We start from the raw sequence: 72,089 nt of genomic DNA on the forward strand, positions 1-72,089 counted from the left end.
CGTGGCCAGAGCGGGGACATGGCGACCCCCTCTGCCGCTTCTTACAGCTGGGTGCGGAGGAGCAGTGCCTTAGGTGGTTCACCAGAGCCGGGCCACTCAGAGTCGCTGGGTTATGACGCTGCATGTGGAGGTGGGGTCAGAGCAAAGAAATGGCGGCGCCCTCCACTGCCGCTTGCCGTGGGGACCTGCCGGCCCGGTCCAACCGCCCACTCCCTGGCCTGTCCACCCTCGCACAAATGCTCGACCTCAGTCAACACGCAGCCCCGGGCCCGGCTGTCTCCCCCGAGGTCGCTCGCCTGGTTGCTCGCTGGGTCGCTCACTAGGTCTGACCCTGCGCCTGGATTCCGAGGGCCTGAGTGTGTCTGGCCGAGTCCTCCTGTGCAACCCTGCTCCGCCAGCCACTGGTTTCGCCCCTTACCGGTCAGGCTGAAGAATTTGTTGTTAACGGACTTCCGAAAAGTTCAATTTTCCGTGTTCTGGCTGTGTTTTCTGTTGCTAATATTTAGTTTTCTCTAATCTTGGTTGTGTGAGAAGGCACGGCACATCCACCTATGCCTCCATCTTGGCGGAAGATTCTCCTCTACTTCTTAGCTGGATGACCTGATCAGTGTTATTTAACTAGTGTCCATTTTTTCATTTCTATATTGGGTATAATAACAACACTTACATTGGGTTGTATGGAGCAAGTAAGATAATGAATATAAAGTACTCAGCTCAGTGCCAGGTACTCAGAAGATAACCCAGCAGGATGTGATAAAATGCTGAGCCCTACACCTTGGCTGCTGTCATGTGACCAGCCATGCCTCTCTCCACTCCCATTTTTTGAATTTTCCAGGCAGAATTCATGTTCATCACTCAGTTGCTATGCATGCAAAGGCATTTCTTTTATGGCAGGTTTATTAATTTGGACATTTTAAAGCCAGACACTCAACTGGACCAGGGAGAGACTGGGTTGCCCAGTTTATGGTTATCACTGATGGCTGTCTGCATTGGGGGAGCATGTCTCTCCCTAAGGGACCACTCACTGACAGGCTGGGGCCTGCTAGCCAGAGGAGGAATGATTCTGACCTCAGGAAATGCTCTGTGAAACTTTGTAGGCCAGGTTCATTTCAAGCATAGTAACACCCTGTGGAAAAATGTAAAGCCTGTCCTCACCTTGGAGGGTAACACTTGAAATGAACCAAACTTTTAGAACCATATTACATGCTCAAAATGAGCAGAAATGTTGTTAGTGGAAGGAGGTCACATACCGGGGCCAGCCAGGCTCAAGGCCAAGTCTTTGATCTGCCTCTAGCTCATTATGAGATTTTTATCAGCTTACATAAATTAATCTTCAGTTTCCTCATCTGTAAAGTGGGGACACTAATATACACCATGCATTTTTTAGTGGATCACAAGGAATAAATATACAGCATTCATCCAGAGCTTGGTGCATGGTATGTGGTTAATATGTAGTAAATATTATTATTACTGTTTTTATTTTAAACATGATTATTATTGATGTCGTATCCTTTAATGCTAAAACCACATTAAAGCACACAATTATCTTGCACAAAGTGGACTATAGTTTACATAATACTGTAATTAGTTATTGAGAACCATTCTAGGCTTTTTGATGACTAAAACATTGTTACTGACCTTAAGGAGTTTATACTTCAGTTGAAGTGATGGACACATAAACAATCTAAGACAAAAACTCCAAAATGATAGACTGAAGACACAAACATCAGCTCTAAGGGTAAGGAAGAATCAAAAATTAATTCTATGTTGGCAGAACCAAGTAAGTGTTTATGGAGGAATGTTTTTATAGTAGGCTTCTGGTGTGTGGCATTTTTTTAGAGGGGACAGTGAACAGGCCTATAGGTAGTGTGCAAGGGACATAGTGAATTGCTCAGTTTGGCCAAATGCTACACAGTGTAGAAGGATGTTGTGGAAGAGGTTGGGAAATCTGGTTGAGGTTTAGTCCTGGAAGGCCTTGAAAATGCAAATATATCTGTTAACAGAATGACTTCATTCACTTGTCCCCTCTTTCTTTATTCAATGACATTTCTTTAATAACTACTTTGTGTCAGATACTGTTATGGAGATAAACCAGTGAACTGGATAAAGCCAATGAGTTCCAGTTGAGAAAGAGAGAGAGAATGAACTCCATGTGGATATGCTGAGTGCTTCCCATAGCTGGGAAGGACAGGAGGCACCTTGCATGGTGCCCTAGCCCGCAACTAGGTGTTCAAAGAGGGTTTTTCAGGGGGAAATGGACTCTAAGCTAAGATTCAAGGCAGTGAATCAGAGTTAATCAGGTGAAGGAAGGTAGAGGAAGACTTGTCTGAGTGGAAGAAACAACATATTTTGTAGCATAGAGGTGGTACAGATTACAGGGGTCTCGAGGATCCCAAGTGAGTTGAAAGGAGGTAGGGCACTGAGTGCAAGATGATGGAGTTTGGAGGGATGAAGGCTCATGAAGAGCCTTGTACATCATGCTGAAGAGTCTGGGCTTTATCTAGAGGGCCCAGAGGAATTTTAAGCAGTATTTGTTTTATATGTGGGTGTGTGGAATGTGCCTCATTACATTTGTGTTTTAGAAAGATGATTCTCAGCAGATTGAAGAAAAGGGATTGGAGGAAGCAAGACTGGGAACAAGAAGACTGACTTTGAGGCCATTGCAGCCACCCAGACAACTGTGTCTGTGTTTCCCTTTCCTCAAACTTTCCCAGAAAGTAGGAGAAAAAGAAGGTAACCCATTTTCTTGGATCCTGTCCTCACTCGCTGATGTGCATGGTGTACTTGGTTGCATGGGCTTGGGTGGGGGCTCACATGGTGTATATGGTGTTAATGTTTCCTCTGGTTGCTGAGCGGATCCAGGGGCATTTGTGCTCACCCAGAGGTAAGAGGGGAGGAATCTGTCTCCTGCTATGGGGCTGCTAAAATGTGGCTTTTGTATCAAGTGGCACTATTTGCAGGTTATCAGGAAGCATCTCACACAGTTACTCTACAAGTAGTTGCATCACTTTCCAAGAGACTCTTATTTGCCTCTTGTAGTGACAAGCAGGGAAAACGGTGTCCGTTTACTCGAATGAGACCCAAAGGCAGCAAGCATCTGCTCCAGAGAGATGCTGATTTGACACTGACTGAGTGCCCTGGAGTTCCCTTTTCCCCTGGGAAGTCAGGATGGCAACAGCGTGGTATGGGAGAATGGGGGGCAAAGCTCCCAGCTCAGATTTGGGTCTCATCTGATGACCAGTGGAGCAGCCCTGTGGATTTATTAGAGACGGCTGGAGCTGCTTTTCTCGATCCTGCAGACATGTGCTTTACTTTCCCTGTTGCTGGCTCTTTGTTTCTGCTGTGGTTGAAGAGAGAGGGAGGGGAAAATGTGAATTAGTGTTCACTGTTCATGCTGAGACTGACTCAGATCCTAGACTTGGGACCTGAGGGAGGGCATGCAGCACATTGGCCCTGAAAATCTGTCACTAGCTGGTGAGTGATTTGATTTTAGAACCTGTTTCACTTCTGTATTAAGTTTGTTTTTATTGCTGTATAATATATTACCACACACTTAATGGCTTAAACCAACACCTGTTTATAATCTGAGTGTCTGTGGGTCAGAGGTTGGGCATGGGCTCATTGGTTCTCTGCTCAGGGCCTAATGGCTGAAATGAAGGTCTTGGTCAGCCACATCCTCATCACAGGGCTCCACTGGGGAAAACCTGCTTCCAAATCCTCTCAGGTTGTTGGCAGAATTCATTTTCTTGCAGCTAAAGGCCTGAGGTCCCCACTTTCTTTTGGCTGCCTGTTGGGGGCTGAGCTCGGCTCCCAGAGGCCACCATCACACCTGCCACATAGTCGTCCTCTCCACACTGTGGCAGTTTGCCCCTTCCTAGTCAGGAACAGAGTTTCTCTCTCATTTTGAATTTCTTAGACTGCTCTTAAGAGCTCACCTGGTTAGGTCTGGCCCTCTCAGGATAGCCTCCTTTTTGATGAACTCAAATTAACTCAAAGTAAACTGATGACAGATCTTAATTTCATATGAAAAATCCCTTCTCCCATATAATGGAACATAAGGTTGGTATGCCATCTGTCATATTCACAAGCCTCACTCACACTCAAGAAGAGAGCATTATGTAGGGTGTGTACACCAGGGAGTGGGGATCTTAGAATTTTGCCTGCCACAACTGTCTGCTAACTTTTTCCCAGAGGCAGGTCCTGAATTGTGTGGAGAATATTCTTTAATTTGCACAATGTGTATATCCCATATACCACTTGCAAAAAAGGGATATTCAATCTCATGTATCTCTGAGGAGGTAGAGTTTCATGTGACGTAAGTTATCAAGTACTGTGTATACTCAGGAGGTTGTGCCCATGAAGACCAGGTAGTTTTTTGGATGTTATTTCTGTCTTGATTTTTTAGTAGTCATTGTTTAAAAATAATTAGTTCTAAAATTAATCAATTTTTTATTGTTTTTATTATTTATTGACATGTAAATAATTTATAATTTCTTATTATTTAATTAATGAAGTCAAAGGGCATGAACAATTTCAGGCTATTTGTTTTTAGTAGTTACTACTAAAATGCGCTCTAAGAGGGTGTCAGTGGTGACCATTTCTAAGTGTTCACTGTTGACCATGTGTAAGAGACAGGTGCAGGTTCTGCGGCCTTGGCCTATCTACCCTGGGGTGGGAGAGCAGCTTCTCGGGATGAGGCAAGACAGCAGGTGGGATTTAGGTGCTTCCAGTGTCAGCACACACCAAAGACCCATCATCTCAGTTCCTGCTGAGGGCGGCCTCAGCAGCCCCTCACTTCCTGTACCACAGCATTCCCCTCGTTACTGTTCTGATGTTAGTTTTGAATAGTGCAACTAGTGAATTAGTTCTGGAAATGTCGAGAGCCAAATTTTCAAAGAGTGGTCACCCTGTTTGCAGGTGCCATGGTCACTTTAGAGCTTTGGGTGTGGTGTCCTATGTCCTATTTCTTTTGTGTATTTAAGAGAAGAAATTGCTTCTTAATGTGTACATTAAAGGGTTAAATTACACATAAGTTATTCTGTATACAAAAAGGTTAGTTTAGTTTTAGACCTTAATTTTTACATGAGCATTAGGAAGGGTATTGGTGATAATATAGAGTGCTTACATTTATTAATTATTCATTCACTGAAAAATATTTATTGATTTGTCAGGCACTATTCTAGAAAGATGCTGAAAATACAGCAGTGACTAAAACACCCCAACCCTACTGTCCTCACTAAGCCTACATTTTAATAGGATAAGACAGTATACGCTATGATAAGGACTTTAGATTTAGTGTTTTTTGAGATGCCTTGACATATTTATTGCATTACTGATTTACACTTTGCAAGCCTGTAGGATAAGGGAGATTACACTTATTATCTCAGCATTGCAAATGTGAAATTGAGGAGCAGATAGGTTATAGAACTTATCCAAGGCCACATGGCTCATGCAGGGGAGAGATGGCGGGACCATGTATACAGTACCCCTTCCTGGGAGCAAGGTGGGCACACAGCCACGTGGATTTTTGGGTCACTGACTAATACCTCAGTGATGTTCTGAGACAGTGAATTACTAACTGGTGTGCCTAAGATCTTTGAGGCATTTTAACTTCTTGGAAGAGGCTTTGTTGTGTGATAAGATTCCTTCAGGGGGTGGTGGGGAGAGTAGTGGACTAAGCATCTTCTGGAGAAGTTCTGTAGCAGGACCTGGGCAGAATGGGAAATGAGTAACTGTGCTCGATACACAGGGATGGAGCTACAGAGCACAGCTACAGCTACTCCTCTCAGTTTTCCCATGATCCCGTGAGATAAGCAGAACTGGTGAAGTATCCATTTCTCTCACCTGAGGAACAGTGAGTCATGGAGAAAGTAAATGATTTGGCCCAACCTGCATGGCTAATCAGCGGCAAAACATGTCATGGAGAAGATAGGTAAGCCTCGAGGGTCCTCATTCTCTGTGTGTGTTTTCCTTTTGAAAATTCCAGTAACCCTATGAATAATGTGATAATGCAGGAATATTGGTGTATATTCTATGTCTGCTGGCCTAAACAGTGGCAGTGGCCCTTTCTACAGTCTGAGGTGTGCTTTCTAACTCAGGCAGAGATGCACTACCCCCACACTCCCCAGGGACTCAGAGCAGCTCTTTGGGAAATAGAATCTCTTTCCATTCATCCACCCCTTTCCAAAGGCCCTGCATACTGAAATTCATCTTCTTGACACTTGTTCCAAGGGCCCCTGGGGCTCACCCCTCAGCTACATTCTCTCTGAGCTCCTGGACTAGGGAATGGGTGTTAGGAGCCATTCCTGGGCTCAGCTGTCTTCCTGAGAGGCCACATGTAGCAAAGGCCAGCTGACCTACAGATCTGGTAGATCAGGTCTGAGAGAACTAATTTTTACTCCTCGGAGACCAGGAATAAATTCCAGCCAGCATAGGCAGAGCAAATTTTCAAGCCTCCTTCCTTGTGCTCCACTCCCATACCTGCTTCTTTTCTGATTTTCTCTGGACTCTGGTTTGCTACAAGTTGTGTTGGGCTGAAGCACTCATTATTGTCCTTTCTGGGAGGGAATTCCAATCATTCCTCAACCTTGGTACATGTGGGCTGAGGCAGAGGACTATAGTGCTTTTTAATACCACTTTAATTGAGAGGCCAGATCATGACTTAAATTATGATTCCCTGTCTTCCATTTCCATTTTCTTCCCATAAAATGCTCAGTTAATAGCCAGAGATGATAATTCTTCTGAAAGAAGAGGAGGGGCTGGCTATGATAAAGGGGAAATTCCTCCAAGTTTAGGTGATCATTCAAAATCTCATTAGGAGCACGTTTCTTAGAGCCCTTCATATTTCCTGAGAAAGAGTATTTAATAAAGAGACCACATTTCTTCATGGGGGAGGAGAAAGTATGGGTAGGTTGACTGAGGCATGAGAGGGTGCTATATATGTATATGCGCTTAACAGAACCTCTGCAGAATGCTTGATTGCCTTATCAAGATAGTATATTTTGGGTTATTAGACAATTCTGTATAAAATACAATGTGTAGGTGGCTTTCAAGTCATGTATGTAAAATGTTCCCAAACATTCTTTAAAGGAAGACAACATATTCTCTACATCAGGCAAGTTACAGTGGTTTTATGTATCACAGGTGAATAGGATTGGTTACATACATCATAAATGTGAGCTCATGGCGTGTATCATTTGTTCACTGAGGACCCATTTCATTTGGTTAGATACTTAGTAGTAGATGCTAAGGATCTGAGTTGGGAGTCTGTTTTGCACATATCAGGGATTGCAGAAAGGCCAGTGTGGCTGGAGTAGTAAGTGTCAAGCCAGGGAATCAGCCCCAGGCCACAGTCATTGCAGGACTTGGTTTAGTGCTCTGGGAGGGGGAGAGCAGAGCCACTGTTGTGGAGACAGCAGACACTGATTGGAGGAGTGATGTGTATGGATTACATTTTCAGATGACCACTGTCATTGCTACTTTGAGAGGAACCTGACTGTGGGTGAGAGGCAGTCCAGGGTTCATGAGGGAGATGGGTTAATGGGCGTTCGCTGTGGTCACACTGGGAGATGGCAGTGGTTTGGACTAGGGCAGCTGTTTGGCAGTCAGGAGAGGTAGCTGGGGCTGGATGTATTTTGAAGGTAGAGCCAACAAGAATTATTGGGAAGATAGAGGGAGATTAAGAATGATAACTTTATAGCCCTTTTAACTTTGTAGGCCATCTATGATTTTCATGGTCACTGTTTAAATTATTCATGTTGAGTAACCAAAGGTTTCCGTTTCCTGACAATGCCAAAGATTTACAGTGTTATTTAGAAAGTTTTTCCTTCAGTGCACTAATTGGCTCCCTCTAAGATTTGCTTAACCAACCAAGAGAATTACAGTAAAGTGTAATAGGTTTTCTGCATAAAATCAATTCCAATAATTCTGAGTAGAGAAACAGAAGACGTTGGGTTTTTGTGAGAGATTTTTTTAAATGACTGTCTTTTCACCCTTGAAAAGAACTAAGAGTTTTGTAAAAATGGTATCACAGACTGTATGTGATCTGTGACTTGTTTTTTAATTCATTATTTTGTTTTTAAGGTTTATCTATAATGATGTGTAAAGCTGGTGTAATTTTCACTGCTGTATAATAATTCATTCTATAAATACAGGGTGGGACAAAGTAGGTTTACTGTTCTTCGTATGGAAAATAATGCACTAATTAATAATAATAGAGAATAACCTCGGTGTTTCATATATTCACAACTGTACACCTACTTCTGCCCCACTCTGTATATGGCAAATAATTTATTCATTTTTCTAGCAGTGGTCATTTGAGTCATTTGGAAGTTTTTGTGGTTAGCAACAGTGCTGCTGTTTGTGTGTGCCTTCTGATGCACGTGGGCCAGTTCCTGAAAATATGTGACTGGTGATGTAATTGCTGGATCATTGAATGTATTAAAAAGTTCATTTTTAAAAGGTAGTGCCAAATCATTTTCCAGTACCAAGTTGTACCAATTTATACTGTTGTCAACTGTGTTTAAGAGATATTTTAGCACTCTCTACCCTTGATACTGTCAATATTGCATTATCAACTTTTGCTTATTTAGTAGGTATAAAATGATATTTTTAATGCATTTCCTGATTATTGAAAATTGATCATCAGTTTAGGTTTCTGGAACATTGCATTTCTCTTCAATGAAATTCTTATTAATATGTTTTGCCAGTTTTTTCATTGTATTGTTATTTTTATCATTGGTTTGTAGGAGCTCTTTACATATAAGGGCTACTAATTTTTTGTTGGTAACACATGTTGCATATACCTTTTCCCACATTGTGGTTTAATTTTTCATTCTTTCTGGTGTCTTTTGATGAACAGAATCTGTAAATTTTAATGTAGCCACATTTATACATTTCTTTTACAATTAGTACTTTCGGTGTGTTGATTTTGAAATAATGTTTCACTTTGAGCTTATATATTTATTCTGTATTTTCTTCTAGAAGCCTTAAAATTTTGCCTTTGACTTCAAACCTTTGGAACATTTGGAATTTAGTTTTGTGTGTAAACTGGGAAAGGAATACAATTTTACCCTCCCCCAATGCGGAGGACCATTTATCCACAGTCTATTAACTGAATAGTCCTTTTCCACAGTGATTCATTCCATCTCTGTAATGTATTAGGTTGCTACTGATACATGGATTTGTGTTTTGGTTCTGAATACTGTTTCATGGTCAATTTGTTAATCTGTGCTCTAACAACATAGTAATGTTTTAATTACGGTGGCTTTATTGGAAAAGCCATCTTGAAATCTAGCAGCAGAAGCAATTCCTCTTCCCTTTTTCCTCCTGACCAACTTCAGGGAAGTCTTGCCTATTCTCAAGATCTTTATATTGCATAAAAATTATCCTGAATGTACAAATAAATCTGTGGAAAACTGACATTTTAATAATATTCAGTTTAAAAAAAACTGATTTATAATCTTTTATTGTTGATATATAAGAATATAACACATTTTATATAGCAATCTTGTACCTACTACTTTGTTAAATTGTCTTATTTTAAATAATTATTTAAAAATGTTTGCATTGTTTTTGGATTTTTTGAACAGATAATTATGTCATCTTTGAAAAAAATGATAGTTCCTTACTTTCCAGTAGTAATTTCTTTTTCTTGTTTTATCACCTCGCTAGGATCACTGGAATGATGTGAAACATAAGCAGTGACAGGGACTATCTTGATGTTAAAATGGAATATTTTGAACTTTTCATCATTAAAGGTGATTTTAATTTTAGGCTTTTAATATCTGTATTTAGGACAGTAGAATGTTTCTTTCTTTTCCTATTTTGCTAAGAGCTTTTCTTGTATCATTGTTTGTTAAATTTTATTAAGCAATTTTCTGCATTTATTGAAATTATCATATGACTTCCTTCCTCACTGTATAAATGAGGTAAATTATATTTACATATTTTCTTGTTGCAAATAATCCCTTTATTCTTGGGATAATCCCAACTGGTCATTATGTGTTTTTTCAAATATGCCTTATTGGATTTGATTTTACTATGTTTCTGAGCAAAACTGATCTGTGGACTGTGGTAGTTTGGGGCCATTACAAATAATCTATAAGAATAACATGAATGTCTTCTAGGAGAGAATAACTTCACCAAAAAGCATGTCTTCTTCAGTTTTATTGGAGAATGCCAAATTGTTTCTCCAAGGGGTTGAAATGATTTACAGTAGTTTATGATGCTTTCCATTGCTTTTCATAATGCCAATATTTAGTATTGTTAGACTATTTAATTTTAGCCAGTCTGTTATGTGTGTATTGTAACCTCATTTTGGTTTTAACCTGAAATTCTCTCTTCCTGATGTATTTTCATATATTTATTGATTTCCCTGATTAGAAATAAGTTTTCATATACTTAATGGCCATTTTCAATTTCTTGTTTTGCAAATTTTCCAGATATTTGACCCATCTGCAAAAAATTAAATAGCCTTTTTTAAATTTGCAGAATTTTTGTGCATTCTAAATATAATTCCTTTGCCTTATACATGTTGCAAATGTCTTCTCCTATACTATTGTTTCTGCCTTTTGTGTTTTTGGATAAAAATTTTAATTTTAATGTTTTCAAATTAGCCAATCTTTTCCTTTATTATTAAAGAACTCTTTTTCTAAAGTTAGTCATGAAGATATTTGCTGACATTATTATATTACATTTTCAAAAGATTGAATATTCTTTCTTTCATATTTGTCTATAATTCACTGGAATTGATTTTCGTACATAATGTGAACTAGGGATCAAGTTTAAACATTTTTTTCTATGCAGATACTCATTTGTCTTAGTTCGTTCACTAAAAGGCTTATTTGCCGGCTCTGCTCGACAGCCCTATCTGAGGGCACTGCAGCATTCACACACCGTCTGCGTCTGCTTCTTTTGCATCTGTTTCATGCTTGTAACAATATCACTTCCTTAATAATTGTAGCTTTCTAATAAATCTTGATGTCTCATATGGCAAGTGTTACCATATTTTATTTTCTTCAAGTAAGTTTTAAATACCTTTGGTACTTTGCAATTGCATATTAGTTTTAGGATCAGTATGTCAATTACTATACTAAACAATTAAATAAGCAAAAAACACCTGCTGGGATTGTTTTGAAATTAAAGATGAATTTGTGTGGAAAATTAATTTTAAAAAGTATTATTTTTCTATATCTAATAATCATTCCATTTAATAAAATCTTATTTAACTCAGTAATATTTACAGTGTTTTGTGGAGAGTTATTAATGTATTTTTTGCTAGATTTAGTGTAGGTATTGCTGTTTTTAAAACTATTATAAAGAATATCTTTAATTTTTTAAAATTTCCTATTTGTTGCTGGTTAAGGAATTGAAATTATTTTTAAATGTTAACCCTGTATCTAGAAATCTTGTGTAACTCATTTTTAATATTCTAAAATTATCTGTAAAGTCTTCAGATTTTTGCTGTACAAAAACACATTATCTGTAAATGATGGCTATTTTATTTCCTCATTTACAATCCTTATTGTCTTTCTTTTGCTCTACTACACAGTTTGGAGCGTCTCCTTTATTGTCAAATTAATTTTGTGAAAGGCTCCTTCTCTCTTCCTAATTTCAAACAGCAGAATTTTGACATATTCTCATGCACTTTGACATTTTCTGTACATTTTTATAGCTAGCCTCTATCACTGAAAAAGATCTTTATATTTCTTATTTGGCCACTTAGAAGAGAATGTGGAGGAAAATCCCCATGCTATGCCCATGCTGGAGGCTGAATAGTTTGTACAGATGTTTCTCTACTGGCCACACAATCCCAAAGCTAATACCATATACTTTAAGGTTTTATCATGGCAGCACTTCATGCCTAGGTGCCAATTTTAGTCTCAGCCAGATTTTGATGTGTAACAAGAAAGCATAAAATCCCAGTGGCATTCAAGAATTGGTTTGTATGTCTCACAAGCCTATGGATTTAAAAGGATGCCTCTGCTTTAGGTTGTGGTTCTGTGTTCCTACAATCTAGATAAACCTTTTGAATTATCATTTTCTCTGTTGCATTGAGACTGACAGTATTTTGTCTTAACTTGAGGATATTTAATTCATTTTAATTTAGTGCAATTGTTGATATTTGAAAATCTGCTTCTATTAGAGTTCTTTCTTCTTTCTTTCCCTTTCCTTTCTCTTCTTTTCTTTTCCTTTCTTTTCTCTTCTTTTTACCTATCCAGTCTGTTGCATATCACCTTTTCTCTTGTTTCTTTTTCTGGATTGAGTATTTTATTTTATTTTATTTTATTTTATTTATTTTTTTTTCTAGTGATTCTTTTAATTTAGATTTTTTCAATTACAATTTACATTCAATATTATTTCATATCAGTTTCTTTTTTTTCTATTTCTTTTTTTTTTTTAAATTTTATTTAGTTATTTTTCAAGTACAGTTTTTTGTCTATTTTTCCCATCCCAGCCTCCCCTGCCCCTTGCTCCCCACCTCCCTCCCATTTCCTCCCCCCCCTTAGTTCTCATCCCTGTGTCCTTCCTATTTGTTCCTCCAAATCCCTCCCCCTTTTTTCCCCTTAACTTCCCTTCCTTCTCCCCTCTGGTCACTATCCCCTTGTTCTCTATTTCAGTGTCTTTGTTTTTTGGGTTTTTTTTTTCTGCTTACTTGTTTGTTTTGTTGTTTAGCTTCCTGTTAAAGGTGAGATCATATGGTATTTGTCTTTCAGCACCTGGCCTATTTCACTCAGCATAATGCTTTCCAGTTCCATCCATGTTGTTGCAAAGGGTAGTAGCTCCTTCTTTCTCTCTGCAGCATAGAATTCCATTGTGTATATGTACCACAATTTTTGGATCCATTCATTTACTGATGGGCACCTAGGTTGCTTCCAACTCTTGGCTATTGTAAATTGTGCTGCTATGAACATTGTGGTGCATAGGTTCTTTGATATTGATGTTTTAGGATTCTTAGGATATAATCCTAGCAGTGGAATTGCTGGGTCAAAAGGCAGGTCGATTTTTATTTTTCTGAGAAAAATCCATACTGTTTTCCATAATGGTTGTACCAGTCTGCACTCCCACCAACAGTGAACTAAGGACCCCGTTTCCCCACAACCCCTCCAACATTTGTTGTTTGTTGCTTTGTTTATGATAGCCATCCTGACTGGTGTAAAGTGGTATCTCATTGTGGTTTTAATTTGCATCTCTCTGATAGCTAATGATATTGAGCATCTCTTCATGTGTCTCTGAATGTTCTGTATGTCCTCCTTGGAGAAGTGTTTGTTCAAGTCCTTTTCCCATTTTCTAATTGGGTTGGGTGTCTTCTTAGAGTGGAGTCGTGTAAGTTCTTTGTATATTTTAGAGATTAAACCTTTGTCTGAGGTATCATTGGCAAATATGTTTTCCCATACAGTTGGTTGTCTTGCTAATTTAATACTGTTTTCTTTAGCCATGCAGAAGCTTTTTATTTTGATGAGATCCCATTTGTTTATTCTTTCCTTTACATTCCTTGCTCTAGGGGACATATCAGTAAAGAAGTTGCTGCGTGAAATATCTGAGATTTTCTTGCCAATGTTCTCCTCTAGGACTTTAATGGTGTTATGACTTACATTTAAGTCTTTTATCCACCTTGAATTTATTTTGGTGTATGGTGTAAGTCTGTGCTCAAGTTTCATTTTTTTGCATGTAGTTGTCCAGTTCTCCCAACACCATTTGTTGAAGAGGCTATCTTTACTCCATTTTATGTTACTGCCCCCTTTGTCTAATATTAATTGACTGTAGAGAGTTGGGTTGATTTCTGGGCTCTCTGTTCTGTTCCATTGGTCTATGTGCCTGTTTTTATGCCAGTACCAGGCTGTTTTGATTACAGTGGCCTTGTAATACAGTTTGATATCAGGTATTGTGATCCCCCCTACTTTGTTCTTCTTTCTCAAAAGAGCAGCTGCTATTCGAGCTCGTTTATGGTTCCATATAAATTTTCGAAGTGTTTGTTCTATGTCTGTGAAATATGCCATTGGTACTTTAATAGGTATTGCATTGAATCTGTATATTGCTTTGGGTAGTATGGACATTTTGATAATGTTAATTCTTCCAATCCATGAACAAGGTATATGTTTCCATTTGTTTGTGTCTTCCTTGATTTCGTTCTTCAGGGCTGTGTAGTTTTCTGCATACAGGTTTTTTACCTCCTTGGTTAGGTTTATTCCCAGATATTTTATTTTTCTTTTTGCTATATCAAATGGGATTTTTCTCTTTATTTCTGCTTCTGCTGATTCACTGTTGGTATACAAAAATGCCTTTGATTTCTGGATATTGACTTTATAACCAGCTGTTTTGCCAAACTCATCAATTAGTTTGAGGAGTTTTTGGGTAGAGTCTATAGGATTTTCCATGTACACTATCATGTCATCTGCAAACAGTGACAGTTTTGTTTCCTCCTTTCCTATTTGGATGCCTTTTATTTCCTTTTCTTGCCTGATCGCTGTGGCTAAAACTTCCAATACTATATTAAATAGAAGTGGTGAAAGTGGACAACCTTGTCTTGTTCCTGATCTTAGTGGAAAAGCTTTTAGTTTTTTCCCGTTGAGTATGATATTGGCTGTAGGTCTCTCATATATGGCCTTTATTATTTTGAGAAATGCTCCTTGTATTCCCACTTTGCTGAGTGTTTTTATCATAAATGGGTGTTGTACCTTATCGAAAGCTTTTTCTGCATCTATTGATATGATCATGTGATTTTTGTCTTTGCTTTTGTTTATATGATGTATTACATTTACTGATTTGCGAATATTGAACCATCCTTGCATTCCTGGGATGAATCCTACTTGATCATGGTGTATGATCTTTTTGATATGTTGTTGGATGCGATTTGCCAATATTTTGTTGAGGATTTTAGCATCTATGTTCATCAGCGATATTGGCCTGAAGTTTTCTTTCTTTGTTGTGTCTCTATCTGATTTTGGAATTAAGATGATGCTGGCTTCATAAAAAGAATTTGGGAGTTTTCCATTCTTCTGAATTTTTTGAAATAGTCTGTGGAGAATAGGGGTTAGCTCTTCCTTAAATGCTTTGTAGAATTCTCCTGTGAAACCATCTGGTCCGGGGCTTTTGTGTGATGGGAGTTTTTTGATTACTGCTTCAATTTCTTTTGCTGTTATTGGTGAATTTAGATTTTCTGCTTCTTTTTCACTGAGTTTTGGAAGATTGTATTTTTCTAGAAATGTGTCCATTTCCCCTAGGTTTTCAAATTTCTTGGCATACAGTTCTTTATAGTAATTTCTTACAATCTCTTCTATTTCTGCGGTATCAGTTGTAATCTCTCCTTTTTCATTTCTGATTGTGTTTATTTGTGTCCTCTCTCTTCTTTTCTTGATGAGCCTACTTAAAGGCTTGTCTATTTTGTTTATCTTCTCAAAGAACCAACTCCTGGATTCATTGATCCTTAGAATTGTGCTTTTAGTTTCTATGTCATTTAATTCTGCTCTAATCTTGGTTATTTCCTTCCTTCTGCTTGCTCTAGGCTGTCTTTGTTGTTGTTCCTCAAGTTCTTGCAGGCGTATAGTTAGGTTGTTTGTTTGAAATGTTTCTATATTCTTTAGGTAGGCCTGTATTGCTATAAACTTTCCTCTCAGGACTGCCTTCGCTGTGTCCCATAAGTTTTGGGTTGTTGTGCGATCATTTTCATTTGTTTCCAGAAATGTTTTGATTTCTTCCCTAATTTCATTCTTGACCCATTCATTGTTTAATAGCATACCATTCAGTCTCCATGTTTTTGGGTGCTTTGGGTTTTTTTCTTTGGGGTTGGTTTCTAATTTCAGTGCCTTGTGGTCAGAGAAGATGCTTGGTATGATTTCAATTTTCTTGAATTTGTTGAGGCTCCTTTTGTGTCCTATCATGTGGTCTATCTTTGAGAATGTTCCATGTACATTTGAAAAGAATGTGTATTTAGCTTCTTTGGGATGAAGGGCTCTATATATATCAGTTAAGTCCATTTCATCTAGGGTGTTGTTTAATGCCACAATATCCTTTTTGATAATTTGTTTGGAAGATCTGTCCATTTTTGATAGTGGGGTGTTCAAATCCCCTACTATGATTGTGTTGCTGTCAATATCTTTCTTGAAGTCCTCTAAGATTTTCTTGATATATTTGGGTGCCCCTATGTTTGGTGCATATATGTTTACAATGTTAATGTCTTCTTGGTGGATTCTTCCCTTGAGTATAATGAAATGACCTTCTGGGTCTCTCTTTACAGCCTTTTTTTTGAAGTCTATTTTGTCTGATATGAGAATTGCTACCCCAGCTTTTTTTTCTTGTCCGTTTGCTTGGAAAACTTGTTTCCAGCCTTTCACTTTTAGTCTGTGATGGTCTTTTGTCCTGAGGTGAGTCTCTTGTAGGCAGCATATGTGTGGGTCATGCTTTCTTATCCATTGAGCTATTCTGTGTCTTTTGATTGGAGAATTTAATCCATTTACGTTTAAGGTTATTATTGATAGGTACTTATTCATTGCCATTTTTGTACCTGTGTTCCTCTCTGTCTCCCTCTTATCCTTCCTTCCCTTAAAGCAGTCCTTTTAGTATTTCTTGTAGAGCTGGTTTGGTGGAGGCATATTCTTTTAGACTTCTTTTGTCTTGGAAGCTCTTTATTTGGCCTTCTATCTTGATTGAGAGCCTTGCTGGGTAAAGTAGCCTTGGTTGTAGGCCTCTGGTTCTCATTACTTGAAATATTTCTTGCCATTCTCTTCTTGCTTGAAGTGTTTCCATTGAGAAGTCGGTAGCTAACCTTATTGGGGCTCCCTTGTATGTTATTTCTTTTTTCTCCCTTGCTGCCTTTAAGATTCTCTCTTTGTCTTGGAATTTTGCCATTTTGATGATGATGTGTCTTGAGGTGGGCCTCCTTGGGTTCCTCTTGATTGGGACTCTCTGTGATTCCTGGATTTGTGAGACTTTTTCTCTTATCAAATTAGGAAAATTTTCTCTCATTACTCGTTCAAATACGTTTTCTATCCCTTGTTCTTCTTCTTCTCCTTCTGGTATTCCTATTATTCGTATATTATTACGTTTCATATTGTCTTGCATTTCTCTTAATCCCTCTTCATTCTTTCTGAGCCTCTTTTCATTTTCTTGCTCTTTCTGTGAGATGCTTTCTACCCTGTCTTCCAACTCACTAATCCTATCCTCCGCTTCATCTATCCTACTTTGGAAACTTTCTACTGTATACTTCAATTCGGAAATTGTATTCTTCATTTCCTCTTGTCTCTTGCTGATGGTTTCCATTTCCTTTTTGATGTTGCTGTAGTTTGCAGAGAGATCATTATAATTTCCCTGTAGTTTCTGGTAGCTCACTGTGAGCTCTTTGAGCTCTTTGAACTTCGTAATAACCAGTGCTTTGAATTCACTGTCTGATAGTTGATCAGCGTCTATTTCATCTAACATTCTTTCTGAAGTTTCTGCTTTTTCTTTCATTTGGGGATTGTTTCTTTGTCTTCCCATTGTTTGAGACTCTTCTTGTTAGTCTCTGCTTCCAAAATTGATCTGTTCTGAAACACTGGTTTTATGGTGTAAACTTCTGTGGTATGTTCCTTGGGAAGTTCAGTGGTACAGACTCCTTGAAGTTTCTTGATGTTCTTCGTCTCCACCTACACTCACGCTGGTCCTCGCACTGGTCTCTGCGTTGGTCGCCTACCACTGCTGAATGTCCCAGCTCTAGTAGCCGCCTCCTCAAGCACCCAGGCCCGTTACTAGAGCAGTGGCACAGAGGCTGGGAATGTCCTGGCTCCCGTATCTGGCTCTCTCTGCCGCCCAGGGCCGTCACAGGGGCTTGGAGTGTCCCGGTTTCCGTACCTGACTCCCCGGCGTCTAGTCCTGTCTCTATGGCAGTGGCACAGAGGCTTAGAAAGTCCCAACTCCCGTACCTGATTCCCCAGTGTCCAATCCCCTTGCTATGGCAGCAGCACAGGGGTTGTGACCCTCCCAGTTCCCGTAGAGGGATCCTCTGCCACCCCGGGCTGTCTCAGGGGTTTGGAGTGTCCAGGCTTCCGTACCTGACTCCCCGAGGTCCAGTCCCGTCGCTATGGCAGCGGCACAGGATTTGAGAGCTTCCCGGCTCCCGTAGCTGGCTCCTCAGCTGCGTCACAGGGGTTTGGAGAGTCCCGGCTTCCGTACCTGACTCCCCGGCGTCCAGTCCCGTCGCTATGGCAGCGGCACAGGATTTGAGAGCTTCCCGGCTCCCGTAGCTGGCTCCTCAGCTGCGTCACAGGGGTTTGGAGAGTCCCGGCTTCCGTACCTGACTCCCCGGTGTCCAGTCCCTTCGCTATGGCAGCGGCACAGGATTTGAGAGCTTCCCGGCTCCCGTAGCTGGCTCCTCAGCTGCGTCACAGGGGTTTGGAGTGTCCAGGCTTCCGTACCTGGCTCCCCGGCGTCCAGTCTCGTCGCTATGGCAGCGGCACAGGATTTGAGAGCTTCCCGGCTCCCGTAGCTGGCTCCTCAGCTGCGTCACAGGGGTTTGGAGTGTCCAGGCTTCCGTACCTGGCTCCCCGACGTCCAGTCCCGTCGCTATGGCAGCGGCACAGGATTTGAGAGCTTCCCGGCTCCCGTAGCTGGCTCCTCAGCTGCGTCACAGGGGTTTGGAGTGTCCAGGCTTCCGTACCTGGCTCCCCTGCGTCCAGTCTCGTCGCTATGGCAGCGGCACAGGATTTGAGAGCTTCCCGGCTCCCGTAGCTGGCTCCTCAGCTGCGTCACAGGGGTTTGGAGTGTCCTGGCTTCCGTACCTGGCTCCCCGGCGTCCAGTCCCGTCGCTATGGCAGCGGCACAGGATTTGAGAGCTTCCCGGCTCCCGTAGCTGTCTCCTCAGCTGCGTCACAGGGGTTTGGAGAGTCCCGGCTTCCGTACCTGACTCCCCGGTGTCCAGTCCCGTCGCTATGGCAGCGGCACAGGATTTGAGAGCTTCCCGGCTCCCGTAGCTGGCTCCTCAGCTGCGTCACAGGGGTTTGGAGAGTCCCGGCTTCCGTACCTGACTCCCCGGCGTCCAGTCCCGTCGCTATGACAGCGGCCCAGGATTTGAGAGCTTCCCGGCTCCCGTAGCTGGTTCCTCAGCTGCGTCCGAGTATTTTATTTTTTTAATCATTCTTTTTTTCTTCCTTTAATAGACTGGAAGTTATTCACATTTTTTCTATTTTTTAGAGATTACCTTGGAAATTATAATTTGTATTTTTCACTTATGAAAATCTTATAATAATTAACACCTTTACCTCTCCTCTCAAAATTACTCCACCTTAGAACATAATTTTATTTAGCCCTTTCCAAATGAAATGCTGTATGTGCGTGTATAAAGCTTTAAGTTATTATTATTCCTTTATAAAGTCAATGCTCATTTAGGCATACTTGTATATCTTTTTTTTGCTTGTTTCTATATGTCTAATTCTTCAATTTGTAATAATCTTTCTTTTGTCTGAGATCAGCCTTGAGAATTTTCTTATCTTGTAGGTCTTCTGGTGGTGAACTGTCCATTTTTTTTTGTCTGAAAATATCTTTTGCTTCCAAGTTGAAGTATATATTCACATGGTAGAGCATTCTAGGTTGGCAGTCATTTTACCTCCCAAGACTGGAGAAGTTATTCAAGCACTATGTCTAATGAGAAGTTCACTCCCAGTTTACTCTTTCCTACTTTCAAAGTAATCATCATTTTTTGTTGTTTTGTTTTAAGATTTTTTCTTCTGTCTTTTTCTTTTTCAGTGTCACTCTGATGTAATTAAGTTCCTTTTCCATTCTGTTTAGCTTTATTGATTTTTTTTGACTACCTGGCTTCATGTATTTCATCAATTTTGAAAAATTCCAACAGGCATTATTTTTTGAATACTTTCTCTGTTCTCTCATTTTCTTTTGGTACTCCAGTTATGTATATGTTAAGTCTTCTCACTGTATTCTCTATGTCTCTTACCCTCTTTATATTTTGGCACTCTTTGTTTTATTCTGATTTTTTCTCTCTATCTTTCACTTCACTTACTGTTATCATCTTTGTCTAAACTGATCTTTAACCTGTCCATTAAGTTCTTAATTTCAGATTTATATTTTTCTATTACAAAATTTTTATTTATTTCTTTTTCAAGTTCCTATTATAGCAATTTAAAAAAATTCAAACAAGGAAAGTTTAACATAAACAACTGTTGCCTCCGAGGTGCAATTGGAGTGACAGAGTTGACCAGGAAGAAGTAAAGGGAACTCTAAAGACTGCAAGAGTGAGAGCATTCACTACCCTCAGGGGTTAGATAGTACAACCAAGGAAGAGTCTCCGCACTTCTGGGGGCTGAGGAGCAGATCTTGTTGGGAGGGCCCAGGCAAATTGCACTGCTGGACCTTGCTGAAAATATGCCCCCTAGGGTGTAGGGAAAGCTGTTCAGAAGTCTGGTGTCTCACCAGATGCACACTGCCACAACACAGCCACAGGGGAGGCTGGTGGGGAGTGGCTGGGTGATGCCAGTGGCTGCACACTGCAGGAGCCAGGCCTTGGTGAGGCCCCCATGCTCTTAGGCAGTGTTTATAGTTTCCAATTTCCTGTTGAAACAGTAGTGCTTGGGTTTTGTTTCCCTGACCATAATAAACACAGTTGGTCTGTGCCTGTAATTTCACCACCCAAGGTCCTGGGGGTCTGTTTCTGTTTGTTATTTTTTACAAGTTTTCCCTCCTGGTGTCTATCTCCTGTTTATATCTTCTTTTTCTTTTTTGTTTCCTAGAAATTTGAAAATTTATAGGGGGAAATAATTTAAATTCCAGGATGACATTACCTCTGTCCAATGCAGGTTTTCATCTTCACTAACCTCACAAAAGGATTCATTCCTTCCAGGCCCCATCACCCAGGAAAGGATGGTTTGCAAAGATCCCCACCTGTTGTGTGTGATTTTTGACTTTTCCTTTCCAGCTGTCTGAGAAACCCTGAAGCAGATGCTTGTGGCCTGTTACCCATCTCAGTGGAGCTCACCATTGTGTTTTGTGCACCAGCCTGACTTCCAGCTGCCAGCACCTGAGTCTCTTTGCCTTAAGGGCTTTCTCTAGTAGCCATATTCTTGGCTTGTCTTTAGTGCCAGAGAGCAAATGATTCCCTGGGACTCACACTCAACCAGTGGTATATAAATATTCCAACTTTCTTTTCCCTAGGGTGAAATAATTTTTAGTCACATAGTCTATACTAATTCTCCAGTAGGATTAAGCTTTAATTACCTAATGTGGAAACGTGCTTAAGAATGCCATTTTTTGTTGCCATTTCTTTCCTAATTTCCTCATGCTGCTACCTGTGTTTTCTAGGATCAGCTCTTAATAAGTTACTTGCACTCAGCTTTGTCTCAGGGACCCAAAGTCACTGAGCCAAGGTGCCTCTCAGTCTCTCAGCACCTGATGGCTGGACTCACTTGTCTGGATTCATGCTTCCCTTTGGGTTTAAGTTCAGTGATTTCTTATTTTCTTGTTAACTCTTTGATACTATGTAGAAGTTCTTCTTAAAAATATTTTACTATTTTTTAAAAATTATCTTCACTGGGAGGATTAGTTCAAATTACTTAGTCCACATTAACAGATACAGCTTCAACTGTTATGTCTTTGAAAAATTTTTTCTGTTCATTCTTTCATGTTTTCTGGGGGATTCTAATTAGACATACTTTAAACTTTCCCATTCTTCCTTGAATATCTTGTAATCTTTTTTTCTATAGTTTAAGTTTTTTCCTCTGTGTTAAAATCTGAGCAATTTATTTACATATTCTCTGTTTTAGTATTTCATTTTTCCATCAAATGATTTCAGCCTCTGAAGTCGTTGGTGTTTTTCTTACTTTTTTTTTGTTTCTTCTGGTGATTTATTCCCTTGTGTATTTATTGCTCCTTGATTGTGGACTAAAAGGTGCTCATAATTAATCTGTAGTAGACTCAGGAGTCTGAATTGAGTTTCTTCCTCTGAGGAGAAGTTATATTTGATTCCACTGGAAGCCCAGGCAGTGTGGTTGCACTGTGGTCACATGATTCCTAGTCCGGGATCCTTGTAATGCGTGAAGCTCAGATTCAGGTTTTCCACCTTTCTTCTGGGTCAGGTCTTGGTCTCCCTGTCGTGGTTGTCATATACATTCTTTCTCAGAGCAACCCATGCCTTTTGGGTGGACTTACTGCTCACCAATCTGGTGTCAGCACACTTTCCCCTTTCATTTGAGGATTCTCTTATGTTCTAGAACTCCAGCAGTGCAACAAAAAGAATGAGATTTTACCCAGGATCTAGTTACTTTGTCATGCAAAAGACCTTCAGAGTGTCTAGTGTGCCATGCTGAACAAGTGTAAACTCTACTGGAAAAATTTAATTCTACCACAGTGAGGGTCCCTAGTAAAAATAAGATTTATTGGATGACAATGTTGATTTATCTAACTATCTAGAAAGCTAAACTTCAGATCTGTTTCTTTTTCCTTGGTAATTTAGATCTGGTCTTTGTATGAATGTTAGAAATTTCATAGGCATCAATATGTAGAATATATTTCTTTATAAGCCCCTAAACTTGTTCACAATAAAGCTATCCTCTTGGTATTTCATTTAGTTTTCTTTATTGAGATTGCTGAATTAGTAGATTTCAAAACTTCTGCACATTAGAAACATCTGGGAGGACCTTTCAAAACACAATTTCTTAAGTCTAAACCAGATCTGCTCCATCAGATGTTTTGGGGTTTCAGAACTGGGAAAGCAGGACCCAGGGGATTGTGTTTTTGAGTAAGCTTCCAGGTGATTTTGATATACACACAGGCTTAGAAACCACTGATCTTGGGAATGTCCAATTTGATTTTGCCAGTGAGAGATATTTTAAAGGTTCTTCTCTGAAATTCATTTATCCATCCACTCATTTGCTCATTCATTTTCCCCATACATTTACTCAGCATGTATTAAGTGCTGTGGGGGACATATGATTAGTAAATCACATCTTCAAGCAGTGTATAGTCTATATGAATTGGGCATGCATTCAAATATCTTGCACATTTGCAGTATCATAAGCAGAAGACAGGAAGAGTCCAGTGCTGAGAAAGATGTGGGCATGGGAATTTCTTCAGTAGTCACCAGAGCTGTGGGACACAATATAGACAAACATCTGAGACATCATAGAAACTAAAAGGCTTAAGAGAGCAGAATCAGGATACATGTAGAACAGTCTCCTAAGCCACTGCGGTCACTGGAGTAGAGATTCAGTGAACACAGCAGAAGACTTTTCTTTCTGCTATTTTAACTGGGTATTTGAATTACCTGGACTTTTAAGAGTATAACAATATACCCAATCTTTCTAGACTAGCCTTTCCTAAATAGTTACTAAAATGGCTTTCAGCCTTTAATGGCTGTGTGGTAACAGGACCATCAGGGGCAGAAATATGACTTCCCACCAGTAAATATTTACTACTAAGGTTTGAATTTATTGCAGCAGGAACCATCTCTGTGTTGATTCTCTGCTAGTAAGTTAATGACCACCTCAGCGGCACTTTTTGTCCCTTAATGATTTCAGTTCATCATTAGTTGGAAAAGGCAACAAACTATAGGTTAAATCAAGCTTTGACATAGAGCTAGAAGAGGAAAAGGACAAGGAGGGGAAATTATGTTGGCTTTGCAATTTATGGTTGCAGTATATTTGCTGTTGTAGAGCCAGGACTCTAATAATTCCTTTAGGTTTTAGCTTAACAGTCATCTACAAACACTTGAAAAAGAGCGGTCTTGTTATTTTCTGTTACTGCACCCTGTTTGTTGCCTTTACAACACTTATCACACACAGGCTGCAGGAGGTACTTACTTATTTTTTCTGTTTACTGTTTACTTTTTTCCCTAGAATGTACCTATTTGAGGCAATAGATTATGTCTGTTTAGAATATCCTTGCATCCCGAGAGCCTAGAAATGTCTGGAACAAGTGCTTTTTAGGTATTTGTTGAATAAATGAAGTACTAAAGTGCCACAACACTGTGGAATGCTGAATTAGCATTCTGTTGGGTAAAATGGAAATGAATTTATACCAAAATTACTTATTCTTTTCACTTTGTAAATAATCATCTTTGACATTTTTTGATACAGTTTTGTGCACATATTTTAGTTTTCTCCATTCTTTGTCATGGTAGGGAAACCATCTCTTAGCTGGCTTCTGATTGTCTCTACTTGCAATCCATCCTAAACATAGGTGCCAGACCTATTTTTCTAGAACTTTCTATCCTGTCATGACTTGTGAAAGCATTCAAGACCATCAAATTATTTAGATGATGCTATAAAATATTAAAATTTCTTCACTGTCATTTCAACTTTATGCTCCAACCTTACCCCTCACCCCCCTGGGTGAAATTCCCACTGCACTCACACTCACAGACCTCTCTTTTCCCACCACCCCTTGCTTTCCTCAGGCACATCGTGCTCCCAGTTGATCTTACTGTTCTTTCCATCTGGTATGCGATCTGTTTTTCACTCTGTCTCTTGAAATCCTATCTGTATAAAGATTATGAAGCCTTTTAATAAAGCCTTTCAGATCAATTTTACCACAGAATTGTGCCTTCCTCCTTGTTGTCCCAAAGCCCAAATATCTTTGTATTTTCCCCAATAATATCATATGCTCCTCATCTGAGTTTGACACGTACATTTTTTGTGTATATAATCTGTACATAATAAAGGTAGCTTACGAATCCCAATGTGTAGACTCTTCTGTATTCCTCTTAACTCCTTACTCCTTACTCAGTGCTATTCATAAGGTAGACACTTAAATAGTAATTGCTAAGTGAACAAATTAATAAACCTTATATGAACAATATGTTAAAAAAGGGATCTCAAGCTGACATGTCAGATATGTTTCATCTCTTCTGAGGGTGATTGGTTGATATTGGATACTTTGATCACAGAGCTGAGAATTCTTGGCTCAGCAAGAAGATTACCATATCACTATGTTTGCCCCCCTGAAGCAGAGGAAGTGGCAGGTTGCATGTCATAAGTTCATTTGAAGTACACGAAATTGCCTTGTTTATAGATTAAAAATGGTCAAATATTTGTAGGTTCCTGTTATTCAGCCTAATATTTGCAGACTGAATTTTAGATTATTCCACACTTTCCTCTAATATGTGAAAATCTTTCTATTATGTGAAAAACCTCTTCTTTCATAATTCATGCTGATGAATTAGTTCAGTGTGCATCTGTCATTAAGCACAGTCATAGCTCGGTACTTGGCTTCAGAACTTGTCAAACCCTGTACTCATTGCATTTCGTTGAGAAAAAAATGTCTTAGCACTCAGCACTTGCTTGGGACTCATTGAACTTGCTAAAACTTGTATAAGTCACAATGCTGCTCTACAAGAAAAATACTTAATCTTTCGGTACTTGTCAGTTTTGGCACTTCTCACAAGTTCTGGCATGAATTAATGAGTACTGAGGTACCACTGTAGTTGGCAAATATCCAGATCAATTAGGTGGTGTAGCTAGAACTAGACTTAGCTTGAAACCTACAGATACGTTAGACTCACTCCTGACTTTTCTAAGGAGAATGAATGGAAATTATTATTCTGGTACTAAATTGTGGTACATTAAATTACATTCAATTGCTAATACTTAGGGCAGTTAGTCTATTTTAATGCCATTTATAGAGGCCTCATAAATTAAAAAGTTGTCATCATGAATTTCCTTATATCTAGGAATCTTTGACCAAAATTCAGCTATTTAATTTTCGTATCAATATTTGGGCTTGCAGTAACAGTTTCTAATTACTTATGTTCAGCAAGGTTAATTCTACTAATGTGCTTATGTTTTCTGCTATGTAGTATGCTTTGGCCATATGGAGCCTTAATTTGCACTTAGTGTTTGCCATCCATCTTCTCAATGGACTACAGAGCAGTAACAAATTACTAGTCACTGAGGGAAGATCTATGTTGGGGCTCAAACCAGGACAAGCAGCTCTTTGGCATGAAACATTTTAATTCTGCTTCTTCCACTCTACTTACAATATGTAAATTTTTAATTTTTTAAATGAAAGTTAACAAATTAGTCTTTATTTATGCCCCCTTATTAATGGACACTGAATGAAATGAACCAAATAAATCTGAGGAAAAGAAAAATGAAATGTTTGAAGAGGTCTTCTTTTAAGTATTTTAAAAATATATTTTATTGATTATGCTATTACAGTTGTCTCATTTCCCCCCTTTACTACTCTCTACCCTGCACACCCCCTCCCACCTGCATTCACCCCATTTAATTCGTGTTCATGGATCATTTGTATGTTCTTTGGCTTCTACATTTCCTATACTATTCTTACCCTCCCCCTGTCTATCTTCTATCTACCAGTTATGCTACTTATTCTCTGTACCTTTTCCCTCTCTCCCCACCCACTCCCCCATTGATAACCCTCCATGTGATCTCCATTTCTGTGTTTCTGTTTCCGTTCTAGTTGTTTGCTTAGTTTGTTTTTGTTTTTGTTTTAGGTATGGTTGTTAATGATTGTGAGTTGGCTGTCATTTTACTATACATGTTCTTAATCTTCTTTTTCTTAGACAAATCTCTTTAACATTTCATATAATAAGGGCTTGGTGATGATGAACTCCTTTAACTTGACCTTATCTTAGAAGCACTTTATTTGCTCTTCCATTCTAAATGAAAGCTTTGCCCAGTAGAGCAGTCTTGGATGTAGGTTCTTGCTTTTCATGACTTGAAATATGTCTTTCTAGCCCTTTCTTGACCATAAAGTCTCTTTTGAGAAATCAGCATGGGCACTCCTTTGTAGGTAACTCTCTTCCTTTCTCTGGCTGCTTCTAAGATTCTCTCCTTATCTTGAATCTTAGGTAATGTAATTATGATGTACCTTGGCATGTTCCTCCTTAGGCCCAACTTCTTTGGGACTCTCTGAGCTTCCTGGACTTCCTGGAAGTCTATTTCCTTTGCCAGATTGGGGAAGTTCTCCATCATTATTTGTTCAACTGAGCTTTTAATTTCTTGCTCTTCCTCTCCTCCTCTGGCACCCCTATGATTTGGATGTTGGGATGTTTGAAGATGTCCTGGAGGTTCCTACACCTCTCCTCATTTTTTGAATTCTTGTTCCTTCATTTTTTTTCTGATTGGATGTTTCTTTCTTTCTTCTAGTCCACACCATTGACTTGAATCCAAGTTTGTTTCCCATCACTGTTGGTTCCCTGTACATTTTCCTTTATTTCACTTAGCATGGCCTTCATTTTTTTCATCTAATTTGCAACCAGATTCAACCAATTCTGTGAGCATCTTGATTACCAGTGCTTTGAACAGTGCATCTGATAGGTTGGCTGTCTCTTTGTCACTTAGTTATATTTCCTCTGAAGCTTTGCTCTGTTCTTTCATTTGGACTTTTTTTTTTTTTTGTCTTGGTGCACTTGTTATGTAGTAAGGGGCAGAGCCTTAGGTTTTCACCAGGGCAGGACAGCCCATGTCACTGCATTGTGATGCTGTATGTGGGGAGGGGTCCAAGAGGAATCAGTAGTGCCTGCTCTGCTCTCTGCCGGTTTTCAGTCACTTCCCCCGATACCCACAATCAAATTGGGCCCCTTTGGTGCTGATTCCTGAGTAGGTGGGCTTGTGTACATTCCAGGATCCTGTGGGTCTCTCCAACGAACTCTCCTGTGAGGCTTGGAGTTTCTCCCACTGCCTCAACCCTCACAGGTGTTTTCAGTCAGAGGCTTTGAGGCTTTACTTCCCATTACTGGAACTCTGGGTTGTGTGGTCTGTCTCACCCCCCAGTTGTTTGTCCCAGTTTATCTGCAGGCAAGTGTGGGGCTGCTCAGTCCTCAATCTGCTGCCTTGCCAGGTCTGCCAGCCACAGCCTTGACATGAGTTCTCTCTGCCTGGCTGCCCATCTCCACCCCTCCTACCGGTCTGGATGAATGTTTCTTCTTTAACTGCTTAGTTGTTGGACTTCCATATGGTTCAATTTTCTGTCAGTTCTTGTTGGGAACCACTCTGCCTAGTTTCAGGAGTTGTAACTGCCTCCCATGGCTAAAGTTGAGTGAGTGACTTCCAGAATGTGAGCCACTGAGAAGACAAAGCTTATCTCTGGCAGCAAGCGCTGCTTCTGCTTCATCTCCTTCCCCCAACGCTTGGTTGGTAAGTCAAAGACAGGTAAGACCACTCAGAGTGGGGGGGGCAACCTAAGCCAGACATGATCACTTGGGAGGCCATCATGGAAGGACTCGGTGTCTGCAGCAAAGAGGGAGTGATGGATCCTCACCCCACTGCTATTCTGACATAGCCCGAGTCCCCATGTCCTCTGGGAGAAGCACTTCCTGGCTCTAATCCAACTTAAGCCTAAAAACCTATCATGGGGAAGGTGGTGCATCCCTTTGCTGGCTAGAGCAGGTTCTGGGGTGATAGAGCATAAGAAAGAGTTCCTAAAAGTCCTGTGAAACCTGCTTTGCTAAGAGTGCTTTCATTCATATGAGAAGGGTCTGAGCAGGAAATGAGTATGTCTCCCAAAGTTTTTGCAACCCCCTTGCCTGACAGACACTGACTCAGGTTAAGCCCTCAGATTTTTTTGAAATGTTATCTATTGCTTGATCCTTGCCGCCTGACGTTGATTGATATAGGCTTTACCTGTATTTCTGTGTATTACAACCCAATAAAAGCCATTGAGGAAGGGGTTCTTGGTCTTTCTCCTCTGAGAGATTGACCACCTCTCCTCCCCAAGCAGATCATGTTTTGGCAGTTTCACTTTCATCAGTGGCAGATGGGGGGACTTTGTGGGCAAAGTTGCCCCACAAATTCTGGTTGTTTTTTGTTTTTAAATTTGTTGTTGTCCTTCTTTTGGTTGTGTGAGGAGGTGCGATGTGTCTACCTATACCCCCATCTTGGCTGGAAGTCATATGTATTTTTTAATGACATTTTTTATTGTTGTTAAAGTACAATTATCTACATTCACCCTCACCCCTACTCTCTGCTCCAGACAAACAAATTTAAAAGTTGTTCAACATGTTGTACTCTGAGTTTTCTTTAAATCTCCATTTTGGAAACTCCTTTTAAAGTCAGAAGTTTATAACATGTATTGGTTCTGACGTGTAGGCCCTGGCTGTCCAGAGGCTCTCATTGAGAAGGCCCAGAATTTGTCTGGAGGAGGCGCTCTGCTGTGCTGATCCTCTGAAGTTAGCAACTTACTATAGGCAGAGAGGCTTAATTTTAGAGTTTGGGGAGGAAAAAAATAAGAATTTGGTTTTCAAATGAGAAAAATTAGGTTTCAGAGTTAGAAGAGCAGGAATTCCCCCAATATTTCAGCTGATGTATAGTCTGGTGGACAACCCTAAACTGGGGTTCTGAGGCCTCACTTCCAGCATAAATGCTTACTCTAATTTGTATATCCTTAACCTATAAAACAGATAAAACTGTGTTACCCTTTTCACTGTATATCAATAATTGTCCCTTGAGGTAACCCTAACCAAAAGGAGAGAACTTAAGTAACTCAGATGATGAGAAATATATTTGTAGTCTTTCTTTTATATTTTCATGTGTAAGTTTTCTCTCTCCCTCCCTTCTTCCATTTCTTCTTTCTTCTTTTCTCCTTCTCTTTTTTGTTTTGTTTTATTTTGTTTTGTTTTTCAGAGCCCAAATAGACTTTTGAGTAGATAATGAGAGAAAGACTATTGGGAAAGGGTAACTATTGACTTTATTTATCTGAAGTAATTCTTTAGGTGTACCAAACTGCCCTGGTCATATGATGGACATACATTGAGAAAGTAGATGTGCAAGCATCAGGAAATGGGGGAAAACTAAAAGATATGTATTTAAATATAAATTATTATTAGTTTGATTATCCTAGAGAGGAAGACAAATTTGACAAAACCATTTTTCTAGCGAGGGCAGAGACACTAAATGAATCTGATTTACAGTCAAGTCTAGAGAGGGTGGAACAGTAACATAAAACCCGAAGATCAGCAGGGTTCAACAATCTGAAGTCTTATTTTTCTGTTGAACTCTTAGCTCATTAAGGTCCAAAGTGTGTCATACATTATAATACTGCCTCTAGCCCATTGCCTGGTACTGTGAGGTTTTAAGTGACGGTTTGTTGAATTAAGGAATGGTTGGATGAATGTATGGATCTGGCCAATATGGAGCACTGCTAACTTCTGCAATTGAATTTCTATCATCTGTGATGACTTCCAGCTCTTTGATTTGCTTCTCCCAACCTACAACCCACATTTACCTCTTCCCTTTGAACACAAAGACTTAAAAGACTATGCTTTCTCTCTTGGTGTCACTATCAGTTAACCTGCCTTAGACAGGCTGTGCTCAAGGAATTAATGATGCAGGGTAAGTGACAGTGAGTACTGTGGCTGACACGTGATGTGCCATTTACTGACTCTGGTTTTGAAATTGTGTGTGTGTGCGTCTATTATGAGTTTTCTTAAACTTTACCACCTGTTAAACTAATGCATGTTCATTGTTTAAAAACTAGAAAATATAAGCAAAATCTTAAATTACTCACAAACCTGTTACCTAGGGACAATCACTATTAATATTTCAGTGCATATCCTTGAAGGCTTTGTTTCTGTTCATTCACGTGTAAAATGTGTAGATATATATACACTCATCAACAAACATGCTGTGACACATTTCCTTTTCATATATTTTTTGAAGTGCACACAATTTGTCAAAGCAAATTGGGATCAGAGAAACAATCAAATGTAAGTGTATGCATAATTAGTAAAAAAATGTTAATGTTACTTATGATTAATACTTCATGGATTAGATAAACAGTGATTGAAATATAATACTGCTTATCAGTTGGTATACATGGAATAAAAAATAAACTCATTGTTAGTATGGATGTAGGGAATAGGCATCCCCATGCTCATTTGTAGGACTGTACCCTAGTGCAGTTTTTCCAAAAATTATTATTAATTTATATGTTTAACTTTTATCATGGAAAATGTCAAATATATACAGAAACAGAGAGAATATCGTAATAAACTATGTATCTGCCACTCAGATTCAAAAATTAGAAACTCACAGCCAGTCTTGTTTCATCTATACTCGCTAACCAATACTACCAAATATTTTGAAGCAAATATCATACCTTTTCATTCATAAATATTAGTGTTATATCCAGAAGATACCAATTCCTTAAAAAAATGTGACTGTAACACCACTCTAAACATTTTAACAGTAATTTCTTGATATCATTAGTTTTCAGGTGTTCCAGATTATCTCATTCTGTTTCCTGGTTTGAGTCAGGACCTAAAATATATCATAGGTTGTAATTAGAAAATACATTTCATGTCTTTTTTAATCAATGAGTTCAGATGCCATATTCTGAATTTTGTCAATTCCACCTTAAGTTGTTTAATTATTATTAGTCTGAGGGACAGTTCAAATGGAAAAGGCAGGATACATACTTTCTTCCCACCTCTCCTCCTCCAATTTTTCTTCTTTATCTTTTTAATTAATTTTCAGTCTATGAGTTCACCTTTAGCATCGAAAATGATCTATGGTTTTCTTGGTTCATTATAAATTTAGAGGTTAAAATTGCTGCCTGTATTAATATATTGCAGTTATGATTCAAATTGACCAAACTTTGGCCAATATTGTTCTAATTGGCTCCTATGTCCTTTTGAAATGATCCTTAAAGTCTTTTAAAGATTCCTTTCTGACAACATGTACCAGCCACATCATAGAGATTTTTACCACAGACATGTATTTAGCCATTTTCCCAAGGTCTCTTGATTTCTTCAAATGGGAAACAGTATTTCAAGGTCATAATTTGGGTATTAGGGATGCTCTGCTACCAAGTCTGTCTTTGTTTTTGCCTCTTCAGTAGACAAAGCCAAGAATATGGCTTTTTTAAAGGTAAAATATATCATGTATTATATAGATACTTCTAATATATATTTGGGATTTATCCATCTTATACCCATTTCCTTTGTCCCATTCTAGATATCTCAGCTCTCAAGAACAGCAGCATAATTACTGTTTTCTTAGTCATGTGATACATTCACAATAGTCTCAGAAATAGAATACAATACCAACACTACTACCAACACATGACTACTAAAGATAAATTTTGTTCCCATTTTTTTTCTGAAGGTACATCCCACTTGGAAGTTGTAGTCACATTACCAGTTTTTCTAAGACTCTTAGAATAGTTATTTTCTCTGTTGTTATGCTACAACCCAAAATAGTTAATTGGCTTAACTTGTTTCATTTTACTTCCAATATGTAGAGGTTTCATATTTTTATATTAAATTTTATAATTCTCCAAGTACGTATTTTTGATGTTGAAACCATAAAATGAGGTAGTTAAGTCTGGCTTCAGTTCTTATCCCTCAAGCTTATTTACTTCCTTTTATAAAAACCAATTAAAATTTTATGTCTTGATTTTTCAATTAAAAATATGATAGCTATGTAAATATATGTTTTTTTTAGATGAACAGTAGTAGACTTTATACATACTTGTCTGCAACTTCCTTTTTCACTTCATATTTTATTGTGGCAATCACTCCATCCTAGTATATACAGATGACTCCATTCCTTTTTTACAGCTGCATATTGCTCCCTGTTGGATTTAACAAGTCCTTTACTCTTTGCTGATGGGCAGTCTGGTTCTTACCAGTCTTTTGTTGTTATGAATCATGCTGCATTTAATGTATGAGCCACTTTTGGGCCAACTTAAATGGGTACTTCTTCAGAATGAGTTGCTGCCTCTGGAGAAATTTTCCTCTCTGAGCATATTCAGTGTATATTCTTCAGAATGTAGTGTGATGTTGAGGTAAGGTGTGTGTACCAAGCAATGAGACTGATATGATGGATGTAGAGCAAACAGAGTGGCATTCAATAACAAATTAGCTTCAATAACAAATGGTCTCTAACAAACTTCCTCAACTTGAGGAAGTTTGGTTTTTATTGAAGAGGCAAAGGAGACAGAGGGAAAGGTTTGAGCATGGGAGTGAAAATGACCAGTAAGGAAGGAGTTTCCTGCGGGGGTTCCTCACCAAGCACGATCAGGAGGTTGAACTTTCTACCATGGAGGCTTTCATTTAGTGCAGATATTTCTGATTTTTCTGTGAAGAAAAATATCTCAAAAGCTTTCTAGTAATCAGTAAGGCCTGAGCACTTTGTCAGCTAAAGTATCCTCCTGAATAGTAAAGCTGAAATCGGTGCACAGTGCTGCCGTGAACATTCTAATTTCACTCCAATATTCAGATTACATAGACTATTACTCACCATAGTCCACTTCACCTGACATTGATGAGTTTCTGCTTCCTTCTTTGTACTAGGAAACGATCTCCTCTTCAATGTAGAAAAATATTCAACATTTTGCTTTATTATTCTCATCACTATATTTTGATGTACATGTTTTTATAAGTATTTTTTTGAGCCATTGCTAGCTGTAATCTTATGGTCAATCAATGTGAGTCTCAGATTCATATTTGTGAAAGAATCAAGATGATCTTTTCAGACTTAAGAATCCATGTTTCGGTGAGCTTAGCATCAGGTGTTTTTCTACCATCATATGAGAACACTGAACAATTCAATATTCTCATCATTATAAGCAGCATTGATTCTTCACTAAGGTATTCATGGTGTAATTTAATGTTATTGTTTTTCTTAGGGTGAGTCATAAAGTAGGGTGTAAGTGAGGCAAAGAATCTGACAAGCTAATTCTAAATATAATCTGGACTAATAAACAAAGGTAATTTTGAAAAAGAGTAAAATGAGAATTTGTCTAACAAAACTAAGATTTTTGTTTTTACAGTTGCAGTAATTTAGGAAGACTGGTACAAATTCAAGTATAGACTGACATACTGATGACATTCCTGAAATTATTATTTTTAAATAGATATTTATGTATTGATTATCTACCACATTCTAGGCTAGGGTGTCGACTCATTTTCACCGGGGGCCACATCAGCTTCATGGTTACCTTCAAAGGGCCAAATGTAATTTCAACTCCTTAACAATTAAGGAGTAGTTACATTTACACAGTCTTAAAATTATTTGGGCATTAAGAATCTAAGCTTTAAGAATATAGTAGATACCAGAACAGATGAGGTCCCAGCTCTCTTTGAGTGTCCATATTAACAGGGGGAATAATCAATAAATAAGCATAAATAAATAAGCAATATTAGATTATGATAAATGTATGAAGAAAACACTATAAAATAGTGTGTGGTGATGGAAGGAAACTTGACTTGGGGTGGTAAAAAGAGTAAAATATACAAATGATATAGTATAGAACTGCATACCTGAAATATATGTAATTTTATTAATCAATTTCACCTCAATGAATTCAATTTTTAAAAAAAATGAAAAAGAGATAGGAAAAATAAAGAGCCAAGTAAAAACTAAAATAAAATAGTGTGAGAGAACAGAGAACGCCTGCGTCCCTGAGGGGTGATCAGACCAACTTCTGTGGAAATGACCTTCAGAACAGAAGCCAGAGTGGTAGGAATGCACCACTTGGTCGTCTGCAGGGCTTCAGAGGTCTGTGGAGTGTGCCTCCAACCCCCTGCTTCATCCTTGCATATAACTCACATGTAGTACATATAAGGGTTTCATACATATTAAAGAAGGTACCTTGAACCAATAAGGAGCTGATGGGACACTCAGAAGTGGTGTTAGATAAACTATTGTTTGAGCAAAAGAAATTATATCCTTTTATCAAATTATGTTGCAAAATACATTAGGAGTGGATTAAAAATAAAAAAAATGAAACCATAACATAGTGGATGAAAAATATGTATATGATTTGGGGATGAGAGACAACTTTATAATATAAAAGCAATAAAAAAATTGCAAAGGGAGCCCTTACAAAAATATCTGCAATAAATGTGGCAATGCTAACAAAGCTCATAAAACAAACCAAGAAACTAACATCTTGATAAGACAGCAAGAGATGACACAGGTAATTCACATAAGAGTAAATATTCTCAGAACTTACAAAAAGTTTCTACCTTACTAGAAATAAAATTTACGGAAAACAAGAGGAGTGATGTGATTTTTGTCAGTTATAGTGCCAAAGAAAAATGATAATAGTAATTTTGATGATGGTTTAGCCTATACGTGTTCAGGTACTGTTCATGTAAATTGTACTCTTTAATTTCTAATCTATTTTGGGAATATGTACAAAAATATTAAGATTAAAATTTACATTGGGTAGAGTAATTTAACATCTGTTACTCCCTTTACAAAGGACACTTGCCAGGATGTGGTTTGAAAGAGGAGAAAATGGGAGCAACCTAAATGCTCAGCAGCAGGGATAGGCACGGTAAGATCTATGCAATGACTGAATATTCGGCTTCACAGATTTTTAAAGGAGAAGGGGAAATACTTGTGATATGAACCTAGGCATAAAAACAAAGTTCTGAACTGTTTGTATCATAGGTTTCGCATGCAAAAAAAGTTAATGTGTTTATTCAGCTTTCACAGCTCATTTGCTCTAGCTCTTTTTCCCCTCTCTCTGGAAGAAAATATAACCAACAATTAACGTGGTAGTAAACTGGAGATAGGATTACAAATAAGTTTTATTCGCTTATTTTCTATGTTTTTCAAGTGTTTTACAATGAAGACATGTTACGTTTATAATCCTGAGAAAATGGCTGTTATTTTAAAAAATTACAGGCATCCCTCGAAAAATACATATATAGATTTCAGACAGTCCATGTATAATAGGTATCACAGGACTCTGTTTCCTCTGATGGAGAAGCAGAATTGTCTTCTTTTTCCTCCACAGATTGAAGCTTCTGGTGCCTGAAACCCAGAGACCAGGGAAGAATAATCAGTACAATTCTTTTTTTTACCTCTCTCTTTCTCATTTGGTGCCTGCTGGAATGGCAGAAACAAAATCATCCTTGTTACTCATTTGCCATCATACGTCAAAGTAAATTACTGAGTGGTACTCCAGTGACCCGTAAAAATTAATTTATCTTCAAAGCTTGTTTTTATCTAGAGAGTAGCTGAGTCATCCAAGGAGAATCTGAGTCAATTACTAGGGAGTCAAGGAAATGGAAATAATGCTTCACAGTTAGGTTGCAACTGTGTAAAAAGGAGATGATTGGGATGTTTGTAAAGTTTGTCTGGTGTACCTTATTATAATGTCATGGAAGCCCATAAGGAATAGCTAGCTAGTCAGATTGGGTATAAAGTATTATGATTTCTCAAAGTGATGTAGGTGATGTAGAAAAGCCAAATTATACTATTTATGCTCCTATGTAAACATCATTAAAACTAGGTTCTGTATTGCCCCAAAAGATATATTTTAGTGTCTCCTGAAAAATTAGAGCTGAATTTTATGACTCTCTTTTCATGGGTATATGCTCTGTCAGCAGATGTTAAGGAAGGATGCATGAAGAGGAGAAAGTCAACTTGTCATTAGCTTCTTTTAGATACTTGCTTGTATATAGAACATTTCAGCCACCAGAGCCCAAAGGCTGGAAGTAAATTGCACTGTCCCAAAGAACAACTTAAGTCTCTGTGTTATCCAAGCCTGAGAAGAACTGTTTTCACAAAATCATCACACACTAACCAGATAGCAAACTGCTGTGCACTCCTTCCTAGCTCTGTGACATCATGGAGTGGCCAAGTTTCACCCACCAAGGGTAGAGGTGTTTGCTCTTTTTTTTTTAAACTTTTCTATTGATCATGCCATTACATTTGTTCTATTCCCCCCTCTGTTCCCCTCCACCCTGCATACCCCTCCCTTACCATTTCCCCCTTTAGTTCATGAACACATGTCTCCAATTCTTTAGATTCTGTATTTCCCCTACTATTCTTACCCTCCCCCTATCTATTTTCTACCTACCATCTATGCTACTTATTTTCTGTACCTTCTCCCCCCTTCTCCTCCCCCCACTCCCCTGTTGCTAACCCTCCATGTGATCTTCATTTCTATGGTTCTGCTCCTGATCTAGCTGTCCTCTTAGTTTGCTTTTGTTTTAGGTGTGGTTGTTACTAACTGTGAGTTTGCTGTCCTTTCACTGTTCATCTTTTTTCTCTTCTTTTTCTTAGGTAAGTCCCTTTAACATTTCATATAATAAGGGCTTGGTGATGATGAACTCCTTGAATTTGGTCTTATCTGAGAAGCACTTTATCTGTCTTTCCATTCTAAATGAAAACTTTGCTGGATAGAGCGATCTTGGTTGTAGGTCTTTCATTTTCATGACTTGGAATACCTCTTTCCAGCCCCTTCTTGCCTGTAAAGTCTCTTTTGAGAAATCCGCTGACAGTCTGATGGGAACTCCTTTGTAGGTGACTGTCCCCTTAGCTCTTGCTGCTTCTAGGATTCTCTCCTTCATTTTAATCTTGGCTAATGTAATGATGATGTGCCTTGGTGTGTTTCTTCTTGGGTCCAACTTCTTTGGGACTCTCTGAGCTTCCTGGATTTCCTGGAAGTCTATTTCCTCTGCCAGAATGGGGAAGTTCTCTTTTATTATTTGTTCAAATAAGGTTTCCACTCGTGACTCTTCCCCTTCTGGTACCCCTATAATTTGAATGTTGGAACGTTTAAAGATGTCCTGGAGGTTCCTAAGCTTCTCCTCATTTTTTTGAATTCTTGTTTCTTCATTCTTTTCTGTTTGATCATTTTTTTCTTTCTTCTGGTCCACTCCATTGATTTGAGTCCCAATCTCCTTTCCATTACTATTGGTTTCCTTTGCATTACCATTCATTTCAATTAGTTTAGCTTCCATATGTTTCTCTAATTTGTGACTAAAATCAACCAGATCTGTGAGGATCCTGATAACCAATGTTTTGAACTGTGCATCTGAAAGTTTGGCTATTTCTTCATCGCTTAGATTGATCGGCTCTGGGGCTCTGAGTTGTTCTTAAGCCATTTTTGGTCTGTTCGCGCCGTTAAGTAAGCAGAGTGAAGCCTTAGTTGTTTACCAGGATGGGGCCACCCAGGTCCCTGGTTTGTGATACTGTGTGGGGACGTGGTCAGAGAGGGAGCAATGGCGGTCCTCTCCGCTAGCCCAGTCCGTCCAGTCCCACCACTTGCCCCGGCCTGTGGAATTGTGCGAGCCTGCTGCCCTGCGCCTGCTCGCCTCTTCACTAGTTTATCTGCAGGCAGATGCGCGACCCACCGCAGACAGCCAGCCGTGCCTCTTCCCTGTGTGCTCCCGTAGCTAGCCCTTGATCCGAGCCTTCGGCTGCTTGCGTACTACCTGTTCGGGGATTTTTTTTGCCAACCTGCTCCGCTGCTGGCTTCGCTCCTCTTACCAGTTTAGCTGAGCATTTCGTTGTCTTTGGACTCCGTATTGTTGATTTTCTGTGTGGTTTGGTTGTGTTTATTGTTGTTAAAAATAGTTGTTCTCAGATTTGGTTGTGCACGGAAGCAAGGTGGTTCCACCTACACCTCCATCTTGGTGGAAGTCCCCACATTGGAGCTGTTTGCTCTTGATAATGAGTGGTGATGTGGCTGGATATGTATGTTTACCAGGTGTTCCCCAGCTTCATGCTATAGCTTCATGTTATTGGCCGCAGTTACGCCATTGTCAGTAATGACTGACCAGTCATTCACAGCATTAACCTGATGCCAGGCCAAGTTGAATGCTAGACTGCTTTACAATAACTAATGACTTACACGAACCGTGAGTGTGTGTGCATGTGATATTTATTTCCTCCTCTGTCCCTTTATTAGTCATAGTTTCTTTCTTTGAGGTTGGAGACAATAAGGATTTTTGAGATACACTGGGGAGTGGTTCAGAAGGTTATGGTTGCAGTCCAGGCTCTGAAACCCTCTGTGTGTTTGAATTTGAACAGTTATGTAAGTTCTTTGGGCCTGAGAGTTCTCATCAGTAATGTTGGGGTCTTGGATTTAGTGGTCTCATTTTCATTCCTGTTCTAAAATGTGGTGAACCTGACTTCTTACATGCTCAGTGGTGTGAGGGGGGTGGAGGAGAAGCATAAGACACAGCCCATGTTCACAGAAAGCTTATGCTCTTCGTGAAGGGAGAAGGGAATGATTAAACAACACTATGAGCTGGTACATGATGAAAGTGAGTGGTCAGCAAATGAATTTTCAGTGGAGATGAAAGCTATGTGTTTAGCACTGAGTCAAGGGCTTTTCAAGCCATGCTGTTAATGAGCATGGAGTAGTCAGCGAAGGGCAGGCTAATGTCCACCACACCGATGGGGGAGTATTGTGCAGAAACAGGATTTGTATAGGTGGAGATATTAGGGGCAAGCATGCAGGACACAGTAGGAAAGTGCATTCATGGCAGAGGAGCTAGCAGGAGGACATTGGTGAGCACCGTGGATTTTACTTCTCTCTGATCTCTGCCCCATGCATTTTTTCAATACATTTTTGCTCATAAGAAATCTGTATTTATGGGTCAAAACTCATTTTCTCCTTTTCTCCCTTTAGAGTTCTAACAAAGGGTTATCAGCAGTCTAGAATAATGCACTCAGAATGTCTTGGTGAGCTGTCCCATGAAAGGACACATATGATATCATCATATATCTGTCTCTTCAAGAGCCCAGAGCATGGAGGTTTATTGCCTGGCCATGGCAGTGATTCGTGGACTCAACAACCCTTCATCTGTGATGGTGCCTGGGGGAGAAGTTCACACATGTGGCTTACTCTTCTCATGGGTCTCCCAGTGCTTTGTGGTTTCTCTGGCTCCCAGCTGGCACTCCACCCTATTCTTTCCCACTGGAGAAAATATACTAGAATGCAAGTAAGCAGAGGTGACATTGTTACAGGAACTACTTCAGTTCACTCCATTAAAAAAGCATTCCCTGGACTTCCGCCAAGATGGAGGCATAGGTGGAGATGCCGTGCTTTCCCCCACAACCAAGTTGAGAGACAACAAAATATTAGCAACAGAAAACATAGTCAGAACACAGAAAATTGAAATTTTCGGAAGTCTTATAACAACAAATTCTTCAGCCTCACCAGTAAGAGGGGCGAAGCCAGCAGCTGGCGGAGTGGGGTTGCACAGGAAAACTCAGTCAGATGGACTCAGGCACGCAGATCGCAGGCGTGGGGTTGCAAAGGGCGGACCCAGTGAGCGACCCAGTGAGTGACTGGCAGACCCAGCAAGGGTGCAGGGCAGCGGGTTGACTGTGGTCCCGCATTCCTGCACACATGGACCAGCGAGGGAGTGGGCGGTGAGATGACAGGACCAAGCAGGCCCCAGCGGCGAGAGGCAGCAAAGGGGGCCGCCATTTCCCAGCTCTGACTCCGCCCCCACATACAGTGTCACAAATCAGTGACCTCAGCAGCCCCGCCCTGGTAAACACCTAAGGCTTCGCTCCTCACAATTACTGGGTGCGAACAGACCAAAAATGGCTCAAGAAGATCTCAAAGCCTCAGGGCCCATAAATCTAAGCAACAAAGAAATAGCAAAACTTTCACATGCACAGTTCAAAACACTGGTGATCAGGTTGCTCACAGAACTGGTTGATTATAGTAACAAATTAAAGGAACATATGAAGGCTAAACTAATTAAAATGAAGGGAATTGCATAGGAAACCAATAGTGATGAAGAGGAAACTGGGACTCAAATCAAGGGAGTGAACCAGAAGGAAGAAAATAATGGCCAAACAGGAAAATATAAAGAAACAAGAATTCAAAAACATGAGAAGAGACTTAGGAACCTCCAGGACATCTTTAAACGCTCCAACATCCGAATTATAGGGGTACCAGAAGGGGGAAAGGAACAGCCACCAGTGGAAAACTTACTTGAACAAATAATAAAGGAGAATTTCCCCAATCTGGCAAAGGGAAATAGACTTCCAGGAAATCCAGGAAGCTCAGAGAGTCCCAAAGAAGTTGGACCCAAGAAGAAACACACCAAGGCACATCATCATTATATTAGCCAAGATTAAAATGAAGGAGAGAATCCTAGAAGCAGCAAGAGATAAGGGGACAGTCACCTACAAAGGAGTTCCTATCAGACTGTCAGCGGATTTCTCAAAAGAGACCCTACAGGCAGGAAGGGGCTGGAAAGAGGTATTCCAAGTCATGAAATCCAAAGACGTACAACCAAGATTACTCTATCCAGCAAAACTTTCATTTAGAATGGAAAGACAGATAAAGTGCTTCTCAGATAAGATCAAATTCAAGGAGTTCATCATCACCAAGCCCTTATTATACAAAATGTTAAAGAGACTTACCTAAGAAAAAGAAGATAAAAAAGATGAACAGTGAAAGGACAGCAAACTCACAGTTAGTAACAACCACACCTAAAACAAAAGCAAACTAAGAGGACAGCTAGATCAGGAGCAGAACCATAGAAATGAAGACCACATGGAGGGTTAGCAACAGGGGAGTGGGGGGAGGAGAAGGGGGGAGAAGGTACAGAAAATAAGTAGCAAAAATGGTAGGTAGAAAATAGATAGGGGGAGGGCAAGAATAGTATGGGAAATATAGAATCTAAAGAACTTGAGACACGTGGTCATAAACTAAAGGGGGGGAATGGTGGGGGAGGGTGTGTGCAGGATGGAGGGGAATGAAGGGGGGAAACAGAACAACTGTAATGGCGTAATTAATAAAATATATTAAAAAAAGCATTCCCTTGCAAACTTAGGTAATATAGGCATTTTTAGTCAATAGTAACACTAGATTTCACTTCTTCAATGTTTAGTATGTGCTGGGCATTTATGCCAAGCACTTTAGAAAGACTGTCATTTAAACATCATGGTGATAAAGGGGGAAGATGGGGGCAGAGTAGGACAAAGGATTTCGATTCCCCCTATGCACTGGAGAAAAACCGGGCTGATCTGCGGAGGAGCGCAGCAGACAGCCAACAGGGACCCAGCATATAGGAAGGTAGGACTCCAGAAATTGGAGCAGACTCTGAATAACTAGACAGTGAGGAGAGACAGCTGCAGGTCAATAGGGTCCCAGGGAACAGCGCAGAGGCCGAGGCCGCAGGCCCTCTGCCGGGCCAAGCCAAGGCCCAGGTTGGTCCTACTCAGTCTCTGGGAGCGCCTCAGTCTCTGGGAGCTGGCTGAGGGCTGGCTCAAGGACCTTGGGAGAGAGCCAGTCACCAGCTCCCTCCCTACCCAGCCAGATGCAGTTTGAAAAATGCCAAGAGAGATCTGTTCGCTTGGAGAATCGGGGAGAAGAGTGGGTATGAAGAACCAAAACAGAGAACTTTGATCACACATAGAATCTGTGTTCCCCAGCTTGGGAGAATCAAGTCACCTTTGCGTCCCACATAGCACTGGGAAGGGTTCATGCCAAGGCTGGAAGGACCAGAGAAGCCTGGCCGGGAATGCACGTCCACACCCCAGGCCAGGAATGTGAATCCTGGGGAAAGTCTGCTCTCAGTGGGGCACTGAGGAGAGGATTTTGAGAGAGCAATTGTGAGACCAGCTGAGTTCACTGAGAAGGGAGAAAGGCAGCACTAATCGACCCTTAGACTGCTGCAGCTACTGTGACCAGAAGAAAAGGCTTGACCTGCTGGAAACCAAGAAGAGGTGTTTTTCTTTTTAATAATTTTATTTTTTTTAACCTTATTATTGTTTTATCTGTCAATACTTTTATGCTCTCTTCTTGTTTCTTGTTTTATTTCTTCTTTTCTTTGCAAATCTACCACATTCTCCTCCCTTCTGCTGCTTTTTTTTCTTTCTTTTTGACCCCCTCCCCCCTAAGTGAGACAAAAGACTGGAATGGCGAAAAGACCAGAGTTGGACTCAAAGAGTGGGCATCCCAACAATAGAGAGAGACAAAATTCACTTCGCTGTAACAGAAAAACTACAAGTTACTGCATATTTGAAATTTTTTCATTATTATTACATCTTTTATTTTAATAGTATCTCTGTATTCCTCCTCTTTCTGTATAGTCTTCTTTACCTTGGCTGGATATATTGTATCACTTGACAGGTTTCCCCTGTCCCCTTAACCATAATGTATTGCTAATTTACTGTCCTTTACTTCCCCTTGCCCAGTTACCAAACTATTGAAAGTCTAATACTCCCTAATCTTGGTATATCATAGATTCTGTCATATGATTGTTGCTCTAATATTATTGTAAATAATAGTTGTTGCATGCTGTTGTAAATACTAGACAACACTCTCACTAAATTGCTGCCTGAACTATAATACTGCAGTGGTTGACTCTGTTCCCTCTCACACTACATCTATTTACCGTCCTTTATTCTCACCTTACCTCAGAATCTGACCTCCCTCAACCTCACTCCTTTCTGGATCCAAATCACAAGCCTTCCCTCCCAAACAAGAGCCTTATTTTCCTTCCACTCTTTCTGAAAAGTGGCTAGGTGGGTTGAAGATTACGGTTGTCGCTGTACATAGTTGGGGGATAGCCTGTTTCTTCTCTACTGGCTGCTACTGTAAATATCATAGAATACTCTCCTGCTGTCATAAACCATTTTGCCTTCCCCTCCTACTGATCACAAAAAAAATAAAATAAAAAAGAATAGGTGGAAGTGGTGAACACCAGGATACCCAAAGAAAGAAGAAACCCAACAACAAAGAAACCACCAATAGATAACAACAGAGGAAGGTGAAGGAGGGAGTAGAAACCACACAAACCTCAATCCAAGACCTATCTGGAAATACAAATAAACAGTGGAGAAACTTCCCAAGGTAAACAACTGAACAAGAGCAAAACAGAATCTTCAAAACCCTGTACATGCAGAAGAACTAGCTTCAATGCAGCCCAACCTCACCATTACAGCAAATTAAAATGGGTAGGGGACAGAGGGACCATCAGTTCACCAGCTGGTGGGAAGAACCCACAAAAAAAAAAGACCCAGAAACAACAAAAATCCAAGGACAAACTCAGAGCAGCCAACTTTAAGGACAGCCCAAAACCAGTGATTTGGGGAGATCAACGAGACTACACCACTGAGTCTCACAGGTATTATAGCACAGAAGTGCACACCATAAATCCAGGAAGCCAGAAGAAATCAATTTAAGAAGCTGAAGCTAAAAAGAAGAGTCTCACGAACAGTGGGAAGACAAAGAAACAACCCCCCAATGAAAGGAAAGGAGGAAGCCTCAGAAAGAATGCTAGATGAAATAGAGACAATTCAACTATCAGATATTGAATTCAAAGCACTGGTTATCAGGAAGTTCAAAGAGCTCACAATTACTACCAGAAACTACAGGGGAGCTACAATGAACTCACTGCAAACTATATCAACATGAAAAAGAGAATAGAAACTATCAGCAAGGGACAAGAGGAAATGAAGAATACAATTTCAGAGCTGAAGAACACAGTAGAAGGTGTCAAAAGCAGGATCATTGAAGCAGAATATCGGATCAGCGAGTTGGAGGACAAAGTAGACAGAAATTCTCAGAAAGAGTAAGAAAAGGAAAAGAGGCTCAGAAAGAATGAAAAAGGATTCCGAGAAATGCAAGACAATATGAAACATAATAATATCTGAATAATAGGGATACCAGAAGGAGAAGAAAAAGAGCAAGAGACAGAAAATCTATTTCAAAAAGTAATGATGGAGAACTTCCTTAATTTGATGAGAGAAAAAGCCGCACAAATCCAGGAATCACAGAGTTCCAATCAAGACGAACCCAAACAGACCCACTTAAAAACATATCATCATTAAAATGGCAAAATTTCAAGATAAAGAGAGAATCTTAAAGGCAGCAAGGGAGAAAAAAGAAGTAACCTATAAGGGAGCCCCAATAAGGTTAGCAACTGACTTCTCAATGAAAATACTCCAAGCAAGAAGAGAATGGCAAGAAATATTCCAAGTAATGAGAACTAGAGGCCTTCAACCAAAGTTACTTCATCCAGCAAGGCTCTCAATCAAGATAGAAGGCCAAATAAAGAGCTTCCAAGACAAAAGAAATCTAAAAGAATACACCTCCACCAAACCACCTCTGCAAGAAATACTAAAAGGTCTGCTTTAAGGAAAGGAAGGAAAAGAGAGAGACAATGAGAAGCACAGGTATAAAAATGACAATGAATAAGTACCTATCAATAATATCCTTAAATGTAAATGGACTAAATGCTCCAATCAAAAGATATAATAGCTGAATGGATAAGAAAGCATGACCCACACATTTGCTGCCTACAAGAGACCCACCTCAGGACAAAAGACTTACACAGACTAAAAGTGAGGGGCTGGAAACAAATTTTCCAAGCAAACAGCCAGGAAAAATATAGACCTCAAAAAGAGAGCCATAAAGAGACCCAGAAGATCACTTCATAATACTCAAGGGAAGAATCCACCAAGAAGACATTAACATTGTAAATATATATGCACCCAACATAGGAGCACCCAAATATATAAAGAAAATCTTAGAGGACTTCAAGAAAGATATCAAAAGTAACACAATTATAGTAGGGGATTTTAATACCCCACTATAAAAAATGGACAGATCTTCCAAACAAAATATCAACAAAGATATTGTGAAATTGAACAACATCCTAGATGAAATGGACTTAACGGATATATGTAGAACCCTTCATCCCAAAGAAGCTAAATACACATTCTTTTCAAAGGCACATGGAACATTTTCAGAGATAGACCACATGATAGGACACAAAATGAGCCTCAACAAATTTAAGAAAATTGTAATCATCCTGAGCATTTTCTCTGACCACAAAAGAGTGAAACTGGAAACCAACTGCAAGAGAAAAGACCCAAAACATTCAAGATCACGGAGATTGAATTGTATGCTATTAAACAACAAATGGGTCGAGAATGAAATTAGGGAAGAAATCAATAAGTTTCTGGAAGCAAATGAAAATGATCTCACAACAACCCAAAACTTATGGGACACAGCTAAGGCAGTCCTGAGAGGGAAGTTCATAGCAATACAGGCCTACTTAAGAAAGATAGAAACATTTCAAAGAAACAACCTAACTCTACACCACAAGAACTTGAGGAACAACAACAAAGACAGCCCAGAGCAAGTAGAAGGAAGAAAATAACCAAGATCAGAGCAGAATTAAATGACATAGATAATAAAAGCACGATTCAAAAAAATCTATGAATCCAGGAGCTGGTTTTTTGAAAAGATAAACAAAATAGACAAGCCTTTAAGCAAGCTCATCAAGAAAAGAAGAGAGAGAACCCAAATAAACACAACCAGAAATGAAAGAAGAGAAATTACAACTGACCCCACAGAGATACAAAGGATTGTAAGAAATTATTATGAAGAACTGTATGCCAAGAAATTTGAAAACTTAGGTGACATGGACACATTTCTAGAAGTATATAATCTTCCAAAACTCAATGAAGAAGAAGCAGAAAGCCTGAATAGACCAATAACAGCAGAAGAAATTGAAGCAGTAATGAAAAATCTCCCAAAGCACAAAAGCCCTGGACCAGATAGTTTTACAGGAGAATTCTACAAAGCATTTAAGGAAGAGCTGACTCCTATTCTTCACAGGCTATTGCAAAAAATCCAAAATGATGGAAGACTCCCAAACTTTTTACGCAGCCAGCATCATCCTAATCCCCAAACCAGATAAAGATACAACAAAGAAAGAAAACTTCAGGCCAATATCACTGATGAACATAGATGCTAAAATCCTCAAAAAAATATTGGCAAACTGCATTCAACAATACATTAAAAAGATCATTCACCATGACCAAGTGGGATTCATCCCAGGGATGCAAGGATGGTTCAGTATTTGCAAATCAGTAAATGTAATACATCACATAAACAAAAGCAAAGACCGAAATCACATGATCATATCAATAGATGCAGAAAAAGCTTTTGATAAGGTACAACACCCATTTATGATAAAAACACTCAGCAAAGTGGGACTAGAGGGAGCATTCCTCAACATAATAAAGGCCATATACGAGAGACCTACAGCCAACATCATACTCAATGGGCAAAAACTAAAATCTTTCCCACTAAGATCAGGAACAAGACAAGGATGTCCACTTTCACCACTTCTATTCAATATAGTATTAGAAGTTTTAGCCACAGCGATCAGACAAGAAAAGGAAATAAAAGGCATCTAATTTGGAAAGGAGGAAGCAAAACTGTCACTGTTTGCAGATGAGATGATAGTGTACATGGAAAATCCTATAGACTCTACCAAAAAACTGCTCAAACTAATAAATGAATTTGGCAAAATAGCAGGTTACAATGTCAATATCCAGAAATCAAAGGCATTGTTGTATACCAACAATGAAACAGCAGAAGCAGAAATCAAGAAAAAAATCCCATTCGATATAGCAAAAAGAAAAATAAAATATCTGGGAATAAACCTAACTAAGGAGGTAAAAAACCTGTATGCAGAAAACTACATAACAGTGAAGAAAGAAATCAAGGAAGACACAAACGAATGGAAACACATACCTTGTTCATGGATTAGAAGAATTAATGCCATCAAAATGTCCATACTACCCAAAGCAATATACAGATTCAATGCAATACCTATTAAAGTACCAATGACATACTTCACAGGCATAGAAAAAACACTTCAAAAATTTATATGGAACCATAAATGACCCTGAATGGGAGCTGCAATTTTGAGAAAGAAGAACAAAGTTGGAGGAATCACAATACCTAATACCAAAGTGTATTACAAGGCCACTGTAATCAAAACAGCCTGGTACTGGCATAAAAACAGGCACATAGACCAATGGAACAGAACAGAGAGCCCAGAAATCAACCCAAATCTCTATGGCCAATTAATATTCGACAACAGGGGCAGCAACATAAAATAAACTAATAATAGCTTCTTCAACCAATAATGTTGGGAGAACTGGACAGCTACGTGCAAAAAAATGAAACTCGAGCACCAACTTACACCATACACCAAAATAAATTCAAGGTGGATAAAAGACTTAAATATAAGCTGTGACACCATTAAAGTGTTAGAGAACATTGGGAAGAAAATCTCAGATATTTCATGCAGCAACTTTTTTACTGATATGTCTCCCAGAGCAAAGGACATAAAGGCAGGAATAAATAAATGGGACCTCATCAAAATTAAAAGCTTTTGCAGGACTAAAGAAAACAGTATTAAAATAAAAAGAGACCCAACTGTATGGGAAAACATATTTGCCAATGATAAGGGTTTAACCTCCAAAATATACATAAAATTTACACAATTCTACTCTAAGAAGACAAACAACCCAATTAAAAAGTGGGCAAAGGACTTGAACAGACATTTCTCCAAGGAGGACATACAGAAGATCTAGGGAGACATGAAAAGATGCTCAATATCACTAGCTATCAGAGAAATGCAAATTAAAACCACTATGAGATACCAATTTACACCGGTCAGAATGGCCATCATAAACAAAGCAACAAACAACAAGTGTTGGAGAGGTTGTGAGGAAGAGAGGCCCCTAATCCATTGTTGGTGGGATTGCAGACTGGTACAACCACTGTGGAAAACAGTATGGAATTTTCTAAAAAAACTAAAAATGGACCTGCCTTTTGATCCAGCAATTCCACTGCTGGCATTATATACTAAGAACCCTAAAATACCAATCCAAAAGAACCTACACACCCCAATGTTCATAGTAGCATAATTTACAATAGCCAAGAGCTGGCAGCAACCTAGATGCCTATTGGTAAATGAATGAATCAAAAAATTATGGTACATATATCATAGAATGGAATTTTCTCACATGCCCCCTACTGGGGACCTGGTCCATGACCCAGGCTTGTGCCCTGACTGGGAATAGAACTCATGACCTTTGGATTCACAGGCTGGCACTCAATCCACTGAACCACACCAGCCAGGGCCCAGAATGAAATTCTATGCAGCAGAGAGAAAGAAGGAGCTTCTACTCTTTTGCAACAGCATGGACGGAACTGGAAAGCATTGTGCTGAGTGAAATAAGCCAGGTGTTGAAAGACAAATACCATATGATCTCACCTTTAACAGGAAGCTAAACAACAAAAGAAACAAGCAAGCAAAATAAAAACAAAGACACTGAAATAGATAACAGGGGGACAGTGACCAGAGGGGAGAGGGGAGGGAATGTCATGGGGAAAAGGGGAAGGATTTTTTTTTAATATTAAATTTTATTTAGTTACAAGTGGGCAGCGACCAGAGGGGAGAGGGAAGGGAACTTAAGGGGAAAAAGGGGGAGGGATTTTGAGGAACAAGTATGAAAGACACAGAGATGAGGACTGGGGGGGGGAATGGGAGGGAGGGGGGAGACCGGGCGGGGGGGGGGGAGGAAAAAAATGTACTTGAAAAGTAACTAAATAAAATTAAAAAAAAATTTATTTAGTTACTTTTCAAGTACATTTTTTAAATCTATTTCTCCCATCCCACCCTCCCCCGCCTGATATCCCCCCCCTCCCTCCCATTCCCCCCTCCCCCCAGTCCTCATCTCTGTGTCTTTCATACTTGTTCCTCAAAATCCCTCCCCCCTTTTTCCCCTTAAGTTCCTTTCCCTCTCCCCTCTGGTCGCTGCCCACTTGTTCTCTATTTCAGTGTCTTTGTTTTTATTCTGTTTGCTTGTTTGTTTTATTGTTTAGCTTCCTGTCAAAGGTGAGATCATATGGTATTTGTCCTTCAATGCCTGGCCTATTTCACTCAGCATAATGCTTTCCAGTTCCATCCATGTTGTTGCAAAGGGTAGTAGCTCCTTCTTTCTCTCTGCTGCATAGAATTCCATTGTGTATATGTACCACAATTTTTGGATCCATTCATTTACTGATGGGCACCTAGGTTGCTTCCAACTCTTGGCTATTGTAAATTGTGCTGCTATGAACATTGTGGTGCATAGGTTCTTTGAAATTATTGTTTTAGGATTCTTGGGGTATAATCCTAGCAGTGGAATTGCTGGGTCAAAAGGCAGGTCAATTTTTATTTTTCTGAGAAAATTCCATACTGTTTTCCATAATGGTGGCACCAGTCTGCAATCCCACCAACAGTGAACTAAGGTCCCCTTTTCCCCACACCCTCTCCAACATTTGTTGTTTGTTGCTTTGTCTATTATAACCATCCTGACTGGTGTAAAGTGGTATCTCATTGTGGTTTTAATTTGCATCTCTCTGATAGCTAATGATATTGAGCATCTCTTCATGTGTCTCTGGATCTTCTGTATGTCCTCTTTAGAGAAGTGTCTGTTCAAGTCCTTTTCCCATTTTTTAATTGGGTTCGATGTCTTCCTAGAGTGGAGTCGTGTAAGTTCTTTGTATATTTTAGAGATTAAACCTTTGTCTGAGGTATCATTGGCAAATATGTTTTCCCATACAGTTGGTTGTCTTGCTAATTTAATACTGTTTTCTTTAGCCATGCAGAAGCTTTTTATTTTGATGAGATCCCATTTGTTTATTCTTTCCTTTATATTCCTTGCTCTAGGGGACATATCCGTAAAAATGTTGCTGCGTGGAATATCTGAGATTTTCTTGCCAATGTTCTCCTCTAGGACTTTAATGGTGTCATGGCTTATATTTAAGTCTTTTATCCACCTTGAATTTATTTTGGTGTATGGTGTAAGTTGGTGCTCAAGTTTCATTTTTTTGCACGTAGCTGTCCAGTTCTCCCAACACCATTTGCTGAAGAGGCTATCTTTACTCCATTTGATGTTACTGCCCCCTTTGTCGAATATTAATTGACTGTAGAGGGTTGGGTTAATTTCTGGGCTCTCTGTTCTGTTCCATTGGTCTATGTGCCTGTTTTTATGCCAGTACCAGGCTGTTTTGATTACAGTGGCCTTGTAATACAGTTTGATATTAGGTATTGTGATCCCTCCTACTTTGTTCTTCTTTCTCAAAAGAGCAGCTGCTATTCGGGCTCGTTTATGATTCCATATAAATTTTTGAAGTGTTTGTTCTATGTCTGTGAAATACGCCATTGGTACTTTTATAGGTATTGCATTGAATCTGTATATTGCTTTGGGTAGTATGGACATTTTGATGATGTTAATTCTTCCAATCCATGAACGCGGTAGATGTTTCCATTTGTTTGTGTCTTCCTTGATTTCTTTCTTCAGTGCTGTGTAGTTTTCTGCATATAGGTCTTTTACCTCTTTGGTTAGGTTTATTCCCAGATATTTTATTTTTCTTTTTGCTATATCGAATGGGATTTTTTCCTTCATTTCTGCTTCTGCTGATTCACTGTTTGTATACAAAAATGCCTTTGATTTCTGGATATTGACTTTGTATCCTGCTGTTTTGCCAAATTCATTAATTAGTTTGAGCAGTTTTTTGGTAGAGTCTATAGGATTTTCCATGTACACTATCATGTCATCTGCAAACAGTGACAGTTTTGTTTCCTCCGAAAAGGGGAAGGATTTACAGGAACTAGTATAAAGGACACATGGACAACAACTTAGGGGGATGGGAATGGGAGGGAGGTGGGGAGCACTCTGGGGGGGGGGTTGGGCTGGGATGGGAGTAAAAAACAGAAAACTGTACTTAAACAATAATTAAATAAATAAAAAAATAAACTACATATGAAAAATAAACATGATGGTAACCCCATGAGGCAGTTATTCTTTTCTTTTCTATGGGCCTGGTTCTGTATCAGGTGTTCGACATGAATTACCTCATTTACACTAACCTTTGTAAATTGTATATCACTATCATTACCATTTTGTAAATGAGTAAACAGACTCTGATTAAGGAAGGGACCTGTACCAGTGTTTTCCTGGCAGTAAGAGATGGAATTGAGGTCCAAACTAAGTTTTGTGGCCCCAAAGACCATGTTCTTAACCACAGTAATATGACTAAAAAGTTACATGCAGTACGATTCACAACTAATTTTAACGCCCAGGAGGACTGTCCTATGGTTGGGGAGTCACGATGTGCATGCTTATTTGCTGTGGTTTCTTTTAAGTTGCACTGCATACAGTTCACTGGAAATCAGGCCATTTGGGAAGAGAAGAGATAATTGGTAACATTAGGACACTCATGCCTTGCTGAGCAACAGCATTTGCTGGTTGGACTAATGACTAGAATAATCATGTATTCCTCGACTAGGTGGTATGTGACTGGCCCACGATGTGTCTTGTGCAGGACACAGGTGATACACTCAGGGTTGCTGGGAGCTCTTAGGCTAATGTGCATTACAGGAGGATCACTCCCATGTGGTCCTCAAGCTTCTCCATCTGGGTAGGGGCCGTCTACCACATGGGCACAATCATTAACACACCATTTGATTAAGCACATTGATCCTAATTCTTGGGATATGATGTTCACATAGATGGAATTAAGGATTTCAACACCTACTGAAGCCTGAACTCAGGGAGGAAAGGGATGGGACATGCCAGTCAGTAAAGAGGTTGTAGAATGAATATTAGGGGATGAAATAAATGCAAGAGACTTGTCTGACTGCATTGGTGCATACCTCCATGGTACTTGTTGAATGCAGATGCAATCATTCTTCTCTTTTCCTTGCCCAACAGTGATGCCAATTTGGGACAAAACCAATCTACACATCTGAGTCCAATATCAAATAAATAAAAAATTATATTTATGTAGGATTCATACAGTAATATGTCATGAGATACACGAGGAAAACAGAGGGGAAGAAGACAACAAAGAGCTTTCTGGCTGCTTTGGGCTTATGATGTGGCCTGGATGAATGTCTAGTGACATTGAGAATGTATGGTGGCTCCTATGAAAGGAAGAGGACCAGGTGTCATGGCCACACTTGGCGGGGAGTGCCAATGGGGGTTGGGGAAGGCCAGCCTCAGAAAGGGATATCTAACTTCAGACTGAAGCCTGAACAGGAGTCGGCCAAGCAAGAGAGAGTCGGGAGTTGTGTACGAGGCAGAGAGAAGAGCTGTCTGAAGGCCAGGAGGGACAAAAATATGGTGGTGCCATGGTGGTGGAGATGGGTGGTAGGAAGGGGACAGAGAAAAGGACAAGAGATGAAGCAGGAGAGAGGCAAGGTCCAGATTTTAGAAGGCTTTGTCATTTGTGCTAAGAATATTCGGGTTTTATTCTATGGGCAGTGGGAAATCACTGGGAGGTTTCCAGCAGACATCTTGTAAAGCAAATTTCAGCTGTTGGCAGAACATGGTAATGCTAATACCTATCTCCAGCAATTAACTTAGCATCAAGTCCAAAGTTAAGTATATTTTAATGGATTTTCTGGATTGTCTGCTTACATTACCTCTCCTCTGCAATTGCAAAACACTCCGTATTTAGGATGGCATCTGGGGTCACAGGACATTTCTGAATACAAGGGTTACTTCAGGTGATAGAACACAACAGAAGTAAGACTCAAAGGCTTGGTTCACATCTGGTCTGTATGTTCAACTCTGTCCTTTGGCCACTGAATTTCCAGTCTCACAAATGCATTCTCTGTTTTTAACAGAGGATGGATGAGTGTGGGACAGCTTGACTCAACTTAGCACTAGGCAAAGAAGGCTTGATGGCATAGCATGCAGCCTGAGAAGTTTAGTGTAGGCCCCCGAGCCATGTATTTGGGGCACGTATGTAGGTGTTTGCTATCTAGAGTTGAAAGCACTAGTCAAGTGTTGTGGACTCCTCTGCCTGGTTTTAGGAATTATAACTGCTTCCCATGGCTAAGGATGAGTGAGCAACCTCTGGAATGGGAGCCACAGGAGACAAGGCTTGTCTTTGGTAGCAAACGCTGCCTCAGTTTCCTCCCTGCCCCCAGAGCTTGTTCGACATCCATGGTGGGTAAGTCTCATCACAGTGGGGAGCAACCTAAGCCAGACTTCACCACTTGGGAGGCCAGTATGGAAGGACTCGGGCCTGCAGCAAAGAGTGAGCAATAGACCCTTGCCATCAGCTCTGTGACATAGCCCGAGTCCCCATGTCCTCTGGGAGAAGCACTTCCTGGCTCTAATCCCCTTAAGCCTGAATACCTGATGGGGAGGGGTGCAGTTCCTTACCTTGCTAGACTGTGTCTGGGGGGAACAATCTGGCATCACAAAGGCTTCCTGAAAAACCTGTGAAATCTGCTCTGCTAAGAGTGCTTTCATTCATATAAGGGTCCAAGAGGAAATGAGTATGTCTCCCAAAGTTTCTGCACCCCCCTTTCCTGACAGACACTGACTCAGTGTGGGGGCGACTTTCCTCGCAAGTCCCCCCATGTGCCATGGATGAGAGTAAACATGACTAAGACATGATGTGATCTGCTTGGGGAGGAGAGGTGGCCAGTTTCCCAGAGGAAAAGGCCTTGAACAGTGGCCAGTTTCTCAGGGAAAAAAGGCGTTGAGCCCCTTCCTCCAATGGCTTTTATTGGGTTGTAATACACAGATGGGTGGCAAGGATCAAACAGTAGATAACATTTCAAAGAAATCTGAGGGCTTAGTCTGAGTCAGAGTCTGTCAGGAAGAGAGTTTTAGTGTTTCCTGCTCGAACCCTTAGTATATGAATGAAAGCACTCTCAGCAGAGCATATTTCACAGGTTTATCAGGAGGTCTTTGTGATTCCAGATTGTTCCCCAGGACATGCTCTATCAAGGCAAGGAGCTGCGCCCCTCCCCATCAGGTATTCAGGCTTAAGGGGATTGGAGCCAGGAAGCAGCTTCTCCTAGAGAACACGGGGACTCTGGCTTTGTCAAAGCCTGGGGGGCGAGAGTCCATTGCTCTTTGTTGCAGCCCCCCGAGTCCTTCCATGATGACCTCCCAAGTGATCGTGTCTGGCCTAGGTTGCCCCTCCTCTGAGGAGACTTACCCATCATGGACTTCTGACCATGCTTTGGGGACAGGGCAGAAACTGAGGCAGCATTTGCTACCAGAGACAAGCTTTGTCTCCTATGGATCACATTCCAAAGGTCACTGACTCATCCTTAGCCACAGGAGGTAGAGTTACAATTCCTGAAACCAGGCAGAGCAGTCTACAATGACTCAGACTAAGCCCTCAGATTTCTTTGAAACGTTATCTACTGTTTAATCCTTGCCACCTTGTATTCCTGTGTATTACAACCCAATAAAAGCCTCTGGAGGAAGGGGCTTGAGGCCTTTTTCTCCTAAGAAACTGGCCATTGCTCACCGCCCTTCCCTTCTGAGGGACTTGCCACTTCTCTTCCCCAAGCAGATCATGTCATGTCATGTTTACTTTCATGCATGGCGAACGGGGGGACTTGCAGGAAAAGTCGCTCCCACAGTCAAGCCAGTCTGACTTCTGGTCTGAGTGCCTTAGATTAATCTGTTCACACCAGTGGATGGTGGAGTAGGTTTCATTCCTGTTTTTAAATAAACTGGTTTCATACTGGCCTTAAGATAAAGGGATGGCTCTGTACACCATATAATTCTTCTCCTGCCAGAATAGTTTCTAACTTGGTCTTCTTGTTTCCTGTTTGCTTTTGGTTATCTGTAGTCCTTTGTGACACTATCTGAGAACGTGGGACTTTACTACTTACATGGCTAAGGCCACATAACATACTAACTCAGACTTTTGTAGTGTCATAGTCTTGATCTGAAGGTTTACCAGAATCGCAAGATGCCTCTGAGTCTACCATAAAATGTCTTGGGAATGATCAATAAGTTCAATCCCATAGAGGAATAGTGACAGTTCAGTTACTATTATTTGGAAAATTATTCATCCAACTTAGTCATTTATTAATGATTTACTAAACACCATTTTAGACAGAGCTATCTTCCGGGTGTGATGTAGGATTGGAGGTGAACCAGGGGAGGCTCTGACCTTAAACTCTGGGGGAGACCAGGGGAGGAAGTGCAAGAGAGGTGAGAGGCTGCTGGAACAAGATGCATTTTCCTTTCCTTTTCATCAGCTGGGACCTGTGGACTTGTGAGTGGCGAGTATGATGAAACTCACTCAGCATCCCTCCCTAGACGAAGGAAAGCTGGGCTCAGCTTTTCCCCCTGTGCCTATATGTGAGATTTGAAGAGGGCTTTTTTTATTTGTTTGGCATTAAAAGATGCTATGTAAGTGAGTCACTGATTAACTTCAGTCAGTGTCCATAGACAATTCTATTTTCTTTTCTGATTTTAAACAGAGACAGGCCACATAGTTAAATTATATATTCAGTAAACCTGATACTTGACTTCTCTTGTCTTGGCTTGACAATATCCTTAAACTTCAATGGTCCAGAAAATACAATTGCACAATTATTTCTCTGACTGAGCAATAAAACTGAAGGGTGACATAACCAGAATCAGCTACCTGCCTCTCACCAAAATTTAACTACTGCTGCCCTCCCCCTCCACATTGATATTTACAGGGGTCACATGTGTGAATACTGATTTTTTATACCTTGGAAGTTCCCAAATTATCAATTAGTGAAGACTTCACACATGATAATAATCATGTCATATACATTTCCTGGGATTTCTCTGGCATTTTCACACTGTCCTTAACACCCTCAAATGCATTATGTCAGCTTATCTCCACACCCCTGTAAGACTTAATAAATACTAATTTTCCTATTTTACAAATGAAAAGGTAGAGAGGCACAGAGTCATGAGATGAGCTGCTCATGGTCCCAACCACTGGTGACTCTCAGTACGAGAGCAAGAACATTGAAATGGGTATTCTGGTCAGCCCCATTTCAGCAGAGGAATTAAAAATAGGACACTCAGCTAGGATCAAGTCCCAGGCCTGCTACTACCAGTGGCAAACTTGGTCAAAGTTCATAACACCTCAAACTCTTGGTTTCCTCATTTGTAAAATGAGGTTGATTATAAAATGTATTTCTTACCACCCATGAGAGGACCCAGCAAGCTGATGTGTGTATGTTGCTTAGTGCTATGCCTGTCACATGGTAAGCACTCAGACACAGGTATGGCTAGAACTAGTTCCAGTCTGCACCACACACTATTTTGTACTGTGGTCTGTAGTATAAGTATAAAGTGCTGCAACTTTAGCAAATCAAAAGGACAGGGAAGCATCCCTGACTTAAAACTGTGTCTGTGGGTCCTGGCAGGCCCCTCTCACTCATCTAAAGAAGGGTCAGTGGCATAGTAGTGTCTGGCCTGAGATTGCTCAGGATGGTTTGTTCCCTCTCTTCTACTAGTGAAGGTTCTGCTTTTCACATGCCTTTCAGCACAGCAGGCTGTGATGACTCTACCAAGTTGGCTACATTTGCCTTTGACTCAAGAAGAAAGAGAGCTAGACATACTTGATCATGCTTGAGAAGTTGGTAGCCTGAGACCCTCATTGTACTTGCTCTGTACGCCCCCACTTACAGCTCCACCAGGCTGTCACTTAGAAAAGGCTCACACATTTTCTCAGTACCACTGGGGATGCTGGGCACACATGTACTTTGGAGGAGGTAGAGTGGGTGGCTATGCAGGCTGGTTTCTTTGTAGGTACTTGTGGTTAGTGTAGAATGAGCAGAAACACTTGATTTTAGCAGGCAACAAGGTGAAACGTATCTTCTTCAGGATTCTGCTCTCCTTGGATGAGGCTTCTACTGGCAGCAAAGGCAAGTTGTCCAGATTTTGGCTTAGTTGATGAAGTGCCCAGCCACGTGTTATGTCCAAAGTTGGAATCACAGAACTTAAGGACTATGAGTGAGAGAGCTTCCCTGCATGGATTGGGAGGAGGATGCCTACACTGAGAAGAAAAATAATTTTCTTTGGTTACTATAATTTTTTGTTTAGTCTTTTATAGTTCATTAATTTATTTATGCATTCATTTGTTCTCTCATTCAACTAATATTTGTTGATGATGGAGACACAATAGTGAGTGAAAAGCAAATATAATGCTTGCCTTTAAGAGGCTTATTTCTTAGTGCAAGAGACAGATATTAAAGAAATAATCCTATGGGGTTATAGGTACCATCTGTTAAATTCAAAGATCAATGAAAATCAACTGATGAAAAGTGGTATATTCATACAATGGAATATTACTCAACAATCAAAGGAAGTGACGTGCTGATACAGGCTGCAAATAAAGCCACCGATCCTATTGGATTACAGCTCACCCTAATGACTTCATTTTAACTTGATTACCTCTGTAGAAACTCTGTCTCCAAGTAAGGTCACATTCTGGAGTACTGGGAGTTAGGGCTCCAACATATCTTTTTTTAGGGACACAATTCAAACCCTAACAGCCTTCCATCATTCCAGAACAGAAATTATCATAATTTCTTCTAGAACAAAAATTACCATCATTTTTTCCACTGTGACATGTGAATATGACATTCTCTTTTCTTGAATTTTCAGATATCTTCTAAATATTGCTTTCCTACAAATTACAGTGTATTTGAGTAAATATTGCTTTCCCACAAATCACAGTTATGCCTAAACATATGGAGGCAGATGGGACAAACTTCAGTAGATGACTGCAATCCATTAGTTCTTGACACAAATTAAATCCTTTGAAATTAGACACCAGTGATAATTCAAATAGAGAAGTGAAAAAAAAGAGAGAAGCCAAAAGTCTGAGAAGTGTATGAAGGGATGAGGGGCCTCTTGGGAATGAATCCAGTGCAGGTCAATGTCAAGCATTGGCTGCACCAATTCCTGGGCTACCTGTTTGAAGCTACAAAGGGATCCACAGTTTGTGGCTGCTCAGCCTGGGTAGGTGCAGAAGGAGCCAAGCTGTGTTTGAGCTTCCACTAGCACTGAGCCTGAGGGCAGGTCAGCCAAAGGCTAAGTCACCCCAAAATTTACCTACCTGGCTATCAGCTGCCTGCCAGGCTTAGTCATCGAAAGAGCTTCTGGCGGTATGCCAGTTGCATGAGGCAGATTCTTGTGAGTCACCACAGGGACAAATTGTGTTTACTGGGTTGATAAAGATTCAAACTTGGCACCAGTGCTGCTTCTAAGCAGTCTCAGCAAAAATTTGATAGTCACCACCTGCCAGGGAGTTGTCAGGGTGAGACCAGCAGAGTTCACTAAGCTAAAACAGACCAAGATTTGGCCATGTAGAAGGAGGGCTCTGCAGAGGAATGGTGGCACCAGTCGTGAGTGAAAAATGGCCCCTGTCCTAGAGTCATATAGCTGAGTCTCTGACACACCTGAGTCTGACCAGACCTCCTTGAAAGCCCTTCAAAAAGGCCTGCTCTGTGGGCCCAGGCTGGAGGTAGCCAGCTTACTTCTCTGCTGGGCTAGAGGTTGGCAGGGCAGGGCAGGGCCACAGGGGATTGGGAGGATGGAGCTAATGGATCTCTTGTGGGAGGGGCAGCACCCATCTGGAGGGTAGGGGGCAGGAATCATCTTTTCCCTAGAGCCACACAACTCACTCTTTCCCTGTTAATCTCTGACACCCTGCATCCACTTGGAACTCTTTAAGAACCGTCCAAGAAAGTTGGCACCATGGGTTTAGGCTTGCAGCAACCAGCAGACTCCTTTGCAGGGGGGAAGCTTGGCAGCACTGGGCTACCAGGAGTTGGGAGGGTGAGACTAGTGCCTTCCCTTAGGCTGATGCCCTGTGGAGGGGAGGCTCCACCAGGAAAGACGTTGGCAACTGTGGGCAGTGTGGGTGGCAGCCTCAGCAGAGAAACCTTGGTGGTTGTCTGTTTAGCCTTCTCTGAGTCACCTTCCCTTTGCTAGAGCCCAGGGTGGGTTGCTGAGAATGAGATTTTGTGTGTTGGCCTTTTAAGAGAGTGCCCAAGTTTTTAGAATACTCCAGTTTATCTCTAGTGGATGGAATCCCTGCCAATTTTCACAGCCAGATGTTATGCGGGCTCCTCTCCCTGGCCCTGGTGTTCTTGGATGGGCACCCCAGCATGGCAGCTTGGGGTTGATGCCCTTCCTCCTTGTGGGGGATCTTTGCAGCTGAGAGATCCCTCTGGGTGGTGGCAGCCCATTTTGTATATCTGCCCTTCCTACCAGTCTCGATGTGGCTTTTTCTTTAAATCCCTGGTTATAAGACTTATGATCAGCTAGTCTTCAGTTGTTTATTCAGGTTGATTGTTCTATAATTTAGTTGTAATCCTGGTTTGGTCCTGGGAGGAGGTGAGTGTAACTTCTATTTCCCTGCCATTTTAGATGCCTTCTAAATATTCTTACACAACAGCCAGAGAGATTTTTTAAATACAGACCTGATTGCATCTTGCTCGTAGTCTCTTCATTACTCTCCAATTTCTCTTAGGGTCAAGGAAAATACTTTTCACATCATATGTAGAGCTTACCATCATCTGAGCCTGTCTGTAACTGTTCCTACCTCACAGGATCATGGTGAAGATCACATGAGATGCATCTCAGGAGAAGCGTCTCTATACATTGCATCTGGAACAGTGTATGCTGAGTGTACATGCTCATCATGATGGTCTCTTCAGCCCACCTTCTTGCTCTCAAAAATCCAGCTACTCCAGCCTTTTCTTGTTCCTCTGTGCTCCACAGACCTTCCTTATGTCATGTATAGTTTCTCAACTTCCCAGTCATCCTTTACCTAGGTAATTTCTATTTATCTTGAAGCATTTCACTCAGACATCACTTCCTCAAGCCACCTTCCCTGGCTTTACAGAATAGGTTCAGGTTGCTTTTTCTATGTGCTCCTATATGTCTTTTTTGCAACTATAATGTTTTTATTGGTATGTAGTTCACATACCATTTAAAGTATACAATTTAGTGGTTTTTAATATATTAATAGAATTTTGCAACCATTACCACATTGGATTTTAAAACATCTTCATTACTTTGAAAAGAAACCCTATACTCCTAACTCATCACTTCCCTTTTTTACCCCAATCACTCTAGCCATAGGCAACCAGTAATCTACTTTGTCTCAGTGGATTTGCCTACTCTGAATATTTCCCATAAATGGGAAATTTGGAGATAGACAAGCACACAGGGAAAAACCAAGTGAACATGAAGGCAGAGTCCTGGATGATGATTCTATCACAGGCCAAGGAACACCATGGATGGCCAGCAAATTGCCAGAAGCCAGGAGAAAGGCTTGGAACAGATTCCCCCTCACAGCTTTCCCAAGGAATCACCTTGGCCAACACCTTGGTCTTAGTCTTCTAGCCTCCAGAACTGTGAGACATTGCATTTCTGTTAAAACCACTCAGTTTGTGGCACTTTGTTATGGCAGCCCAAGCAAGACATTCAAAAGTCACAGTTGGGCTGTGATGGAGGGCTGGAAGAACTGGGAGCTGCCAGTGAACAGTAATGCTGAGACTAGTGCTGAGCTGTCCACCTGCTGTTGACCAAATCCATGCTATCACTACAGCAGCCGGTGTAGTGTCAGGCAAAGTGTAAATCCTCAATAAATATTTTTTGCTTGATAGGATGTCTAAAGTCCAATGTGTATCAACACCTAATACATTGTAGCTACTCAACAAATACTACTTTCTTTCTCCCTTGAACAAGAAGGGCACAGAAAATCATTGCAAATTGTAAAGATCTTCTAGAGGGAACCAGAATTGAAGCAGATGTTCCAGTGTCAGCCGGTCAGATTTTGTTGCTAAGAGGGTTTCTGGTCTTTGCTTTCGCTATCCCACTGTATTAATATGCCACAAAGCAGCATAACAATAGTAGCTTTTAGGACATCAAAAGTCAAGCCTCTGTCCTCATGGGCCACAATAATGAGAAGAATGGAGAATATAGAAATGGAAAGTAAAAGTATAATTAAGTACTCAATCTACCTGGACATCTTACTTTTAAAATTTTAAATTCAGAACTTTAGTAAAACTAAGTTCCCTTATGACCTCCAACCAATTAGTACATTCCCTCTTTATTAACTCATCCATAAGAATAAGATTTGTTTGCCCTGTCTTTAAATTATTTTGAACTTAATTTAACCTGGGGCCATTGGTTAGACACAAACTGTTCTTGACAGTTTTCAGTCCATACTTTTCATTCCTCAATGGGTCATAAGTGGCGAGGATGCTATTTGGTGCTCTAAGTGGTGATAACCTTGTAAAATCTTTAGCATTTCTTTGAAGGTTCATGAAGAGAACATGCAGATGGGAAAAGTTTCCAATAGCAGTAGATCAGAAAGAGCAGATTGCCATGTTTCACTGTGACAGCAGTGATAAAACATACGCCAGTTCCGGTGGGCTAATAAATCTTTGCTGTGAGATGGTGGTGTGGTGCCGGGCACAGCCTGTACCAACCTGTCCCAGGTTTCCCAAGACCTGATGCCTCCTCATGGAGAGCAGTACTGTGCTAGCATGCAACAATGATTAGCTGACCACGTTGTTCATAAATAAAAGCAGCTGGCTGCAACACAAGTCTAAGTAGCTGAGGCTTTATCATTATTTATGAGGCAGACCTGGGAGGAGAGGAAGACTCTAAAAGTGCAATAGCAAACACCATCTTCCCCCCAAGAAAACAGCTGACTGGGGCAAAACCCTAACAGAGAACAGAGGTTTGCATCACATGAGTTTTCATATTATTATCGCTTTCATCTTATAGATGGTTGGTCATATAACGGTGTTATCATAATTCAGGACTTGCGAGTTCCCATTGAAGTTGCTTTATCCATCCTGCTTGCTAGTCAAATAGGTTTGTTTAGAGAAGTCTTCTTTATTTTCTTACTGACTTCTAGTCATTGCAAATAGGCATAGATATCTGAATTCCACTGATGGGGTAATAATTACTATATGATGATAAGCTTGTAATAGACCATACTGTGTGCTGGAACACAGGGAGAATGTTTTGTTAACTGGCTGTGTGTTCCATGTGAATGGATCTTCACTAGCGTGTACCTGGCCTCTTCCTCTGTCCATTGCTTACTTCCAGGGGATTGGCATTTGGTTGGGAGTTTGGGAAATGTAGCTAAGCATTCATGGCTCAAGCCTTTCCTCTTTTCTTGGGAGGAGCCCTGCTGGAAGCATTTCTCTTAGCTTCCCCTTTCTGCTCTAAGTATTATAGGAGCAGCCCTCCATGGGGGAGCGCCCAGGGTGGTCCAGAATTATTAGCAGCTGTGACTGGGTAAGTCAGTCTGCCTATATCAGGGGTGAAGTATCAGTGAGTCCAGTTGTCTTGCAAATATAGTAATTTCTTCATTTCCAGGATTATTGGTAATAAAATTGATATTTTAATCTATTGTGTCTTGATTTCTGTGATTATCTCTCAAGTGGCTTTGAATTTTGGTTGGGTAAATAGATGTTATTTATCATTATTATTCTTGCTATTAAAATTCCATATATGAAAATAATATATGTATATGCTCTGGCCATGGAAGGAGATAGCTTGAAAGAAATTCTTTTATTTATTAAATACACATCTGGTATAAATAATACATGTTTATTGTAGAAAATTAGAAAACATAGATAAGCAAAATAAACAGAAAATGTTTTCTTTTAACTTTTAAAATCTTTTTTCTTTGCCTGTAAGATTATTCTCTTTAAACTTGGTCTTCCTCTCTGTTCTCGATACTTTTTCCTTTCCCTTCCTCTGTTTTCATTTCTGGTCTGTCTCTATTGCTTCTCAGAGGAGTCCATAAATGGAGTAGCAAAATGTTTGCATTGGGGACATTTCCTTTGTGTCTCAGTCCAAGCCCAGGGCTGCTCATTTCTTTTGACAGAGCTGGACAAGTGGGTTGTGAGGCTTACCTGGCAAGAAAGAGGTGACATATGTGGCAGAACTTTGTAGTTAGTAAAGCCTTCAGAACGTCATCTGTATCCCATGATCTCCTGCCTCTTTGTTTAGCCCAGGCTTGATAAGGATACTGGGGTGACTTGGATTATTTTGCAGTGGCTGTCACTATTGTCAGAATATTTCACAGGTGGGAGACTTGAGGTTTATAGCAGAAGTCTGTTGCTTTTTTTGCCCAGCTTCCATTTACCTTCTTTCTTGTAACAGCATGCTGGTTCCTCCACAGGATAATCTGTTTCCTGACCTTTGACCTAAGCTTCAGGTAGCACTGACTGTACTCCAAAGTTTTCGGGTGACCAGGTGGTCATGTCTTGGCATGAAGAGACACAGTGATTGCTCCAAGAATTGACAAGTGACCTAGTTAGGGCCAACGAGAGTCACAGCAGTGTGTGTTTAGACGTTGACTGTTACCAGGTAGGTCAGAACTGCTGTCAGCCATCTCGCTACCACATGGAGCCTGTAGACAGACATGTGAATTCTCAGAGTGAGGGTAGCACTGTTTGTTGTTGGAAACTGCTCTGCCTGGTTTGCTGGCCCCCCATGGGTAAGGATGAGTGAGCAACCTCCAGAATGCGAGCCACAAGGAGACAAACCTTGTCTCTGGTAGCAAACACTGCCTCTAATTCCTCCCCAGCCCCCAATGCATGGTTGGAGAGTCAGAGATGGGTACGACTCCTCAGAGGAGGGGCAACCTAAGCCAGACACAATCACATGGGAGGCCAGCATGGAAGGAGCTGCAACAAAGAGGGAGTGATGGACCCTCGCCCTCCAGCTATTCTGACATAGCCGGAGTCCCCAGGTCCTCTGGGGGAAGCACTTCCTGGCTCTAATCCCCTTAAGCCTGAAAACCTGTGATGGGGAGGCCGTGCAGCTCCTTGCCTTGCTAAAGTGGATCCAGGAAAATCTGGCATAAGAAAGAATTCCTAAAAGTCCTGTGAAACCTGCTTTTCTAAGAGTGCTTTCATTCCTATGTTAAGGGTCTGAGCAGAAAATGAGTATGTCTCCCAAAGTTTCTGCAAACCCCTTACCTGACAGACTCTGACTCACACTAAGCCCTCAGAGTTCTTCGAAATGGTATCTACTGTTTGATCCTTGCCACCCTGTATTCTTGTGTATTACAACCCAAGAAAAGCCCCTGGAGGAAGGGACTCCTGGCCTTTTTCCTCTGGGAAACTGGCCACCTCTCCTCCCCAAGCAGATCCTGTCTTGGTAGTGTCACTTTCATTCGTGGTGGACAGGGGGACTTGTGGACAAAGTCACCCCCACAGTTTCCGATCCTGACTCTAGACATAGAAACACACTTGCATTCTTAGTTAAGTGACCCAGTAAATTTCTATTTTTGTTTGAATCATTTATTTTTGTCTTTTACAAACTAAAAAGACCTACATGAGCTAGAGAATTGACATCTGTGCCAGTGGCATAGAAGTGACCCAGCTTCCTGGCTTAGAGCTTGCCCGCATTACTGATTTAGCAATTGTCTATGATATACTAGAGGTTAAATACACCTTTTCTCAAGGCTTAGCTTTTGAGATTTGCAATTCAATTGGGCTAAAATATAATATTTAGCTATTCAAGTTGGCAGCAAAGACACTTGGTTTGATGCGGCTAGTGGTGCCAATGTCAGAATTAATATAATGGTTCCATGTCAAAACAATAACAGGACAAATCACATGGAAGGGCAATTCAATCACTTAAGCCTTATCGCCACGGGCAAATGGAGCACTGAGACACCTGCCTGCCTTTGTTAGACACTGGTTTGGGGGAAGCTAGCTGCCAACCAATTTAGGTTTAGAAAATGGTTTTGGGAAATCAGTGCTGTCTTAATGGAAAAATGCTCTTGTAATGGTTTTCTAAGAGGTAATGGAAGCACACTGACACTTTTGGGTGTTGAGATAAAGAAGATGTAGCCCTGTTTGGGAGGAAGCTGTGAGCTCAAATTAGGAAAAGGGGAAATAATTTCATCTATTTCTTCCTTCAGGCAGAGTATTTATTCAAATGGTCCGAGTGTCAGGCATGGGGGTTTAACAGCGGTCTGCAGAGATGTGTCTCTGTCCACATGAGTCCAGGAGGGAGACAGACAACAACCATACAAATAAGTGAATGAAATAATTATGTAATCAAGCTAACATTAGCAAATAGCACTCTGAGTTATAGAATAATAGGAAGGGGACTCTGCTTTGATGGAAGGGCTACCTGATGGAGTGACATGGAACCTGAGACCTGGAGGGGAGAAAGATCCAGGCATGCGAGGAGTGCAAGACAGGCAGCCTAGCCAGAGGCTGTGGTGGGACTAGAGTGAGCGCCATTCAAAGGCCTGAAAGAAAGCTGGACTGGCTGTAGTGTGGTAATGGAAAAGGGCAAAAGATGAGGTTGCAAGAGAGTCAGGGGCCCTATTAGACAGGTGTACCAAAACTATAAAAAGGAGTCTGAATTTCATCCTAATAAAATGGAGAGCCACTTGGTGTTTGTTGATGCTTTCTGGTATTCTAAGAGCAAATGTGTAATTTTAGAGACAGGTAAACCAATGTTTCCATTGTACAGCTTTTGCTTACAGGTGACCCCTTGGCTTTGCCTGGGCAATCATTTGTAAGATGAATCTTTAGTGACAGTATAGATAAATGACATTAGACTTTGGTATTTGCATTTGTGTATAGATTCTGCTACTGATTACTGTGCAACCTTGAGCTAGTTCTTAACCCTCTCTGGACCTCAGTACCTGCCCTGGAAGATTATACTTTTGGATTGGATACTGCATTTATCATGAATTTTTATTGAAAGTGATGGAAACACAGTCTAAAATAACTAAGCAGGAAGGAGTATACATGTTCCCGTATCTGAATAATCTAAGGGCAATAATTCAGATATGCTTGGAGGTAGGGGCTCAGATCAGGCCACCATGAATCTGACTCTACCTCTTGGCTGTGTACTGGCTTCACTCTTCAGGAAGTCTTTTCTATGGATGATCCCCAGAAGATCCAGACCAGCATCATTTGTAGAGTTAGAAATTCTTGATCAAAAGGATATATCTCTCCAAATGTGTGTTATCAAAGGTTCCAAAATGGCATGCTGACTCAGAGCATGTGCCCATGGCAGAACTGTGGTTAAGGTGTGGGGACTGGCCAAGCCTGGATCACGTGCCCTCCCCAGAGTCATTTCAAACTGCATGAACCAACAGCAGAGAGGAGCGGTTTCTCACATGATGGAAGAAGAGAGAACAGATTCTGGACAGACAAACAAGACCTGTCCACAGATGCTCATTCTGGTTTGAACAATGCCATGAATCTTGCCATGGAGAGTCAGTGCTTTGCAACCTCTTCCTAGATGAAATTAGCCTTTGACTCTAGAAAAACCCTACACTGGCCTAAAAAACCAAGATTGTATGTTATGCTGTGTAAATCATGGTACGATGATCAACCAGCTCCTTCAATTTTTGCGCTGTATCTCTGAACCCAGTTAGCATGCCCCTGGACCATCTTCTGTGATTCTTTTTCATGAATCATTAAACTCTGAAAGTTTTTGCTTTAGAGCATCCACTAACCCTCTGGCTGTGCAAGCATTCAGACCAAAAATTTTTTTTCTCATTTATATTTTTTAGATCGAATCCTTTGTTAAATTTCTAGAAAAATGTTGCAACTGGCTTATTGTTCAACACTATTCTAGAGTTACTTAGAACTTGAAAAATGCTCATAAAATCCCCATGTATCTCCTACAATACTATTTTTCCCCCACAAAGAATGTGAAGACAACTCTTTAATATAGCTCATCTTTCTCCTCCTTGTCCCCATTATTTTTGCCTACATTCCTACCAATGTTCCTGCTATTCCCACCCACTAAAATGTCACATCTTTAAGATCTTGCTTTTCCATGAAGTACCCGGCACTTGCTAGTCTGCCCTTTTGATTTCCATTTGGTACAAGTCATTTTTTGCTACTTGATTCTGATCTCTTATAAATTACTTGAAATACATAATTTTTAAGGAGTCTCATGCTCTACCAACTAAGCTAGCTAGATGAAATACAAAACTTAAAAAAATTTTATTTACTTATTTTTCAAGTACAGTTTTGTGTCTATTTCTCCCATCCCAGCCCACCCTGCCCCGTGCTCCCCACCTCCCTCCCATTTCCACCCCCCTTAGTTGTGGTCCTTGTGTCCTTCATACTTGTTCCTCCAAATCCCTCCCCCTTTTTCCCCTTAAATTCCATTCCCTCTCCCCTCTGGTCACTGTCCCCTTGTTCTCTATTTCAGTGTCTTTGTTTTTATTCTGCTTGCTTGTTTGTTTTGTTATTTAGCTTCCTGTTAAAGGTGAGATCATATGGTATTTGTCTTTCAACCCCTGGCCTATTTCACTCAGCATAATGCTTTCCAGTTCCATCCATGTTGTTGCAAAGGGTAGGAGCTCCTTCTTTCTCTCTGCTGCATAGAATTCCATTGTGTATATGTACTACAATTTTTCGATCCATTCATTTATTGACGGGCACCTAGGTTGCTTCCAACTCTTGGCTATTGTAATTGTGCTGCTATGAACATTGTGGTGCATAGGTTCTTTGCTATTGATGTTTTAGGATTCTTAGGATATAATCCTAGCAGTGGAATTGCTGGGTGAAAAGGCAGGTCGATTTTTATTTTTCTGAGAAAATTCCATACTGTTTTCCATAATGGTGGCACCAGTCTGCAATCCCGCCATCAGCGAACTAAGGCCCCCTTTTCCCCACAACTTCTCCAACATTTGTTGTTGGTTGCTTTGTTTGTGATAGCCATTCTGACTGGTGTAAAGTGGTATCTCATTGTGGTTTTAATTTGCATCTCTCTGATGGCTAGCGATATTGGGCATCGTTTCATGTGTCTCTGGATCCTCTGTATGTCCTCCTTGGTGAAGTGTCTGTTTAAGTCCTTTTCCCATTTTTTAATTGGGTTAGTTGTCTTCTTAGAGTGGAGTCATGTAAGTTCTTTGTATATTTTGGAGATTAAACCTTTGTCTGAGGTATCATTGGCAAATATGTTTTCCCATACAGTTGGTTGTCTTGCTAATTTAATACTGTTTTCCTTAGCCATGCAGAAGCTTTTTATTTTGATGAAATCCCATTTGTTTATTCTTTCCTTTATATTCCTTGCTCTAGGGGACATATCCGTAAAAATGTTTCTGCATGAACTATCTGAGATTTTCCTGCCAATGTTCTCCTCTAGGACTTTAATGGTGTCACGGCTTATATTTAAGTCTTTTATCCACCTTGAATTTATTTTGGTGTATGGTGTAAATTGGTGCTCAAGTTTCATTTTTTTGCACGTAGCTGTCCAGTTCTCCCAACACCATTTGTTGAAGAGGCTATTTTTACTCCATTTTATGTTACTGCCCCCTTTGTCAAATATTAATTGACTATAGAGAGTTGGGTTGATTTCTGGGCTCTCTGTTCTGTTCCATTGGTCTATGTGCCTGTTTTTATGCCAGTACCAGGCTGTTTTGATTACAGTGACCTTGTAATACAGTTTGATATCAGGTATTGTGATCCCTCCTACTTTGTTCTTCTTTCTCAAAAGAGCAGCTGCTATTCGGGCTCGTTTATGGTTCCATATAAATTTTTGAAGTGTTTGTTCTATGTCTGTGAAATATGCTGTTGGTACCTTAATAGGTATTGCATTGAATCTGTATATTGCTTTGGGTAGTATGGACATTTTGATGATGTTAATTCTTCCAATCCATGAACAAGGTATATGTTTCCATTTGTTTGTGTCTTCCTTGATTTCTTTCTTTAGGGCTGTTTGGTTTTCTGCATACAGGTCTTTTACCTCCTTGGTTAGGTTTATTTCCAGATATTTTATTTTTGTTTTTGTTATATTGAATGGGATTTTTCCCTTGATTTCTGCTTCTGCTGATTCACTGTTGGTATACAAAAATGCCTTTGATTTCTGAATATTGACTTTGAATCCTGCTGTTTTGCCAAATTCATTAATTAGTTTGAGCAGGTTTTTCGTAGAGTCTATAGGATTTTCCATGTACATTGTCATGTCATCTGCAAACAGTGACAGTTTTGTTTCCTCCTTTCCTATTTGGATGCCTTTTATTTCTTTTTATTGCCTGATTGCTGTGGCCAAAACTTCCAATACTATATTGAATAGAAGTGGTGAAAGTGGACATCCTTGTCTTGTTCCTGATCTTAGTGGAAAAGCGTTTAAGTTTTTGCCCATTGAGTATTATGTTGGCTATAGGTCTTTTGTATATGGCCTTTATTATATTGAGGAATGCTCCCTCTATTCCCATTTTGTTGAGTGTTTTTTTTATCATAAATGTGTGTTGTACCTTATCAAAAGGTTTTTCTGCATCTATTGATATGATTATGTGTTTTTTGTCTTTGGTTTTGTTTATGTGATTTATTACATTTACTGATTTGTGAATATTGAACCATCCTTGCATCCCTGGGATGAATCCCACTTGGTCATGGTGTATGATCTTATTGATATATTGTTGGATGCAATTTGCCAATTTTTTTGAGGATTTTAGCGTCTATGTTCATCAGCAATATTGGCCTGAAGTTTCCTTTCTTTGTTGTGTCTCTATCTGGTTCTGGAATTAGGATGATGCTGGCTTCATAAAAAGAGTTTGGGAGTTTTCCATTCTTTTGGATTTTTTGGAATAGTCTGTGAAGAATAGGGGTTAGCTCTTCCTTAAATGCTTTGTAGAATTCTCCTGTGAAACCATCTGGTACAGGGCTTTTGGGTGTCAGGAGTTTTTTGACTACTGCTTCAATTTCTTCTGCTGTTATTGGTCTATTCAGGTTTTCTGCTTCTTCTTCATTCCGTTTTGGAAGATTATATTTTTCTAGAAATGTGTCCATTTCCCTTAGGTTTTCAAATTTCTTGGCATACAGTTCTTCATAGTAATTTCTTATAATCCCTTCTATTTCTGTGGTATCAGTTGTAATCTCTCCTCTTTCATTTCTGATTGTGTTTATTTGTGTCCTCTCTCTTCTTTTCTTGATGAGCTTGTCTATTTTGTTTATCTTTTCAAAGAACCAACTCCTGGATTCATTGATCCTTAGAATTGTGCTTTTAGTCTCTATGTCATTTAATTCTGCTCTGATCTTGGTTATTTCCTTCCTTCTGCTTGCTCTGGGCTGTCTTTGTTGTTGTTACTCGAGTTCTTGCAGACCTAGGGAAGGTTGTTTGTTTGAAATGTTTCTATCTTCTTTAGGTGGGCCTGTATTGCTATAAATTTTCTTCTCAGGACTGCCTTCATTGTGTCCCATAAATTTTGGATTGTTTTAAGTCCATTTTCATTTGTTTCCAGGAACTCTTTGATTTCTTCCCTAATTTCATGCTTGACCCATTCATTGTTTAATAGCATAGCATTCAGTGTCCATGATTTTGGGTGTTTTGGTTTTTTTCCTTTGGAGTTCGTTTCCAATTTCAGTCCTGTGTGGTCAGAGAAAATGCTTTGGATGATTTCAATTTTCTTGAATTTGTTGAGGCTTGTTTTGTGTCCTATCATGTTGTCTATCTTTGAAAATGTTCCATGTGCATTTGAAAAGAATGTGTATATAGCTTTCTTGGGATGAAGGGCTCTGTATATATCAGTTAGGTCCATTTCATCAAGGGTGTTGTTTAATGCCACAATATCTTTGTTGATTATTTGGTATGGAAGATCTGTCCATTTTTGTTAGTTTGGTGTTAAAATCCCCTACTGTAATTGTGTTGCCATCAATATTTTTCTTGAAGTCCTCTAAGATTTTCTTGATATATTTCGGTGCTCCTATGTTGGGTGCATATATATTTACAATGTTAATATCTTCTTGGTGGATTCTTCCCTTGAGTATTATGAAGTGACCTTCTGGGTCTCTCCTTATAGCCTTTTTTGAAGTCTGTTTTGTTTGATATGAGAATTGCTACCCCAGCTTTTTATTCTTGACCGTTTGCTTGGAAAATTTGTTTCTAGCCTTTCACTTTTAGTCTCTGGTGATCTTTTGTCCTGAGGTGGGTCTCTTGTAGGCAGTATATGTGTGGGTCATGGTTTCTTATCCATTCAGCTATTCTATGTCTTTTGATTGGTGCATATAATCCATTTACATTTAAAGTTATTATTGATAGGTGCTTATTCATTGCCATTTTTGTACCTGTGTTTCTCTCTGTCTCTCTCTTTTCCTTCCTTTCTTTAAGGCAGACCTTTTAGTATTTCTTTAGGCTGGTTTGGTGTAAGCATATTCTTTTAGACTTCTTTTGTCTTGGAAGCTCTTTATTTGGCCTTCTATCTTGATTGAGAGCCTTGCTAGGTAAAGTGGTCTTGGTTGTAGGCCTCCAGTTCTCATTACTTGGACTATTTCTTGCCATTCTCTTCTTGCTTGGAGTGTTTTCATTGAGAAGTCAGTAGCTAACCTTATTGGGGTTCCCTTGTATGTTACTTCTTTTTTCTCCCTTGCTGCATTTAGGATTTTCTCTTTGTCTTGGAATTTTGCCATTTTAATGATGATGTGTTGAAGTGGGCCTGTTTGGGTTCCTCTTGATTGGGACTCTGTGCTTCCTGGATTTGTGTGGCTTTTTCTCTCATCAAATTGGGGAAATTTTCTCTTATTACTCTTTCAAATATGTTTTCTATCTCTTGTTCTTCTTTTTCTCCTTCTGGTATTCCTATTATTCAGAAATTATTACGTTTCATATTGTCTTGCATTTCTCTTAATCCCTCTTCATTCTTTCTGAGCCTCTTTCCATTTTCTTGCTCCTTCTGTGAGATGATTTCTACTTTGTCCTCCAACTCGCTGATCCTATCTTCTGCTTCATTGATTCTATTTTTAAAACTTTCTACTGTGTTCTTCAATTCAGAGATTGTATTCTTCATTTCCCCTT

The sequence above is a fragment of the Artibeus jamaicensis genome, unplaced genomic scaffold (genome assembly GCF_021234435.1).
Source record: "Artibeus jamaicensis isolate MK-2021 breed Jamaican fruit bat unplaced genomic scaffold, CSHL_Jam_final contig_456, whole genome shotgun sequence".
Classification (NCBI taxonomy): domain Eukaryota; kingdom Metazoa; phylum Chordata; class Mammalia; order Chiroptera; family Phyllostomidae; genus Artibeus; species Artibeus jamaicensis.